The 72,089-nt window shown below is 46.6% G+C and overlaps 1 protein-coding gene across 1 annotated transcript; it reads left to right on the plus strand.

Annotated features, from left to right (window-relative positions):
- Nucleotides 1-42,981: 42,981 nt before the first annotated feature.
- On the plus strand, nucleotides 42,982-59,772 carry LOC119376716 (connectin-like). Its single transcript, XM_037646460.2, is given in 4 exon segments — nucleotides 42,982-43,374; nucleotides 49,128-49,927; nucleotides 49,930-50,115; nucleotides 59,546-59,772. Coding segments are annotated over 4 exon segments (1,215 nt in total). The 5' UTR covers nucleotides 42,982-43,372.
- The last annotated feature ends 12,317 nt before the right edge of the window (nucleotides 59,773-72,089 follow it).

A 72,089-nucleotide genomic window follows, 5' to 3' on the forward strand; every position in this document is an offset into this window, starting at 1 on the left:
CCTCTTCTTCACTGTTACACATATATATTGATTGTCGTCATGAGGTGATACCGGTAGATGAATGTAAGTAAGGTCGCGGCGAATAAACATCAGAACCTTGCTGTTTTCAGCAGTTGTTGAAGACATGAATGGTTCATATCCGGAGAGTCTGATTGCGTTCGGCAAGTTCGGCTCGCAGATGATGATGATGGGAAACATGTTGATGTACACGAACCGGCGGAAATCGGCGATGCGTGATCTCAGTCCCCGGGCATTCCACTGGAAAATCACTGCCTTTCGGACCTCTTCCCTGAAAGACAGTGGTGGGTGAGCCATTATCTACTCAAGGGCTGCCAGTACTGGACTCAGAGCGTCCAGTACTTGGAGTGCACTTCTGGCTGATGTTGTATGCATGTTGCTCAACAACACGCGAATGGCATTAATTAAGGGTCGCAGAAGAGCTATCACTTGCTGATCTGTATTCGGCAAGTCCTCTGTTGTAGCAGCTTGGTCTGATGAAGGCGGCTTCCGCTGTGGTTCTTCCACACGTCGGGTACGCGTAAGTGGCGGCCATTCTTTGGTAGAGAGAGATCTGCCCATTTTCTCTTTTCCAACGTCTGCGTTTGCCGTGCTGGAAACTGCAGCTGGCGGTGTTCCCGAATGAGTCGACTTACTTCCTGAAGTCGGCGCTGTCCGTCGTGAAGAGCTTCGACGGCGACGTCGTCTTCGCCGGACTTTCTCAGCGGCTTCTTTGTGGGTTGAGCTGTCTCGCACCATTTGCTTAAGAATAGAAATCTCTTTCTTTATGCGCGGACAGTCTTTGGAAGAAGCGCTGTGAGCACCTTGACAGTTAGGACACTTCAGTACGGTTGCGCTACAGTTGTCTTCCGAGTGCGGTTCTGCACACCGGGGGCACACTGCCGAGTTCCTGCAGACACCCTTCACATGGCCGATCTTCTGGCAGTTGAAGCATTGCATAGGCTTTAGGAATAAATGGTCGAACCTGGTGACGAAAGTGGCCAACCTTCACGTAGGAGGGAAGACAGTCACCTTTGAACGTTACCCTCACACACCGTGTATTGCCAAGGCGGCCGACGTTCACAATGACGTTGTCTTGACTCGCTGGTTTTATAAGCACTGGAAGGTCGACGTTAGGGATTTCAGTATCAATGTCGTAAATGACTCCTGCTGTGGTAGCACCATCGGCTGGTATGATGGACTTGACTGTGATGTTTCCCAGTTTCGTTACTTGCTGCAGCGTGCTCAGCGCACTCGGGTTCATCACATCGACTGCCAGGATGTTTCTCCTTGTGTTTAGCCGTACATCTTTGATCTCGTTCGGCACGGTGTTCTCAAGATACAAGGAGAGCGCTTGCCTGTTCAGGACACGTAGACTGTCGGTAGCGTTCTGCGGCACAAACAGGATGGAATGAGGCCATCTCTGAGGCGCTGTTTTCACGGTGGCCGTGCTTGAGGCCGAAGATGCGTTGATGATCCTTCGTTTGGCCTTGCGGTACAGGACGGGTTGAAAGCCGTCTTCCGAGGACTCGTCGCCTGATGCGGAGTACAGCTCGGTGTCATCGCTCTCGCTAGATGTGTTTCCTCGCTTCCTCGAACCAATGCCCGCGGTCGAACCGGAACCGGACGGTGCCTCGTGAGGTTGTACATCCATCACCGCGATGTACGGGGCGATAGACCCCACAAATGCAGCGAAAAGTCCAGAAAATACAGAGACGAGCAAGATGTGTTCCACAAAGAATCACTTCGTCTTCCTTCAGCTTCACTAAGCCGTGGCATAGCCGGAAATTTTACATTTTTTTCGGGGGGGGGGGGGGGGATTCAGTAACATGATAGTTGGGCAAGTTGGTATGGGTTCATGATTAAACTCGGCGCAACGGACACGATATACACGATCGTGTATTCTTCGTTTGTATATCGTGTCCGTTGCGCCGAGGTTAATCAGGAGGGGTTCCACCATACTTCATGTATGTTCGTGCGTGCATTTTTAAGTGTGCGTGCATATATAGAAATGCAAAAATTTTAAACTTTCAGGGGGTGGGGGGTTGCACCCTTCCCCACCCCTGGCTACGCCTGCATTAAGCCTACAAAATATATAGGCAAGAAAAACCCCAAGCATGACGAAGAACCACACCAAGCCAGGAGGAGGGATTAAGACACAGGGACGCTAAAATTCAATAGCAGCATCACTACGCGCGAAGCACACGAATGTGATTTTCCAAGCGTCTCAGAACCACGCAGAGGTGTGGAATTCACAGGAGAGATCTACAAATCAGGTGTCGCATTCCGAAATGTGCTTTAGCTCCTTGTTTACTTGGGTCTGGAGACTTAAATTTCTTTTAGCGTGCTCGACCGTTACGATGTTTATGTCGCTGGCACACTACGCACCGTCACCGAGCAACCACGATACGGTCGTTGGGACAACAGCCAATCGCTAGATGTGCTGTCTTAAGGCGGAAAGCTTGGTGAATTTGTCCTCCAATTACAGCTCCGGTCGTAGCTTCAATGACGCTGCACGCTATTTGCGCACTGAGGCGCGCGGTGTAAGCAATAAATATATTGTGTCTCTCGATCAAGGTTCCTCGGCCAACACTAAGCGGGCAACTAGTAAACAAGCGGCTCCGTTTTTATTTTTATTCACGTCGGACAAAATTACATACCACGCTACTACGTATGCTTCAAGGTCCTTCTCCAGCGCTGTGAACGAGTTTCTAATGCTTTGCTCCGCATAATTTTGCCAGCTCTAGTGGAGCGGTCTTACCGTTACCGACAGAAACACGAGGTCGCCGGCAGTTACAGCGGCACAATTAATAATTCGTGGCACTTATGCCTGCAGGCAGTAACGTAGCTCTCTAAAGCTGGAAATCAATTGCCCTTGGAGGAGCCGAGAAGAGACAAGCACTGATCTTCATATGCCTGGGAGTACTACCGATTATTTTGGCACCCAGAATGAAAGCTTCCGGTGTAACCCTGTAATGTCGAATGCGTCATGTACGCCACGCTGAGTTCGATGTCTCAAGCTTCTGATTTAAGCACGAAAAGGTTAATGCATCGACAACAATAAAATTTCTGATATACTCGAGCGTCTTTTAGCTCAGAAAACAAGTTGTTTATAAACTAATGACCCTACTAATAAGAACGCAAATGATACTACATTTCATCCTTTGTTTTTGGTAGACATGCACTTTACATGACTACATGTTAAGCTCAACAAATTGTATTTCTTTTTCTTTTTTTGAAGTGCAACTGTGTTTGGGCATTACAGGGTTAAAGAACCCGAGGTGGTCGAACTTACCTGGAAGCCTGCACTAGGGCGTAGCTGATCTCAGCCTGAATCGCTCTGCAGCTTTGAACCCCACAAACCAATCAACCAGTTCTGAGGCACTGCCCGTGCCTCTTTATTCTTTAAAAACGTATTCTTTAAAAACTCTACTTGCGTAAGCTTCGCGGTAGTAGATTAATTATGAAAACAAAGACTAAATTCATATAAGGTCTTTCCGTGATAACCCGATTTCACAGGCGTTAGTATTGTATAACGTTGCTGCATTTTGCAATTTGTAATCTTTGTTTGTTTGTTTATTGCTTGTACTTTTTTGTCTTGTAATTACTGATGCCCCCTTACTCAATGCCCTTCAATTGGCTTGTAAGGCATTTTAAGTAAATAAATAAATAAATAAAAATTTTCAATAAGTTTCGCGACGGAATCACAGCGCATGTACGTTAGTGTTACGTCACACATTCCAAGTATTTTCTCTTAGCGCGGGGACCTTCTGGCTCAGTGAGTGTTACGCGTTTAGTTTGTCGGTTATCATTAGATGTTATTTCACATATTTCATTGCAGCGTTCTGGCTGTCTCTTTCGGATTTGTTTCTATACACAATCCTCTATAGTATTGCGGTTTACTGTTACCCATACCTTCGACGACTCCAGTTATTTTAATCTCTTGCCAGCATTATATCATCAATATATTAAGCGTCTCTTACTTAGCTCAACCACTGACTAAGTAATACTTGCATCCGCTTTAAAGCCGAGGGCCACTGAGAGGTAGACGCATTCTTCAAGCTTTGCTGGATGAATATCATGCATAGGCGGATGGGTGGACGCTATGAGCGTCCATCCATCCGAGGCGGTGACCCGTGCGCCAACAGACTAGAAAATTTTATTATTGTTAATTATTATTATTATTATTATTATTATTATTATTATTATTATATTATTATTATTATTATTATTATTATTATTATTATATTATTATTAATATTATTATTATTGTTGTTGTTGTTGTTGTTGTTGTTGTTGTTGTTGTTCTCATCTGAACTGATCAGTGCACTGAAGCATAAAGATCACGCACGCAGCAAATCTAAATGTTCTCCATCCAGCGAGTGGAAGGAAGAGTTCAGCTTCTTTCGAACTCCCTCTAAACGCCTATATAAACGGGATCATAGTTCGTATATTGAATTCTTAGAAAAAAAGCGCCTCTGACAGGCCGGCTGAGTTTTGGAAGTATGTACGTAAACGGTCTAGCAAAAGCGGAGAGTCCTTCAGACTACTGGACTCAAATGGGGTAGAAGTGCATGCCGTCGCTGACTGTTTTGCCACGCATTTCTCATCCGTTTATAAGGCCTCAGACTCTAGCACTGATATCAGACAACAGCCCAAGGCGGTTAGCTCATCCAGTGCTTTGTCGCTGGATTAAAATCTTATCTGCGAATGCATTAAGCGCCTAAAATCATCCTTATCATGTGGGCCAGATGGCATCCCCTCCGCCATACTAAAAGCTTATGGTAGTATATTTGTCCCAGTACTGACTACGATATTTAATAACTGCCTGGGCACTTCCACATTTCCTAGCATGTGGAAAACTGCTCGTGTTTTTCCAGTATTTAAGTCGGGCTCTAAAACAGATGCTTCTAATTATCGCCCGATTTCTCTACTATGTGCCACATCAAAGATCTTCGAGCTGGCTCTTCACAACATATTGTCTTTTAGTGTGAAAAACTCATTGATTCCTAATCAACATGGTTTTCTCGCTGGCCGCTCAACTACCACAAATCTTGCTAGTTTCATGACGCAGATCTCCACACCTATTTCTCAGAGAGGACAGGTTGACGTAATTTACTGTGACCTGAGCAAGGCTTTTGACGTAGTCAGCCACACACTGATTATGGTTAAACTTGCGCACTTTGATGTTGACTTGTCAGCTGTGAATCTCCTGCAGAGCTATCTGCTCAATAGATATTGTTATGTAGCCGTAAATGGCCAAACGTCTTCTTTGTATAAAGTGACTAGTGGGGTCCTTCAAGGGTCGGTATTAATGCCCACTCCTATTTTTAATTTACGTTAATGATGTTTCTTTTGCCATTCGTAATTCTTCTTTCCTCTTGTATGCCGATGACATCAAGATTTTTAAGGAAATTCATTCAGTTAACGACTGTCGCTTGCTGCAGTCAGACTTGCGCTCTTTTTCCGAATGGCGCAACGGTAATAACCTTTCTCTGAATACCTCGAAGACAAAATTCATGTCTATCACTCGCAAAACATCTAGCGTGTCATTTCAATACTCTCTCAATTCTGTGTCCTTATGCAAGGTTTATGAGATGAGTGATCTTGGTGTTGTTGTTGACAGCGCGTTAAACTTTTCTTCTCACGTTTAGCGTGCTGCTATGCGGGGCCTTCGTTCTCTCGGATGTGTTTGTAGAATATCTCAAGAATTCAGGTCTCCCATGGCCCTACACAAATTGTACACGGCAATATGTCTTCCACAACTTGAGTATGCGTCCGTGATATGGAATGGCATTGCTCAATCCAGTGGTAACACCATTGAACGAGTTCAGAAAAAATTCCTCCGCATATATAACCATCGCTTTGCTAAAAATGACTCTGGATCTCGTTCAAATACTGCTGAATTATTATCAGTGCCATCACTTCACTGCCGACGAAATCGCTCTGATCTCTTATTTCTTTACAAGCTAGTCCACGGTATCATATCCTGCCTTGTACTTCTCAATTGTGTAAATTTTCGAATTCCGCGTAAGTTAACCAGAGAGAACAGACCGTTTTAATGTACCCGCCTGCTTCTTCCCACCACTCTACCGTTTACAGAATACGAAGTCTCTATAATGTTAATTTTCTTGACTTTGACGTTTTTCATAGCCCACAATCATTGTTTTTATCCGAGCTTTGCACTGTTTTGACATAGTGTGGCACAATGAACAAAGTCTTCCCTTCTCAGTCTTTCCACATAGTTGTATATATCTAATCTAATTTTTTATTCCCCGTCAATATTTCTCGTGTTGTCTTATTTACTCCTCCCCTTTTGTGTTTATTTCTCTTTGTCTACATGTTTTTGCTCTTTTTGTTTCTGAAAACTGTCTGTATTATATTGTTTATTTTTATTGTTTTTTTTTGCGTGCGCCAGCACAAAGACCTTACGGTTGTTCCTGGGCACGTTAAATAATTGATTGATTGATTGATTGATTGATTGATTGATTGATTGATTGGTTGATTGATTGATTGATTGATTGATTGATTGATTGATTGATTGATTGATTGATTGATTGATTGATTGATTGATTGATTGATTGATTGATTGATTGATTGATTGATTGATTGATGTTGTTGTTGTTTCACATAATGTCTTGTCTACCGCCGTTAAAATTTTTCGTATGAAAAAAAAAAACTAATTCACAGCCCAACATTCCGCACCTTACGGCAGGGTAACCTTAGTTTTCAAGCTGTTTATTTCTAACGTGATAACGTTAAGGAGCTCGTTTCGCAGGAATTCCGGTATCGGCGTCGTTGGTTGTGAGCGAAAAAACATCAGACAACGGAATATCAAGGAATCTGCAAATAAAATAAATAACAGAAATGTTCGTCCCGAGTGAGAACCGAACCCAGGCCTTCTGCGTGGCAAGCAGGTGTTCTACCACACAGCCACGCCTCTGCTGGGAACTGCACTGAAAGTAACTTTCATGCTTCCCAAAAATACGCGTCCTGTATACAGCTGTCACGGTACGAGATGCAATGTCGCAGTAATATTGCGTGGTACAAGCGTACATTGCCATCGGGCATCACACCATGTGAATATCGTATATTATAACGGCTTGGTGGTTTAAAGCCAGCTAAACATTACAAAGGCACACATATTACTGCGCGTATTCCATTAATACCCCGTAGTGGGTGCATCGCAACTTCGAAAAAGTTTCTCGCGCATAATTGCTCCTGGTTTAAAGCATGCTACCCATTATATAAGGCACATACCTTAGTGCGCTCATTTCGTTACACACACGTAGTGGGTGCACTGACACTTTGAAAAAAAAAATGTCACGCGCACAGAGACGTTTTCTCACGCCACCGGGTTCTTGACACGCTTGCGTGGATTGTGTGTCGTCTACAAGCGCCAACCACACTGCGGTGTCTTCCTCATCGGCGAGTTTTGGTGGGTCATCAGTGTCAAGTGGCGCACGACAACGAGGACGGCCACGAAAGACGGAGGCAGAGAAGGCAGACACCAAAGCTCGGCGTGTTGCGGCAAAAACATGGCTGATCCCTCCGTCATAGGAATCGGTATAACACGAAAGTGAAACGTGTCTAGACAGAACTCGTGCTTATCGTGTAGCGATATATGAGAGCTTGTACAATGTCTATTCGTGTTTGGCAGCTATAGCACCGATTGGCGTGGATGCACCCATGTTGACGCCTAGCTCGTAGAGGTTTTTAGCTTGAGCCGCAAACGCGTGCGTCCCGCTGGCCTCTGTCTCGCTCCATCAAGGCACGACATTCGCCCGTCGAAATAGTGCCCTCTCTGCAACGCGTATTGCAGCAGTTTTGTTAGTTGGTGCTCTCGCAATCGAAGTAGTCGGCGGCGGATAAATACCGTTGGTGCATGTTGCCGCACTGCTCCGATGAGCCGGCGCACGCTGACACGAAGCGAAAGGCAAATAACGTAACTGCGTCTAGGGTGCCTCGGCGACGTCAGCGCGGCTAGTGTCCCCGCTGGTATCGAGACGCTTTAACCATGACCTCCGACATCGCGCGCAATCTCGGAGTAAGCGCTCATAAGTGTCGATCGTGGCGCATTACTTCTTTTTACCTTTCACAGACGGCGGCACAGCCCCGCTCCGCCCCGCCTACCTACGCCGCCAACAGAGAGCACCGTGCGAGAGAGAATGTGTGAAAGATATAAGGCGCGTTGCGGCCCGTCGCGGCCGCAACGTCGGGGGTTCGATTCCCAGCGGCGGGTCTTTTTCTTGGTTTTCTTCTTTCTCACCCGCTGGCGTCCATTTCATGAACGTCATATCCGGTAACGGGAGTACTTGGTGGGCCCGGCATAAAACACTTTCGTGTTAAAAAAAACATACACATAGCCAGGAGGTTCATAACTCCGGCACTGTGTGTGACTCTCGTGTCCTTCCAGCACGTCTCGTTTCCACAACACCCGATGTATCTATCATAGTAGGTATTAGAGCACTGCACGGGCCCGGGCCGGCCCGAAAGCCCGGGCCCGGCCCGGCCCGCGGGCCGGGCCGGGCCGGGTAAGGGGTTGTTGGATCGGGCCCGGGCCGGGCTCGGGCCCGTGATCTTCGGGCTCGGGTCGGGCTCGGGCCTGAGCCAGGCCCGTATTAGGCCCGGGTCTCATACGTATATGTATAATTGCGTGTGTACGTTGTGTGGCTTTGTTTTTGTTATTTTGTGGGGTTTAACTTCCCGAAGCGACCCAGGCTATATGAGACGCCGTTGTTGAGGGCTCCGGGTAATTTAACCACCTGGAGTGCATTGGCGTGCACAGAAATTGCATAGTACAAGACGTCTACAATTTTGCTCCAACGGTATGCTACACGGGATTTCAAGACACGCCTAATATAAGTTTCCGCCATTATAGTGAGTGAAAGACGTTCTTGGGTACCGTGTAAGGAAAGCAACGGTAAACTGCCTAGATTAGTGTATATAAGATGTGCGCGCTTGTATCTAGGGAAATATTTCGAGTATGCAACTACGCTCACATGCCCGTAGACTGGCCAACGCGACTTGTGAGTCATTAATATCCCAGGAGCTGTTTTTCGTGCATTTTAAGTGCAAGATGCAGAGCGACTCTTATCACAGGGCGAACGCCGTTGTTGATTTTCTCATTACTAGGGGTGAGGCGCCAGACCATAGAGACACTCGTTTCCCCGAGTGTGGCTCACAACTGGAGTGATGAGGCTAGAGAAGCGATCCGGGATTCTGGGAATACCCAACACACAGACTGATTAGTTTTATTTAAACCACCCTTTATTCAACACACCGTTACTGTACACACGTCTGACACGAGGACGGTGGCTCGCTCGTTGACGGGTGTGCCTCGCTTGACAGATCTAAGGCACTGCGGTGGCGGTGACTCGGGGAAGAAGGGTGGGAACACCGTGGGTGGGACAAAGAACCTTGTTGTTTTGAACACGAAAACGTAGTGTAGGTTGGGTGCAGTTGCCTGTCGAGGAGTCAACACGACAGCTTTAATTTATGTAACGCTGCCCAGCCTGGTATATTCCTCCCAGAAGCAGCTAGAGCACGTTTTTTTAACACGAAAGTGTTTTATGCCGGGGTCCACCAAGTACATCCGTCACGGATATGACGTTGATAAAATGGACGCCAACGGGTGAGAAAGAAAAAAACCAAGAAAAAGATACCCCACTGGGAATCGAACCCACGACGTTGCGGCCGCGACTGCAAGCGCCCGGCGCCCTACCGACTAAGCTGACTCGGGAGATGAGAGACACGGTGCGAACGCGCCTTATATCTTTCACACATTCTCTTTCGTGGCGGGCGGAGCGGGGCGGTGCCGCCGTCTGTGAGATGTGAAAAGAAGTAATGCTTCACGATCGACACTTACTAGCGCTTACTCCGAGATTGCACGCGATATCGGAGGTCATGGTTACAGCGTCTCGATACCAGAGAGGTAGACGGGCCGCGCTGGCGTCGCCGGGGCACCCTTGACGCAGTTACGTTGGTTAAGGTCTTTCTTTGCCTTTCGCTTCGTGTTAGCGTGCGTCGGCTCATCGGAGTAGTGCAGCTTCTACGTGCACCAACGGGATTTCTCCGCCGCCGACTGCTTCAATTGCGAGAGCACCGACTAACAAAACTGCTGCAATACGCGTTGCAGAAAGGACGCGATTTCGACGGGCGAATGTCGTGCCTTGGTGGAGCGAGAGCAGCGCCTGCGAGACAGAAACCAGCGGGACGCACGCGTTTGCGGCTCAGGCTACGAACCTCTACCTCCCGTGTTGCTGAAGCGCAGTGTGTGTTAGTGTATGCATGAGCACAGGCGTCGGCTACCCATTACTAGAAAGCGCACACCGTGCCGTTTCTCTTAATTGACGACGCTTTGAAGAAGTGCATACCGGTTACCAGTGTTGATTATGAGCTTGTTGATGTCATCCTTACGCGGGATTCACGATTCGCTGTGTCCAAATATATGTTCACACCGTCAGCTACCACAACGGTTTAATCATAATCATGGGCGTTAGTCGTCGCGATAGAGACATGCTGTCAACATGGGTGCATCCACGTCAAACGGTGCTATAGCTGCCAAACACGAATAGACATTGTACAAGGTCTCATATATCACTACAGAATAAGCACTACTTCTGTGAAGACACGTTTCACTTTCGTGTTATACCGATTCCTATGACGGAGGGATCAGCCATGTTTTTTTTCCATTACATTGTGCAATCGTTGAAGTTTGCAGGAGACTTGCTACTTTTACTCAACAGCCCTAGCTCGTATGCAGTTGATGTAGACTCAACCTAAAAATGTATGTCTTCCTTTTTGTCCACTTTATGCAGGTATTATATTTTGTAGTTGTTCTTTTAAATGCAAAAATGAGATTGCGTGGTTATCACGGCGTGCGTACATGAAAAAGCCAGCTATGACTCCAATTATACTTTATATTGCCCTGCAATCATTTCGCAAGAGTGTTACGCGCGTAATTCACCGAAAGTATACACAGTACCAGTGAAAGTCGTGACACTGAAAGAAGTTCCTAAAACAATCTCTAGACAATATATTGTGTGCGGCAGGTATCTTCACAATAACCGAAGGTTGGACAGTGCCTCCTTTATGCTCAAGGCATAACTAGCCGAAATGGACCGGGCCGGGCCGGGCCGGGCCGGGCCCAAACCTTTCGGGCCCGGGCCGGGTACGGGCCACATTTAAGAACACCGGGCCGGGCTCGGGCGGGCCGGAGCATGGTGTTTTCGGGCCGGGCCGGGCCCGGGCCGGAAAAATCGGCCCGTGCAGTGCTCTAGTAGGTATACCGCCGCGTCTGGATCCACCAGTCTCTCCTTGGTTGTTGACGCCACCCCCGCCGTGTCGCTGGTGGCATTACTGACAGAGTCGGTGAACCCCAGGACCGTCGAGAGGTCTGTGCCCTACGTGTCGGGGAAAGAGACTTGTGCGGCGCAAGACTAGGCGGTCGACATCCTCCTCTTCGACCGAATACATTCTGCACATTGCCGTGCTGACATCTGGAGATGTGTCATAGCGGCGGCGGTATACTAATGTCGCTAATATACAAATAATAACTTTAAGTAATAAAATATTTAATAAAACTAAAATAGTAATAAAACTAAATAATAAAAGATACTTCCTATACAAATAACGGTGTTCCCTTATTTGTACAGGAAGAGCCTAGACACACAGTGGAGAAAAAGAACTACGAGGCTCACTAGTAAATAAACGGCTGGTAATGTAAGCAGTATGTCAACAAAGAGCGTTATGCGAAAAGTCAGAGAGGCGGAGAGGATTTACTGGACGGCAGCTATGGAGAAAAAACTGGCTTTGAGTAACTACCGAAAGGGCAAAAATGAAATAAGGAGGGAGGCATTTCACGATAATTCAAGGGGAAGCGCTTTACTGTTTGAAGCCAGATCGGGTTGCCTTAGAACACGTAGTTATAAAGCGAGATTCAGTAAAGAAGAAGAACAATGCACGTGCTGCGGGGAAGATGAGCCTCCTCATTAGGTCATTGTCACCGGGATGTCTGTTCCGCTGTACAAAAATTCTTGGTTGAATCAGGGCAATTTTGATTCTGAATTTTTAAATTAGCATTATTAAAATATTCTAACTTTCTATAACTCATTTTCACATATATCCACTTTTACCTATAAATTATTCGTTCCTTGGCCAATCCCCCAGAGTGGGCGTGAGCCATTTATAAAGGTCATCATCATCATCATCATCATCATCATCATCATCATCATAAGGAAACGGCGGAGCATGTTCTGATTGAATGTGGAGATATTCACCCAGGTGTACGTTTGCGCACGAGCCTGCATGAAGCCTCGGGCTTCAGGGACAACAATGGAAAGCTGAACACACCCGCGATTGAATAAGTAAGAGACGGTTATAGTACTGGTGGCAGAAAATTTGTGAGAAAGGACAAAAACAAATATTGGAAAAAAATAAGGACATTCTGCCATTAAGGGCAGAGAACTAGGCTGAGGATTTACGTTTTTTTTTTCCTGTAGTAAAGTAGATTTAATTGAGGCAGGGAAATTAAGCCAACATTAAGAAAAAGAAGAGAAATGGGAAACACCTTTTTTTTTAATCGAGCCTGGTGGCACACTTGTCACCACCCTGTTATAAAGGGGACGCTCATAGCATTCATCCATAATGTCCACAGGGCCCGGTGTCATGCAGCAGCGCCACCTGTCGATCACGTGTACAACCACGACGAACGAGGGAGTTCCGTGCCACTCGATGAAAGGCGCTATCGTCGTCCGTCGAGTGAGTTTAAAGCTGCTGAAATAGTCCATTGTTACAGAGTACGGTGTACGCGATTTCATGGCGTTAAGATAAAAGTCGCCAAGGATGGTGACCTGACCAGCGCGAATGACCAATGCAAATCATAACGGCAGAAGGTGCAACAGATGTTGAAACGTCTGCATGGCAAATACAGACGAAAATATCACCTACGCAACTACCAAAAAAGGAACCATTGAACGAAGAAATACGGCAACTACAAAAACAAAGAAACTATGAAAAATTGGCAAGCAAATTGACCAAGATCAAGTACACTTGAGGAAGTCCACTCTGCTTGAAGACTGCAGAAGCAAAAGGAAGCGCTGGTCATTCGTACAGAGAGAACACTTGCGCTGATACGCTCGACCTGTTATTCAAAGGCATTGGAAGCCCTTACTCTTTCCTCATATTTCCTCAGGCTGGTCAAGTTTCATGAGTATGCCTAAGAAGCGGAATTAAGCTGACTGTATAAAAGTGGCGCGCAAAAAAAGAATATTATATATATATATATATATATATATATATATATATATATATATATATATATATATATATATATATATATATATATATATTCTTTTTTAGTTAAAGGTGGTTTCTTGGCCCGCGCTCGCTGCAACTTGCACCGTCATGCGCACCAACTGGCTGGCAACGGGCCAAGAAACCACCGTTAACGTATGGGCCTACCGCTGCAACGGAGCCGGCGAGTCGCGGCCGCAGCCGGTTTCGTTCGCTCAAACCACGGCTATACCACGGCTGAGGGCAGCATACTCGCGGCGCGCGAGTGCGCTAGTCACGTGGTTCTTTTTGTATTTCGCGGGCTTTCTTTGCAGCTTGGGAAAAAATGATATACGTGAGACTTTTTTATTGCAAATAATGCAATTGGGGTTTCTGAAGACGCTCTCTAACTTTGCAAGCAGCATTTCTTGCCTTAAGTCAATATTTAGCAATTTAGTTAAATCGTCCTAATTAATAAATTAGTTAATTACAAAACAAAAAAAAATGTCTGTAGAGCGCTAGGTGGCTGTCAGCATTTTGCAACTGATTTCACTCGCCTGCCTTTAATATTGTGTTTGTTAACCCTTGGCTAAAGATAGCTGGGACACCCGGTATATATATATATATATATATATATATATATATATATATATATGTAGGTCAATGCGTACGCGGACCACATGTGTTTCGGAAAACTCGGCCGTCGAATGTAATCTTTGTGAGTATTTATGTTCCCCTTAATCAGCAAACATTTGGAGTAGTCAGCGTTGTCGATACATCGGGCACTACAGGGTTAACGTCCATAGAAATCGCAAGCATAGTACACGGGCCTCTAGCGTTTCACCTCCATCGAAAACAGTGTGTCGGAACGGAACGAAAACCACAAACGAAAAAAACGACATTTTTGACCGGAACGAGAACGTAACCGAAACTTTATCTACTATTTCGTTCCGGAGTGAAACCGAATTTTTTTTAATAGTTTTTCGGTTCACGAGAAAACTTGGCGATCCGGAAGAACTGAGGTCGTGCAACGTGAGCAATTATGCATATCTCAGGGTACAGTATTAGCGCGTTCCTCAGGCAGGAATCCCAAAGCAAAGATATGTTGAAATTGTGCGAAAAACGAAAAGAGTAGCCGCCAGAGATGTTTATATTAACGCAAGTGGACAGACTTTTTGCGCGCCTGTCACGCAGGCCAGCGCGGTGAGGGCATTGCCAGCGCTAAAGTATGTTACAGCGAAAGCTGTTATGAGATCACAACAGTCGATTTTGGCGCCATAGTTGTCCGCCGCCGGTGTCCGTAACTGCTATCGCGTGAAATAAGAAAAAAAATTAGATGAGAAACAAATTTCTAGGATCGGATGGGATTTTAACCCGCACCCTCTGCGTGGCAGTCGAGTATTCTGTCACACTACCACGCTGGGGCTTGTAACTCCTTCGCAAAAATACTCTATACAGGCGTCATGTCGGTCAAGGAATCGCGTTCACATATGTAATATAGTAGCGTGGCAGAAGAGTAAAATAACAACCTGGCGTAACACAATGCGAACTGCGCAACGAGTCAGTCTTTGAATGCTTCCAACCCGTTTCAAAGGGCTCAGCCATAATTCTTCATGGTCATCAGCCACAGCAATTTTCCCAACAGACATAGGGGCCTTGGTGAGGACAGCGTTTTAAGGCTAGTACACGCCTTCGCTTTCTGTCACTTCACCTACGTAGCAGGTCTACTCAAATGGTCTCAGGCGGAGCTGAACAAGCTCAATATTATTATCAGAAAGCTAGTTAAGGTTACCTTAGGTATACCTAACAGCACCTCGAACGAGAAACTCATGAGCCTAGGCGTACATAATACGATGGAAGAGATGGCGGAAGCGCAACAGATGGCGCAGCAGGAAAGACTGACAAAAACGCGCGCGGGTAGGCTTATACTCAAAGCGATCGGGACAGACCCCAATAGATCGAGGACCCCGAAGGAGGCCGAGGTGGAGCTGAGCGCGGAACTTAGAGCCGCAATCAGAACCACCCCTCTCCCAAGAAACATGCACCCGGAGCACAATGTTAGCAGGAGAAAGGCGAGAGCGAAAGCTTTATTGAAAGAAATTGAACAGGTAGGTGAAGAGGCAGCCCTCGTAGACGCCGCCTGGGTCAAAGGCAAAGAGGCCTACACGGCCGTGGTGGTCGACAGCCAGGGCGAGATACGGGACGCCGTCACCCTGTTCACTAAGGAATCAACGGTGGCGGAGCAAGCCGCGACTGCTTTAGCTATCAGGAACCGAAAATGGTCTTACATTTATAGCGATTCAAAAACAGCTATTAAGAGCTTTGATAAGGGCTATGTCGCTGGGACTGCTGTTAAACTTATCGGCAATGTAGAACCTATAGAAACTGAAATCCGATGGTTTCCTGCACATATGGGACAAGTGGATGAGGCTCGGGTCAACCTCAACGAGGTGACGAATGATCTGGCACGAGGACTCGCTTGCCGTGCCGGTCAGAACCGAACCGACGCCCACTACCATTCCGGGGATCATAAAGATAATTTACTAACCTACAACGAGATCACTAAATACTACTACTTGGGGCGTAGGCAATTCCCACTGCCACACGTAAAGTTGAACAGGGCTCAGGCAGTCACGCTACGTTTACTGCAAACTGGGACGTACCCCACTCCGTATTTTGTAAAAAAAGTTCACCCTGAAAGTGAAATTAGAAAAGAATGTGACGCATGCGGTGGCATCATTGAAATCAGACACATGCTGGCGGGCTGTCCCGCGACTCTCGCCAACCCCGAAGAAAAATGGCTTCACTGGCAGAAGATGATCTCCAGCTGTTCATATGAAGATCAACTACGGGCTGTCCAGAGGGTTCACGATGGCGCCCTAAGGCTCGGCCTAACGGTGCCGACGTGGTCGCGGCCCGCCTCGGTCTGAAAAGACCGGGCTTCAGGACTCTTAATAAAGTTTTGTGAATGAATGAATGAATCAGCCACAGCACAAAGTGCACATAATGCCTTACAGATGTGTAGCGGGTACCGCGATTCTCCGAAGAATGACGAAAGAAGCCATAGTGTGTGCTTCGCTACTTCAGAAAAATTAGGATGATTTGTGGCGTAGTGGGTACATTGCGTGTGTACTTGTGTTCAGGGCTATTAAGTCTCCCTTCATTGGAGGGGGGGGGGGCTCATAAAGCGGCAATATATATATATATATATATATATGTGTGTGTGTGTGTGTGTGTGTGTGTGTGTGTGTGTGTGTGTGTGTGTGTGTGTGTGTGTGTGTGTGTGTGTGTGTAAAATCTTGAAGAAAAGATCGCCTAGCAGCGATCTTTTCGCCGCAAAACCAAAAAAACGATGCTGCTGTGGCCTCAGCGGCTCTGCAACGCGCAGATCGTGGGTTGTTCCACTGAAGAACGTGTTTTACTTTCTGAAGAGGAGGGCAAGTAAGTACATCACAAATCCATTGTTTTTTATGGTTACCTTTACTTCAAATTTTTGCATACAAAAAAAAACCGTTACGAACTGTTACGGAACATTTTTCATTCCGGAACAGAAACGGAACGGAACTTTTTGCGGTGGAACGAAACTAAAACCGAAACGAAAGACATTTCGTTCCGACAGCCTGATCGAAAATGCAAACGCAGTGGAAACCATCGAATGCGAGCCTTTCGGGTTAGCAGCCGAGCACCGTAACCACTAGGTCACCGCGGCGACAGTGCCTCAGAATTAAACAGCTTCCTACATTATTCTATCGGAGGAAGACTCTAAGGAACTCTGTGATTGGATGTCGGCTGGAGTCCGTATTTGATCAGCCGTCCTTCAAGCTTTGAAAGCATAACACGCGATGAAGTAGCCCACTCTCGGCGCGACTTGTTTCGAAGCGGAAATTGAAACTTCTTAGCACTCAGTTTCCCCTCTTCTCCGCCACGTGCCTCACCCCCGATGTTGTTGCCGCGAGCGTAGCCGGACATTTTAACGACACGTGCCGCCTGCTTGTCAGCCCTCCCACAGTCGCGATTCGAAAGTCGTTGTTTAAACAAAGAAGGTGCTTCTCAAATTCCTAGTTGTGCGTTGCGATAACAGAAGTATAGTTCCAAATGTACAGCAGCATGAAAAAAAAGAGAAAAAAAAAACACTCGCAGCGTCCCTCATGCACTCGCCTGAGACGAGTCGAAGGTGAAAGCTGTCTTGTGTAGCTATTTTACCGTGCACCGTATGTCGACGTCCAACGTTCTCTAATGAACATGCACAAACCAAAATCAACACTCACTAAATTCACATTTATTGACAGTCACTAATTAACACTCGCTAACTGGGACGCATTAAGTTTCGCTATTTATCCCACTACTTACATTTCATTGTGTTAACCTTTTATAACTCAATACTCACTTATAATTTGCTTTGATTATCATCATATATATGTAAAGTCATGTTTTCACTCACTTTTGTACTGCTTTGGCTCCCCTGGACGGCACGTTACGTGACACTGAGTAAGCATAGTATCTATCTATCTATCTATCTATCTATCTATCTATCTATCTATCTATCTATCTATCTATCTATCTATCTATCTATCTATCTATCTATCTATCTATCTATCTATCTATCTATCTATCTATCTATCTATCTATCTATCTATCTATCTATCTACATTATTTATTTCCAAAGCTGTAGCACTGAATCAATATAGCGCTCAAACACTCCTTTCTTACATGGTCATGTTCGCGTGCGCCGGCAACCTAAGGAAAAGACCAAATCGCACAATACAAAACTTTGTCCTGACCGAAGCGGCACTAATTATATAAAGTCCTCCGGGGTGGCATAACAAGTCGCTATCTCTCTAGCGCTGACACTTAGAGAACCTCTTTCCATCTTCTCAGATTCCATGACGGCCATTAGGTCGTTTTACGCGAATCAAGTTTCCATGGCCGCTCATGGCATTCTTACCAACGGTAAAGTTGACACTTACGAGTTGACCTGGTTTCCTGCCCACATGGGCGCCACCGTCGATGGCTTCTCCAACCCTACTGAGTGAGCCCACACCCGAGCGCGAGATCTCTCCCTCCGCCTCGGGCAACAGGGCCCCCCGTCTTCGCACGGGATGGGAGGTGTCGACGTCGCCGACGGGGACCTGTTGACCACCTTCCATGAGATTACTTCTCATTACCGCTTGGGCACGAGTTCACTACCAACTCCGCACAGGCATCTAACCAAAGGTCAAAAAATCGCTCTTCGCTTAATCCAAACGGAGACGTTCCCATCGCCGGCCTACGTGGCCTTTTATACAGATATTTCGCTCAACCGCCCTGACTGCGGTCGATTGGCTACATTCCAGCGCCTTATGTGGCGGTGCCCCCCTCTACCCCTTACGCGACAAAAAAGACGACACCACGTCACCGAGGCAGACATTTACCAATGCATCTCTAGCACTGCCTCTGTCGACCAACTGCCTACGAAGGCGAGGCCCCAGGAGCCCCTCCCCAGGACTCTATAAAGTTCGTCTGTCTGTCTGTCTATCTGTCTGTCTGTCTGTCTGTCTGTCTGTCTGCTGACTGACTGACTGACTGACTGACTGACTGACTGACTGACTGACTGACCTGACTGACTGACTGACTGACTGACTGACTGACTGACTGACTGACTGACTGACTGACTGACTGACTGACTGACTGACTGACTGACTGACTGACTGACTGACTGACTGACTGACTGACTGACTGACCTGACTGACTGACTGACTGACTGACTGACTGACTGACTGACTGACTGACTGACTGACTGACTGACTGACTGACTGACTGACTGACTGACTGACTGACTGACTGACTGACTGACTGACTGACTGACTGACTGACTGACTGACTGACTGACTGACTGACTGACTGACTGACTGACTGACTGACTGACTGACTGACTGACTGACTGACTGACTGACTGACTGACTGACTGCTGACTGACTGACCTGACTGACTGACTGACTGACTGACTGACTGACTGACTGACTGACTGACTGACTGACTGACTGACTGACTGACTGACTGACTGACTGACTGGACTGACTGACTGACTGACTGACTGACTGACTGACTGACTGACTGACTGACTGACTGACTGACTGACTGACTGACTGACTGACTGACTGACTGACTGACTGACTGACTGACTGACTGACTGACTGACTGACTGACTGACTGACTGACTGACTGACTGACTGACTGACTGACTGACTGACTGACTGACTGACTGACTGACTGACTGACTGACTGACTGACTGACTGACTGACGACTGACTGACTGACTGACTGACTGACTGACTGACTGACTGACTGACTGACTGACTGACTGACTGACTGACTGACTGATGACTGACTGACTGACTGACTGACTGACTGACTGACTGACTGACTGACTGACTGACTGACTGACGGACTGACTGACTGACTGACTGACTGACTGACTGACTGACTGACTGACTGACTGACTGACTGACTGACTGACTGACTGACTGACTGACTGACTGACTGACTGACTGACTGACTGACTGACTGACTGACTGACTGACTGACTGACTGACTGACTGACTGACTGACTGACTGACTGACTGACTGACTGACTGACTGACTGACTGACTGACTGACTGACTGACTGACTGACTGACTGACTGACTGCTGACTGCTGACTGACTGACTGACTGACTGACTGACTGACTGACTGATGACTGACTGACTACTGACTGACTGACTGACTGACTGACTGACTGACTGACTGGACTGACTGACTGACTGACTGACTGACTGACTGACTGACTGACGACTGACTGACTGACTGACTGACTGAGACTGACTGACTGACTGACTGACTGACTGACTGACTGACTGACTGACTGACTGACTGACTGACTGACTGACTGACTGACTGACTGACTGACTGACTGTCCGCTACTAGCGCGCTATGTTTTCCGCGCAATGTACTACATGCACACGGCTATTTGTTTATGTCGAAAGTAATATTAATAATAATAAATTGGCCGCGCACCTGCGTGCTTCGCTGCAAATGTCGTCTAAAGACGATAGAGGAGGCGCTGCGTGAGATATGGACCTCATCCGGCAATACGTCGGGAAACATGAGTGCTGTGTTGCGGGCTGGTAGTCCTGGCGCAGCAGCGGGCGAAGACCGGTGGTGACCAACGCGACTGGCGGGGATGCCGGCCAGCCCGAACACGCGGTTTGGCGCGAAGCGCCGAAGGAGAAGAAACGTCCGCACTCAACGAGTACTCTCCACACACTCTTTTATTTGCACGCCGCCGGGGTAAAATGCCAGAGCGGCGTCATTCGTACAGTGCAATACTGAACCGAAACCGAAACACAACAATGAGCTTGTGCAGAGGGCACGGAGGAAGGCAAGTTCTTTCCTTCCTTCGTGGCGGAGGGCTTTCGTCGGCGTGCATAGCGCCGCGTTTTCAGCGCAGTCGCATTTTCAGCGCAGATTAAGAAATTAGGGTCTTTAGAATTACTTATGTATTTTCTATTAAAGGAACACACCGCACTAAGCTTACCTAGTGATGTGGCGCCTCAGATATGCGTAATATTTACTTTTGATCGACAACGTTCACAAGTATGAACAGCCATACCAGTTCAAGATGGGTGCGCGGTAGGCAAGTGGTTCAACTTTGGCTGGATGGCTGAATCGCGTGACAGACAGACAAACAGACAGACAGACTAAATTTTCTGCGTTTAAGGTCCCCAAGAAATATCGTAGTTTGCGGCGCGACGACAGCGCCGCGCTGCGGCTCTGGAGAGAAGCTCTGGCGCAACTGGGTGCAACCGCGGCCGACTCAACCTGTTTGTCGGCAGCGGGAACACGCGCACGCGCGCGCTGCACGGTCGGCGCGGGGAAGTGGGGCGCCGTGCCGACAGCTTGGCACGCTGAACCGAGAGGCTTGCTGAGCGAACACACTGCACAACAGTGCACAACAGCTGCACAACAACAGCTGCACAACAGTGCAGAAAACACCAAGGCACGCGATTCACGTGGGAAACTGTATGGGTTCCCGGGCGTGTCGCACGAGAAATAAAGGCGGCAAGCGTGGATAGCTGACAGCGCTGTCTCGCCTCCTATTTTGGCTGTCTGAGTTAATCGCTTTCGTTCGTTTCGACTACCTGAATCGGTACGTAACGTGGCGCATTCACGCAGCGACTACAATAATGATTACTCGCTGTCTTCTCACATTTTGAAAGTCCAGTTACGGTTGTAGGTGCAACAACTTTGTGTTTTGATTCCCCGTGTTCGTGAGACCTACCCGTCGTTGTTGAACGTTCACACTCGCGTTATACCGTTAGCGTTGCGCGGTTGGTTGAATTCAACTGAACTCGGCACATTGTCAGAAGTTCGGCGCCTGCAATTCACGCGTCGGGAAGGCTGCTTTATCACGCCGGAATGGACGTCTGTGCATTTTCAGCAAGCTTTGACATCTGCAGGTTTGCTTTGTTTTTGTCACTTTATTAGGGTTATATATATATTTAAGCCGCTAAATGTAACTGGCACTTAATACATGCTTTGCAATTGCAACCTTGAAGTAACTACCTTCTGACATTGTGCGATTTTCTAGCCGCGTTCGCTCAGCAAGTTTTATACCCCTGTCAAGTCGATAGCCTCATAAAAAGAGAGAGCATGACGCGAGAGCCGAAAAAACGAGGCGAGCAGTTCATCTTGCTTCAGAGTGGTTAAAGCTCAGCTAGCTGCCTCGCGTCTTAATGGGCGGGTGATTCTCCAGCGGCACTGAGGACTTGACTCTAACCTTCTCAGGAAACAGTGCCATGGCCGTATAATTTATTTTTTTCGCACGCCGCAAACGTTTGTTCACGAAAGTACACGGCTGCTACTCTAAGCATGCCATATCAAATCAACAATCATGTGATTCGTAGTCCACAACGCAGAACTTCGATATCGTGTACGGCTTCATTTCGGAGTGCATGTGGACCATTATTCATCTTTAACATGACAGAATGAGACTTACCTCGAGGTATACGTCCTACACGGTGTAATCGCGACTTGAAAAATGCATTTCCTTTAAGTCGGGCGTCGTTGTCGTCAATCGTCTGCTCTTCACCGTAAACGTGATTGACGAGCCTTTCTCCTTTTATCAAGTTCGCGTTACGGAAGTGCCAGTTAAGCTTGAAGATCCTTTTGAAGCCGCACTGCAAGCGGTACATTGTGAGGCGCCGCAAGTGCACCGCGATAGCTCTGCATGTGCACGGAAGCGAGCGGCAGCGCATTGGAGAGAAGGGAAAATGCGCGTTGCTTGCACCCAGTTTGTATTTTTATGCCAGAAATGCCGCTGCCTGTCAAGAGCAGCAGCGCCGCTAACCGATGCTTGGAAAGCCTATTGTACAAGTTTTCCAACCCAAAACCACGATATGATTATGAGGGCCATTTTCGATCAGCTTACAGCGCAATAAAAAGACGAGGACGCAGACCAAGGATGTGACGACCCGAGCGCTGACTCTCAACTAAAGTTTATTGGAAGGAAGGGCACGAATAAATACACAGAGGCCAACCGGCTATCGACCGTGCAACTGCGCGTGTGCATCAGAGTCATCCAGGTGATAACTAAATTACCCAGGGCACGTGGAACACCCACGTGCGTCGAAAAACATACATACAAAACAAGACCCACTTACAAACAAACGTGTGATGCCACCTATAATCCGGCGCCAGTCAAGACAAGTTTCGATTAAGAAATTGCACCTCCTTTTCTGATGCACACGCGCAGTTGCACGGTCGATAGCCGGTTGGCCTCTGTATGTATTTATACGTGCCCTTCCTTCCAATAAACTTTAGTTGCGCGTCAGCGCTCGTGTCGTCACATCCTTGGTCTGCGTCCTCGTTTTTTTATTGCGCTGTAAGCTGATCGAAAATGAACTATAACCAACTAGCCCAGATTTCCCTTCTTATTATGAGGGACGCCGTAGTGAAAGGATCTGGAAATTTTGACCATATAGTGTTTCTAAAGGTGGAGCTAAATCTATGTGCACGGGCCTCGAGCTTTTCGCCTCCATCTAAATGCGGCCGCCGTGGCCGGGATTCGATGCCGCGACCTTCGAGTCGGCAAAGTCTAAAGTAAGCAAGGTGTGAGTACGGGCTAGTTGGTATTCCATTTCAAATTGCGCTGTAACTCCCTGCGCTGTAACCCCTGCGCTGTAACCGCAATTTGATAAAGTAGGCAGCTTTCACTGGCGACACATGCTGACCAATCGGCAATCGTTAATGCGACAGACGAGATTACTGAGCTATACTCTTTTGAATAATGCCGGTATCACTTACGCTGTATAGTGCACGGTTTTAGAGATCCGGCGTATTGGTCATTATAGCGTACACAGGGGAAGCACGCACAATCCTACAATCCTGCAATCCACAACCTAAACACAGTGAGGCATCCGCTGCATAGATTCTCAATGTGTGCATACGGCTCTCACCCGATCGGCTTCGCGGTATTGGATCGAGCGAGTGAGTGATCAAGCGAGGAACGGGCGCGTTCACTGCCGCTGTTAACGCCAACGTTTCAGCAGGAATGAAACGGTGCAGCGAACAGCGTACGCTGCTAAGCGTGAACAAAAACTAACAACCGAGCCCTCGGTTTCGCTAAGCTATTCTTCAACACGCTAGGCTGCCCACCACATTCCGATGCAATCTTCTCGCCTTCACGGCCGATTTCGTCCCTTTCGACTTCGACTCTCGTTACACAGACAAAAACTTTTTTATAGTGTTTACGAGGTCTAAATTCCCAAAGTGCACGTGCCTAGTCTCTTTGAAGACTTCTTTCTCCCTCGCCGTTGGCGAACAGCCAACGCGTTTTTCTAAACTTTCGGGGTAAGCAAGAGGAAGCGTTGACTTTATGAGCCTTCCCTTAGCTTTCATCTGCGAAATTCCGCAATGGGCAACGTTGTTATTTGCTGAGACAAAAAGTAGCGAATTAGCTGGTATAATTGGGGCTGGCACATTTTTCGAATACGAAGTTTAAAAAAAATATACGGTGCCATAACGAACAATCGCGAAACGGGTCAAACAGCAAGCGTGGACGAATAAAATATTTGCTTGTAACGACATTGTGCATAAAGAAAACAAATGCCAAATAAAAAGGATGCTTTTTAACAGCCCAGCTGTTTCAAGCTAGCCTTAGTGTGCGGCCTATCAGAAAGCTATCATCATCATGAACGGGTACGTGCCACAGAATTTGGGCAGATCCCACGACTCACCGCGAAGGCGTTGCCTGTAATAACCCTGAGAACGAGTACAGAGAGAGAGGGAAAAAAAAGAAAGACAGAATGAATGAATGAAACAAACAAACAAACAAACTGAGAGACAGACGGAAATATATAAAGAAACAGAAAGAAAAATTCTTACCGAAGAAAATTGTTCCTGAGGGGGGATTCGAACCCGCGTACCCTCGATCCGAAGGCGAGCGTCCTAACCACTCGGCTATCCAGGCACGCTAGCAGAGCATAGCACAGCCTTGTATAGTATAGTGCAGCAAGGGGGTGGGAAAGGAAAGTGAGCGTGAGGAGGAGAGATGTGATGGTGAGGACAAGGAAATCCCACTACACACCACTGGTTTACTAAGCGAGAGAGAAATAGAGAAATAATGGGAATAAGACATCACAAGATAGAAAGACTTGGCCCGACTAGTGTGAAGCTACCATGCTAGGGAACGAGAAAGGCAACGGCGGCTGCGAGAAGAGCCCGAAGCGATGGAAGCCCTACGCCAACGACGACGTGCCCGTAGATCTATGAGAGGTGCGAACTCTCATAGTTCTGGAGTTTGGACATCCGTGTCGTGACTAACCTAGCTAAAGCCTAGCAACAATCTAGAAGCAGCCAGATTAGTCTTCAGAGACGTCCAGTTTCGCTGTTTCAAGCCTTGCGTGACTTAGTGCAAGCTTCGCCAATATTTTTTTCTGATAACGCATTAGAATAGCGCAATAGAACAGAAAATAACGCATTAAAATGGAAGATTGAGCCTGTTCCGGCTCGTGTAGTTGCTTCTATCGAAAGCAGACGATTTTGTCTGACGCAATCATTATTTCCCTGACATCCAAAAAGTTCACGTGACCTTAATAAGGCCGGGAAGAACTTACAGGGGGAAGTGGATTAAGGGCTCGTTTATTTATTAGAGGCAACCTAATGAAACCAACCGGCAATGAAGGCACAGGGAATTCGATCGGGCTAGTTGGTTTATATTTATCCGTCACTGTGGGTTTCGCACCGCCTACAGTGATGATGAAGGGATAGGATACATTATTTAGCCGAAGGGTGTAGGTGCGGTCCCTACCAGGGACAAGGTCTTTTCGTTCACTTTTATTCCTTCCCATTTGTGTCACAATTAATACACTGCAATTAAATACTATACAAATAATGCCCCATATGCCTTCCTTGGCTCCATTTGTGTTGCTTTTCACCAGGCAGTGGTGGGTATGTATGCATGTATGTATGTATGTATGTATGTATGTATGTATGTATGTATGTATGTATGTATGTATGTATGTATGTATGTATGTATGTATGTATGTATGTATGTATGTATGTATGTATGTATGTATGTATGTATGTATGTATGTATGTATGTATGTATGTATGTATGTATGTATGTATGTATTTGCGTGTGCGCGCGTGCGTGTGTTCAGCTCAATCTCCTCTATACCTTTCCCCAGTGTAGGCCAGAATATATATGTTTTTTCTAGACTGGTTAACACCCTACTTGCTTTTCCCATCTCTCCTATTCCTTCCTATTTGTCCGATATATGAGATTCTAAAACAAGAAGCTAGGTGCGTAATATCGCCTAGACTGCAATTTCCGGCAATCTGTTGTAATCAAATTATGCGCATTCTCAGCAAAGAAGCATTGTTTGTTTCTAATATTGCACGCTGGCACCTCTGGAACACAATGACTAGAAGAGGAGAATTGGGAGTGGTAATGCAGATGCCAGAGCGGTAGTTGGCACCATGGTGTTTGGTTGAACGTACATGAGCATACGCAGCCGCCTACAAAAAAAAAAGATAAATTCGAGTATACATGAGTCAACGCAGCAACGCATGCGCGCCGAGACCTCTGCTATCGATCAAAGCCATCACAATTCCGTATAGTTCCTTTTGGGGAGCACCGCAATTCAAAAGTGTTTACCCGCGTAAGTTTGGTAACTCCGAAAATTAAGCTTTGATAAACGAGGGTCTGGATACTGTTTTGATCTGAGAGATGACTCTCTGGAAGCACACAGCCGCACGGCTGAAGTGTAGGCGCAACTGCTCCTACCACACACAGCCTATACACGGAGGTATAATTAGAGTGGGCGCCGCTTTCTCTGTTAACCTAACGCACAAGCATCCCCCCCCCCCCCCCCAAGCAACCTGGACACTTCTACGAGGGGCGTTCAATAAAGATTTCTCCTGACTAACTTCCATTTATTGCAGGATGCTGAAACTGCGCATGTGTAATGACATAAGCCCCTGTAGGTCGCGTGCCAATTGGCAACTCTAAACTAATAATGGTATTTCTTTTAGAGGTGCTGAAGTGGTGTGAGGTGTGATAATGGACGCAGTGGAATACAGAGCAGCAGTCAAGTTCCCGTACTTGAAAGGCCGCACTCCAAGGGAGACGTTCGATGAGATAAAATAGGTTTATGGGGAGGATTCCCCATCATATGATGTAGTGAATAAATAGCATCACCAATTCAAATATGGTCTGATTTCCGTGGAAGCGCCTCCGATTGCAGGGCGACCCACTACGCTGTCAATGAACACATCATCCAGCAAGTGAAGGCCGCCATTTTGGAAAATCGCCGCATTATAGCTCGAGACCTAGCCCAACATGTCAAGATAAGTGTGGGGTCCATGGAAAAAATCATTCAGGACCATCTTCACATGCGTAAGGTATCCGATCGCTGGGTTCGCCGGCTGCTCACACCTTTCCAAAAGCAGGTACGAGTCGAATGCTCCCAGGCTCTTTTGACCATGTGCCATGGAAACCAGCAGACTTTTTCAACAGACTGATTACACAGGATGAATGCTGGGTCCATCACTATGATCCGGAGACTAAAGTCCAGTCGATGCAATGGAAGCACTTGGACTCACCGCTTCCAAAGAAAGCACGCACCCAGCCCTCGATGGGCAAGGTCATGCTCACAGTCTTTTGGGACCAGCACGGAGTAGTCTTGATGGATTTCCTAGAAAAGGGTGCCACGATTACTGGGCATACTATGCTTCACTGCTGCGGAAATTGCGAGAGACTATCAAAAACAAGAGACGTGGCATGCTCACCAAAGGCGTCCGCCTTCTGCGAGACAATACCCCAGTTCAAAACTCACATGTTGCCCAGATGGAAGCACGCTCCTGCGGCTTTGAAATTCTACCGCATTCCCCTTATTCACCCGACCTCGCACCATCGGACTTCCACCTCGTTCCAACATTAAAGTCATATTTGAAGGGCAAGCATTTTCCAGATGATGAGACTCTGATTTCTGAAGTTACAGCATGGCTTTTGGAGCAACCTGTCGACTTCTACAAGTGAGGTCTTTATAGTTGCATAAAAATATGGGAGAAGTGTGTGTCCCGGGGTGTCACCTATGTAGAGAAGGACTAATAAATCTGCAAAGTTTCGTTGCTCTCCGTCCACAGGAAGTGGGTCAGGGGAAATCTTTATTGAACGCCCCTCGTATATAGTCTTTGTTTCCAGACAGCGCACACCGCGGGACGCTTTCCCTGGATCACAGTGAAGTGTACGGGGCAGCGCTAGAACGAATACAAGGACGAGAAAACACAGGACGTACGCTGTCGTCCTTGTATTCGTTCTAGCGCTGCCCCATACACTTCACTATGAACCCTAGCCAACTCGCCAACCTTTCTGTCATTCTGCTTTCCATGGAGTTGGAGCCACACAAATGTAAGAATAACGCTCGCCATAGGCCTCGTTGGCGCCGTGCAGACTCGTACGAGGCCTCACGAAAGTTTTTTTTTTTTTCACCTTGAAGAGTTCATGATTTTCAATTCTAAACTACCGTATACGGGAGAAAAATATATTGTTCGCTCACTAACAGAAAAAGAAGCCATCTGCTGAAACGTGTTTCACGTGTTTCAAAACGTGAAACGCGTTCAGCGGGTGACTTTTACAACATTTTGTATCATGATGCGTGCATATGTACGTGATACGCAGGGCATACTATATGATAGTTCGTCATAAATGAGTGCTAGTTGGAAACTCAGCGCCAGTCCTGCCGTATGTGTTTCTTTCGTCATCGTGGTTTGCGCTGTTTACGTACCCTGCAAAGATCAAACTCGCCCAAATCAGCATATTGTCGATAACTTCCGTTTGGGCAAGTTGGTGCAACATATTGGAAGTTTAAACGGCGTGAAAAGGTGAACGGAGAAGAACGTACGTACGTGATCAAAACTTGCAAGATGTTTTCACCTATTACAAATGTGCAAAAACAAAAAAAAAAAGAGAGAGAGAAATTGCCGGGGTACTTAGGTCCTTCCCAAGAAATATCAAGGCGAAAGCCTTTCACCTTTTTTGCTCCTTCTTATTTACCGCTTCTTTCTATTTTGAGCTTGCCACTTATTTTATATTTAGAGTTACTTATTTGAACAAGAACACTGCTAGTTCGCAGTTTTCTTTGTCACATTGTAATTCATGTTCTCAAGCGTAACTCAGTGGTAGATACACTTTTCTAAAGCGCTCTACATATGGTCGATTCCACGAAAGATCAAAAAACGGTGTATATTTCGTGTTTCCGATTTTCCTGATAATTTTGTATGTTGTGCGCATATGACTGCACAGCACGAAATCGCAGTTCGTTTTCAAACAAAAATTTTTCAACACAGGAAAATTCGACAAATGTCGCCGGTTGACGACGACCATTTTACGAAGAGTGCGTTTTCGGAAATTCGCAACCATGCTGGCAGCTACTGAAGCTATATATACAAATATATTTATTTTTAGCGGAAGTAGAAGTAAAGAGGAAATAGCTCTTATCATTTCATGGAATTCTGAGCAAATTATGTATTTTTAAAAATTCACGAAAACGCTGCGTTTTGGAAAATTAGTCAAATTTGGGACGGTATGGCTGCTTCTGTGAGCATCCTGGCTTGTTCATATTTGCAGTATAAATAGGCCTTTATGTGAATATTAACCTCTGCATTGTATATCTCTAGTAATTTTCAAAGTAGTAAATTTTCATGCTCGAAATACCAAAAAGACAAAAGTGCTCCTTGGTTCAAAAATCTATAATAAAAAACCCCAATCTCAATTTTGTACAAATTCCCCCAAAATGTTCTCAAAGGGCTGCAGAATGATATTATGAAAAAAAACATGTTGCAATCAGTTTTATTAGAACAAAAGCAAAAATGTCAAACATTGTGTTTCCAGAGCGTGGTGGCTACTGCGTAAAGGGCATCTCTAGTAACAAGAAAATAGAGTACATGTCTTTTTTCTTCTCTGAGCTTCGCTAAACAACAGTAATGATATATTGTCGGAAAGTGGGAACTGTTTTGTAAAAAAAAAAGATGTTTCCAATTAATGCACTTGCGTGGCTTGCGATTCACGCCAGTGTTAGTTATGCTCAGTCCACAGTAGGCACTTTCAGTTGTAGCCTCCTTTTCTTTCACCTATTTCAGTTGAGTATAATTCATATCTTGCATGCTAAAGACGCATTCCCTCCATGCGTCTCTATGATGTTGTGCTGTGCCAGAATTGAGATATTGGTATAAAAGGCAAGGCCTCTTCATGAATGGAAATGAATTTCTGGAGAGCGGTCGCCAAGAGGTTTGGTTTTGTTGGCCCAAATGTGTACGTTGTCAAACCTTATGTGATCAATGCAGAGTTTCAAAAGAATCGATTACGTGTAGATTGGTGGTAGCAGTTCTGACCACGGACAAAACACGTTTTGTTGCATTGCATCTGCTTTGCTTTGCATGTCCTTGTATCTCTTGAAGCAGTGCTGGCAGATCTGGTCTCCCTCTTGAATTGAGCGCGCATCCTACTTCATGACCATCAGCAAAAGAGACTCGATCCGATATCTTCTACACAACGAAAATTCCGCTGCAGCGGAATTATCTTTTGTGCACCATGATGTAGTCTGTACAAAAAAACTCGGTCATGGCTATAACGCCTACCCATAGCCACCTTCAGAGCGTATATAGGACAGTGATCGCACCAAAGTGAAGCACAATTTGGATGCTTAACTTCTATCTCAGGTTGTGTTTGGCTGACTGGCACAGCCCGGCTCGTTGCTGTCGTCTGCTCAGGTGGGCGTCTATCGCGGCGCCCTTTCCACCTGTCCGCGTAACGCTGCTACTTCCGTTTACACGAAGGTGTGTAGAGCGGGCCATTCGATCCGCCACACGATCCGCACGGTGCGGATCCAGAGACCGGGCGGGAGAGCGACCAGCGGTGAAAAATGTATCGTGTAACCAACACAATCGACACCCCAGCATTTTCTCGTGCAGAGCGGCAAGCCTGGCAAACCATGTGTGGCTGCTGTGGCTTAGGTTGCACTGCGGTACTCGCCTTCACCACTGTCGCCATTTGCGATTTCTCACATTCTACAATGCATGATCGACTCAGCTACACAAATTTCGCGTTTAGCTTCGTTGCTTTTATATAAGCACATTTACTCAAAAAAATTATCCAGAGGAACGAAAATGTCCGTGCTGCCCGTCGACGAGGAATATAAGTGGTGTCGCAAAATGCATTTAATTGGAACGATCTTTTTCTTTACAAAACAGTTCCCACTTTCCGACAATATATCATTACTATTGTTTAGCGAAGCTCAGAGAAGAAAAAAGACGTGCTACTGTATTTTCTTGTTACTAGAGATGCCTTTACGCAGTAGCCACCACGCTCTGGAAACACAATGTTTGACATTTTCTGCTTTTGTTCTAAATAAAAATGATGCAACATGTTTTTTCATAATACATTCTGCAGCCCTTTGAGAACATTTTGGGGGAATTTGAACAAAATTGTGATTGGGGTTTTTTATTATAGATTTTGAACCAAGGAGCACTTTTGTCTTTTTGGTATTTCGAGCATGAAAATTTACTACTTTGAAATTACTAGAGATATACAAATGCAGAGGTTCAATATTCACATAAAGGCCTATTTATACTGCAAATATGAACAAGCCAGGATGCTCACAGAAGTAGCCATAGCGTCCCAAATTTGACTGATTTTCCAAAACGCAGCGTTTTTCGTGAATTTTTAAAAATACATAATTTGCTCAGAATTCCATGAAATGATAAGAGCTATTTCCTCTTTACTTCTACTTCCGCTAAAAATAAATATATTTGTAATATATAGCTTCAGTATCTGCCAGCATGGTTGCGAGTTTCCGAAAACGCACTCTTCGTAAAATGGTCGTCGTCAACCGGCGACATTTGTCGAATTTTCCAGTGTTGAAAAAATTTTTTGTTTGAAAACGAACTGCGATTTCGTGCTGTGCAGTCATATGCGCACAACATACAAAATTATCAGGAAAATCGGAAACACGAAATATACACCGTTTTTTGATCTTTCGTGGAATCGACCATATGCGATGGCAAATAACGCACGCCCGCTTCCTGTTCCGGCACGGCTGCTCATTCAGTCACTGACTTAAGTGCCTGTTTTCACCGGTCGTGTGCGACTCGTGTGACTTGTATTTGCTAGCGGGAAAGACTTCTTCAACAAGAAATGACTGCAAGAAAACATTTCCCTTCGGTCAATGATGACACACCCGATTTAGACGCATCTCGATCGTCGTCGCGTATCACGCACCAGTGGAGACATCCTGCGACATTCCTGGCGACATGACGCAATTCGTTTCACATAAGAACCGCCCCTGCTTATAGGTGCAGAGGGTTTGCGCCGAACAAAATTGCGAATAAAAGCGCGGCATTTGGGGCGACGAAATTGCGCGAGATCGTGTGAACCGACGGTTGCTTCCTGTGGCGGATGCAGCTCGTCACCGCTTTCCTTGCCCACTGATGAAACACAGCCGCGCATTGAGAGCTCGTACTTCCGGTTGCATGCAGGCAGGTAGCGCACAATTAGTGTATGACAGCGAAACAGGGAGCGATGAGGATGGGGCCGGATACGCTACCGCGCTCAACTCTTAAAGGCGAAGCTTAAACGTCCCCCATTTTTTTTCTTCGTCACACCGTAATTCGTGTAGAGTAACTCAGTAGTAGATACACGTGTAACTGTCGAGCTTCGGAACTTTCGACCACCTGCAATATTTTCAAAAGCTTAATTGCTGCTTTCGTAGAAGACGCCGACCTAATTACTCACCATCGCGTTTTTGTGCTAATCAGGCACACGTGTGTTAGTTGCTCGTTGTGTAAAAAAAAAAAAAAACCACTGACGCTCAGAACTCTATGTATACATACTGCGCAGTTATAAACTATTTTTCGCCGGACAGACGCGTATTACGTGGTGGATTTACGATCATGCATCACTAATTGCCTTCATGAACTTGTAACACCACTCCTCCCTTTAACGCCGCAATGACATTGAGGGCATTTAAATATCTTGAAGCAGCTTCACTGACTTAACGTCGCGTAGACTGGTTAAACAAGGGAACTTTGCTCTATAGTGGCTTTGCCACCATCTGCACTGATCAACCAGTCTTCGCGATGTTAAGTCAGTGAAGCTGCTTCAGATTTCAAATTCGCAACGTTTACTGGACCAGAGATGGGTAGTGGGGCTTGCCCTAATTTTGCGGACCATACTCGCTAGGCTAGTTATCGACAGCTTCTTCATTTTAGTGGACCGGAGGTGAGTGATGGGACTTGCCTCATTTCGGTGGCCCACACCCGTTAGGAGCTGCGCTACGCACCGCAGTGATTAACCTTGATTTTAAACAGTCCCACTGTTAAAAATAAATAAGTAGTGAATAATCACTGAGATCTCTTATTATTGGGTCGGAATAACATCCTGATTACGCCTACGCCTCCGACGCAGTCGTAATCCGCTGGGGACGTTCTCGACTCTGCAGCCTGAGGAGACTAGTTACTATAACAAGCATGTTCGTCAAACAGCGTGGTCAACCGCGTAGCCCTGAAAATCCGCGCAGACCGCAGACGGCGACGTGAAAAACGGCGTCTGAGCTCGCCGCTGAGCGCGTGCTATTTACGGAGCCGTCCGGGCATTTGGTGGCCGAGGTCTGGCCGAGAGCGCTAGGCCAAACATTCCTCCCTCAGCTGACTCATACGAAGGTCAAAATAGGAGCCCTACCATAAACGCTGATGGTGACCACCTCTGAGTATAGTGCGCGTGTTCTAGGCATTTCTTTCTCCCCGGGGCTCCGGCGCACCAATCCTGAGTTTTTACACGAGGAGATTATTTTTTATAAGCCAACGCGTGAGATTAACATTATCAAAAAACACAGACCATTGGATGTATGTACAACCAATTTCATGTATCTTAGTGAGACGTGTAGTACTGTGGCATTGGTTGGTTATTAGCGTTAAAAAACTGCAAGACCGCCAGCACATTGTGACAACCACTCATGTATACGCTTCCTTAAAGGGACACTAAAGAGAAACAATTAATTGGTTTAGATTGATAAAGTGTGTTCGGAGAACTCTTGTGTAGTTTATTTCATCACCATAGGTTTATTAACAGAGTAGAAAACAAAGTTCAAAGTTTCATTTTTAAATTTCGCTCCGGACTTTGTAATTCGTGACGTAAAAGATTTCAAAGAGCATTTAACGTATTTTGGCGCCACTGGCTCGACGAAATTTCCACAAACTCGTTATGTCAAGTCTCTGGCCCCCTCAGAGGACAATGTACTTCGATTTAACCGATTAGGAACTACGCAGGCCCAAGCAGGCGCCGTGAAAAATATGTGACGTCACGGCAAATGGTGCGGGAATTCCAAGGTGGCGTCGCCACCTGTATTTTCTTTTTGCGCGTTTTCTCACTTATTAAGCGTCTTCGCGCAGAAAGCATGGTGTTTTTGGTATCGTGGAAGACTGCTTTACTAATGCGAGAAAAATCGTTTTGCTCTTTAGTGTCCCTTTAAAAACCGTAAATCCGAAGTAAAGTTACGTTCTAGAGTTTTACGTGTTAAATTAAGATCGCGTCGAGAAGAAGGCCGCAGCATTCGCGCCTCCTGGTGTTTGTTAACGTGAGCCTAAACCTAAATTTAATTTCGACTCCATCGAGAGATGGCCGCCGCGGCCAGGATGTCATAGGAAGTGTGGTAAACTGCACGCGTTTTTTTTTTTAATAATTAAATGTACTTGGGAGAGGTTGGCGCCTATGTGTGGCGCCGGCTACTCTTCTCTTTCGTAATAGTTGTCGTCGTAAAGTAGTGGTCCATCACAAAACTTTACAAATGGGCACATGGACGAGCACTCACGCACTTAGTCCCAGTACTCCAGTAGTCAACAGAAGATTTCAAAAAAAAAAAAAACAAATATTCACACAACCGCAACGTCCACACCTAGTAGAAGAGTTCACGAAGATAATCACTCAGCAGACACTGGACACCTCCAAATTGTTTCCCCACTGCCGCACTCTTTTATGCAAAGCAGGCGGCTTTACTACTGTGCCACAGATCATGAAAATTCATATTTTAATGCATTTTCCTTTTTGCACCAGTCGCTACACGTTCATAGTTCCTGCGCGGATCTTGGCGTCGTAGCCCGTGGTATCCACAAATGACTAAATGTGTTGCATTACTGAGAGAGAGGTAGCGCTGGGTAGCACATAGTTTGCTAAATGAACGATTATGTTTCACAAATAAGGAGCTTCAAAATGTGCCGTCGTTCTGTAGCCAATGCAATATGAATGTTACAAAACGAACTCCCAAAGTTCAGTAAAGCAGCATGTGTTTTTTTCTCTGTTGTAAAAAATAAAATAAACGAACAAAACAGAAGCGAGCTAGTTGGTACTGATTCATGCTTGTATAGCAGAAACGCAAAAAGGACGAGGACAAGAAAGTGCACAAAAGCGCTCGCGTTGTGCATTTTCTTGTCCTCGTCCTTTTTGCGCTCCTTTTACAAGAATGAAAAAGAAAAAAGGTAGGAAAACTTGGGACAGTTGAACGCGTGCAATGAATAAACACCATATCTCGGAGCGTGTGAATTACAGTAAACGCCAGACTTGGCAACCTGGCCACACGCTGAGAGAGAGAGCTGAGTTCATGGACCGCGCCTCAATCGATAATTTGGTAACCGAATGACGAGATTTAGGCTGGCTGTTCAATGTCAGCAGAATAATTGTGGCTTAATGTAATTAGTAATTTGGCTGTCATCAATTGCATCATCAATAAAACAACGACGAGAATTAGGAGCAGGAAAAGGAAAGGTGGGGCGGTTAGCCAGTGTGTCCTGATGGGATACCCGGCGCTGTGGAAAGGGTTAAAGGAAATGCTAGACGATAGAGAGAGAAGGTATAAAAAGAAGCAGAAAGTTCGCACGCTAACGCGATGCAATGTGATTCAACTATGACATGTCTGACACCCATCCCCAAATTCTTAACTATAGAAGCAATGCGCTTAAGGTTGTAAGCCCTAAACGAGACGTAGGCCAGGCCTCCAGGGCCCAGGACACTTTTCTGTCAAGGGGCGATCGTTCAATTTGTCACATACAGTCGGGAGTGTTTATCCTGCCCGCACCGTAACGGGGACAGTCACAAAGAACGTGCTTGATCCTTTAGTCGCAGCCAAGTTTTCATTAGAGGGGTAACACAGCCTATCACGCTTGTCACAGGACATGTCGAGTGCTAGAAAGATAACATAATTTAAAAAGTTAGAACCCCAAACTTCATAACAGTTCAAGATTGAAGCAGAGTTGTGTAGAAAATACGTGAAATTACACAAGGGAAATTGCGTGGTTTGCGTATTCAGTCAATGAAGTGCTTTACTGCATACAATAACAGTAAAGCGCAGTTATAACGAACTCAGATAAAAAAATTGCGTCTCTCCCCACACCAGTGGATTGATGAAAACCATGTCAGGGATCACGTCTTCTTACGTCGGAATGCGCATCGTAAATAAATCAGTAGACAGTATTAGAATACGGTGCGTATAGCGTTAGCGTTCCTTGGGTACGATACACAATTTTCGTCACTTAACGTGCATACCCAAGAGGGTAGCGTATGACGCATGCGCTGTGGCGACAAAAGCAAACGTAAAGCTTTGCGTACCCTATTCTAAAACTGCCTAATACCTCCGAAGGTGCTGCTACTTCCGAACCGCGCTTAAAACGTTATGTCGGAATTGTTGTGTTTACACGCGTCGTCAGGAACGTGCAAACAGTTCGTGGCGTTCCTCGCGAGTTCATCGGGCGATCACTTGCAGCGACGTGCGTGAATGTGACCCCTTTCGCTTGTTTACAGCGATCCCTCTTTTTAAATAGTCGCTTTGTCTGTCTGACACATTCCTTTCGCTTACGCAAGGCGGAAGCAACCGCAGACTTGTGCGCGAAGACGCTGCTTTGTTTCTGTTTTTCTCCTTGCTTTTCAGTACGCTGGCTGCAGTCTTTGCAGTGCTGGCTATGCATAGTATGCCGATCCTGAGCCTCCGCCAACACATGTGTCGTCGTTTGTCTCGTTGAGCGAAGCTGAGCGTCTCGCTCTGTGCCGTCCAGTCTCAAAATAATCACTGGGTCGGATCACGCGCAATAACAGCCGGTCTGCCAAGTCTCGTCTTGGTACAGTAAGTCTCCCCGTACTGCTCCAGATATTTTTTTTTTATGCATAATGATTCTACAGCCTGCCTCGACAAGTCCGTGCCGTGGGGCCGAAGTTATGCGGCGGGTGCTGTCCGATCCAGTCAGGGAAGTCAAGCCAGGAAGAGACAGTAAGGCGCTGCTGACGGCACGAAAGGCTAGCGAGGTTAGCCGACAACTGAAAAAAAAAAGAAAGATCTCATAGGATCCCTTGTGCATTCGCCTAGGACGACTCGAGGCGAAAGCAGTCGTCATCATCATTAAAGCTTGAAAGGTCACGTGAGTTTTTCTACCACACGCCGCGTTTTCAAGACCAGAGTCTTCGTTGATGCTGTGGCTTTGATGATGAATTATAGCTCAGCCCTTATAATGGTTTTGCTGCTTTCAAGCACCCCTCCCCCACCCCTTGTTACGCAATTCACTAGTGTGACGCCTGAATGCGATTCTGCGCTTCTGCCATGCAATATTATGTCTTGAACGCCTTCAAGACAGCGCGAAAAAATGGCACGAACAAGAGAAGATTTAAGAACATACGTGAACTCCAAGGTGACGTCGCCACCCGGATTTCACGCAGCAACTCGCTGTGACGTCATAGATTTTTTTAAAGGCGTATGTCTGGGCCTACGCCGTTCTTAATCGGCAAAAGTGAAGTACGTTGTTGTCTCAGGGGGTCGGAGATTTACCGTAGCGAATTCCAAGAAATCTCGTTGAGCCAACGTGGCAGAAATGAGAAACACTTTGACATCCGTGATGTCACGCTAACGATCATATGCAGAGATCTTGGCGCGAGATTTAAAAACCTTCAACATTCATTTCCTCTTCCATTAATAAAGCTACGGTGGCGAAATTAACTGCAGTAGAGTTTTGAAAGAATGACTTACCAGTATAGAGTAATTCAGTGATTTACGCTAGTTTCCCTTTAAAGAACGTGCAACGAAAATTATGAGAACTTGAATAGTGAATAATGGTGAACGAAAATTATGAATAGTGCTCAGCCGCAGTGTATGACAGCGGAACAGTGCACCCGTGAATTGGACATGAAGCACTTGTTTGGGCAACCAGTGCGTCACAGTTATACGTGTTCTGCTCTGCTGGTCAGTGCACTGCCCGACCGACGCTGCATGTGGCGCGGCGCCAGTTTGTGCCTGTGTGTAACGCCGGCTACTCCTCTCCTCTTACATGACAGCTGTCACCGGTACGTTGTCAACGATCACAGAATTAGGCAAGCAAACACAAACTAGCATTCACCCACCCATCTCAGTACTGCAATAAAAATGCTCATGCAATAGGAGAGTTTACATAGCATAACACACACACAAACGAAATGTCCGCACATAAAATAAAATTTCGCCAAGACGTTCACACAGAAGATAATCAGGCACATGCAAATTGCTCTTTAACTGCCGCACTCTTACTGCAACTGCCATATTCGCGGAGAAAAATGCTGCACTAACGTGAAAATACAAGAAACGTGTAGCCAATAATGTTTTACGAATAACAATGCCAGCTTTCTACACTGTCTCCTATTTCATTCTATCACCTTCTTGTCTATTTCCTTTTCTTTTTTCCCACGTATTTTTTCCTGTTGAAGCATCGCCTAGTCGGGGCATTCAAGGACGGCGCGATCACAGCCGCCGGGTGCGGTGTTGGAAGGAATCCAGTTCGCGGCCGCGTAGTTGTATATATACCCGGAAGACGCTGTGTTTTTTTGGGTTTTTTTGTTTTTTTACATGACGCATCCAGGGTGCGTCCTTTCTGCAGGTGATTTGTGGGGCGTTAGTGGGTTATTTAGGAAACTATAACGCAATGAAGTATGAATTTCTTAGTCAGAATTCTCGTAGCATAGCACATATTCAAATAGGAGAAACAAAAACCTACAAATTTGTAGGTATTTTAATCAATATTTTCTTGGTGTAAAATTGCAAATTAGCAGTTCTTTACGATGCCTACAAGCTGACTTGAGTTAAAAAGCGAGAAATTACGTAAAATTTCAGGAGCTTTTGACTTGCTTCAAAAGACCAATTCGTGGTGAATGAAAAAAAATATATGCATATATTACCCCAGTGGCAGCTTAGCGGCTAACGTGGTGTGATGCTAGTCCGCCGCGGTGGTATAACGGTTACGGTGCTCGGCTGCTGACCCGAAGGTCGCGGGTTCGATCCCGGCCGCGGCGGTCGCATTTCGATGGAGGCGAAATGGTAGAGGCCCGTGTACTTAGGTTTAGGTGCACGTTAAAGAACACCAGATGGTCGAAATTTCCGGAGCCCTCCACTACGGCGTCTCTCATAATCATATCTTGGTTTTGGGACGTAAAACCCCAGATATTATTATGTGGTGTGATGCTACATATCAGGGTGCGAGTTCGATTCCCGCCCACGGCGGTCGCATTTCATTGGGGGCGAAATGCAAAACCACCCGTGTACTCACATTCAGGTTCGCGTTAAAGAACCCTGAGGGGTGAAAATATATACGAATGGAGTCGTCCACTATGGCAAGCATCAATGATGACGTGGTTTTGGCACGTAAGGCTCGAGAACTGAATTTTTAAAATAAATTACCGGCGTAACGCGCAGAAGGTATCCCAGTATCATGCAGAAATAACTGGCCAGCCAGTGCGCTAAACCTTTTACAGTCGCAAGATCTCGTTTTTCTCTTATTGAAGAACATTGCAAAATGTAACGTACTGGATAACTTTTGGCTTACAGCTTTGCGTAGGTATCCCTCCTAAGGTCACGTGTATCGCTACTGGTGCTGAACATCGTGATATGCATTCTGGACTGACAGTCATTTAAAAAAATGAAAATTATTTGCGTGATACCCAGTGCATACTATAAATGCAGTAAGTTATGAAAAGAAATGAATATACGAGAAGCAGTTATGACACCAATTACGGCACTCGGGCGATTAAGGGAACGTTAAGGACTCGCTAACAGCTATGCCCAGCGTTACAGCTATACTAAAGTTGTTAGTGTTATCCACTTCGTACCGAGGATGTCGCTTGTTGTTGGCACTAAGTTCCATATTGCGCGTCAGGGGGCCCAGCCACGCGACACACTTTTCGCATCTGGCGAGCGGCTTGGCGAAGCTGGATAGCTTACAAGTTAGCAGGGCGCCCCGAGTACGTGTATCGCTAATGTGCCATTTGCAAGTTATATCGCTGAGCTCTCACGCACTGCGTACAAGGCTCCTGCTTTTGGAGACAGCGATGACAAGTGCTTCGGACTGTATGCCAGCTCCGAAAGCCGCTTAGCAAACTGGATGAGACTCAGGTAGGGAAATGGTGGCAGCAGACGCGGCGTGTTGTTTATTTTTGGCTCCGTCTCCTGCTGCAGAGAAAAATGAGATCCAAGAAGAGCCTTCCGGTATCCAGCATCTTGAAGGAGCAGCTTGAACGTGTTGACGGCATGTTCGAAGTCAGTGCGTCACCGCAATTTCTGCGGAGAGCTTCAGGTGCTACGATGTACCGGGTCGACCACATCTAAGGTGAAAAGCTCATTTTATTCAAGCCCTCAGAATCTGATGTTTACTACATAATCCAGAAAATTGTTATCGTGTTCCGTAAACGGGTTCCTCTTCTATCAGAAGACAAACTCGTGAAGTATAGTAAGCGTACTAGTTTTACCGGCTTTAATACTAATGAGGTTCTCACCTTAGACGACCCTGTACAAGCATTATTCATTGCGAGACAATGTCCAGTACTCTACGTGAAGTATTAGAAATGTTACGTTAAAGGAGCCACAAGAACAGCGACGGGAAAATAGCAGCGGCAATATAAATTACTAGAATTAAAAATGAGTGGATAAATATACACAGAATTTTTTTACAGTTGTATTTACTATTCTACTGCTTAATATATTGGCAAAAAAGAGCAGCTTTTATTGAGGCGAAAGTCTTATTATATGTCTCATTCGAACGTTTCCTTGAAAAAAAGCCGGAATGAAATAAGTGAAAGATCACGTGACGTCTACGGGAGCGAAAGACATACAAAAGCGAGTGAAATCATAAGTGTGCACTTGCGAACGGGTCTGCACCTCCAATCTTCCTGCGATGTACTTGATAATTCTTGTTTCCATTTCAAATTAAATAAATACCCATTAAAATGAGTTCGGTGACTCGAATGTAATTGCGTTACCGCGGTTTCGCATTCGTTTTGTTTCCGGTTTATCTTCTTACGCCTCAACTAAGAAAATTCAAGAAATGAAGTATACTCCCTTTGGTGAATATAAAAGTTTTTTTCTTTCGAAATCTTGTTTCGCTGGAGCCCCAGGGTTGAAACCCGCTTTTTCAGGACTGCCCGTTTTTGTTTCTTTTATACCGAAAACGCCATCGTGTCCTGTACAAGAAACTCGCCTTAATCGTGTTAGCCATGGAATGATGGATAACAGTGCCAGAAAGGTTTTGCGTGTTTTGCATCAGCGGCCTCCCATGAGACACTCGCGAACTCGCAAGTCGAGATACTTTAGTGTAGCCCAGAATGGCGTAAGAACTAGGAGTTGGCACTAATGTTTCGCATTTTACAATCTACTGTAGCAGCAGTTGAGTTGACTACGCATTCGTAGAACCAAAAGGTCTTTGACCTCACCGTTTTTCACTCGATAATAATTTTGCCCCTGTGGTAAGGTAGTGAAAATGACGTAAAAGAAAGCACAAATATCAGGCACATCTTTTTCTACACTCATGGAATACATAACGGCGCCCGACTTACAGTTTGAGCTGATTCAACCGTTCGCTTGCGTAAATAAATTAGTTAAATTACTATAGAGAGCAAATATCGTAGGTACAGCGCAAGAAATTCAGGGAGGAGAACAATGATAGAGCAAAAGCGCTCTTTCCTGTCTCTTTGCTTTCCTTCCTAAATTTGTTGCCCTGTACGTACAATATTTAGTATGAACCAACTCGCCCAAATCAAGCTGTTGGTGCTATATATAGCAGCGCGACACATGGCAGTTTTGTATTTCGCTTTGCGGGCTACCCTTGTTACTTCTTCTTCATTGAAACTTTTTCTTTTATGAAAGGTGTAAGCAGTAAAACGTATGGACAATTAAAGCAAGTAAGTTGTACAAATGAAATAAGTGCGGTTGCAAGTTCGTGCGGCACATACCGCCAAAGCTCAGGATCCACCCATTAACAGCTGCTGCCTCCTATTGTACTACAGCCTAACGGACTTGAGAAAAGTAGCTATAGGTAACTCGATACATAGTGGACCCCGCATTGATCTTCTTTAATTACTTAACTTGGCCGGGCCACATTCCATAGCAAACGCCAAATGGTGCCTAACAGTTCTGAATGGTTCCCGGCGATCGAAGCACCCTGTCGCAAGTTATCGTGAACCCCGACGAGAAAATACGCAGTCCTACAACATCGCACTTTTCATGTAAAGCCGACTGATAATGAAGTCGAGGAGACAATATGACGTCTCGCTTTATTTTTCTAAATGCACAAATAAATACTAAGACGATGGCAAAAAGCAGACGAAAAAACAACGCGCTGCGCTGTGAGCCAAACCCACGACCTCTCGAGACACTGGCGTAGCCGAGGGTGGGCGGGTGGGCGGGTGGGCGGGTGGGTGGGGGAGGGGGAGGTGTTTTATGCCTTATTCCCCAAAATGTCTGTTTCGCAAGTGCATATTTACACGCGCCCATACAAACGCATGCAGCACGAACACGAGAGTATGGCTGAACTTACGCGAAAAAAAAAATTCTGGCGGCGCTACTGTCAGGAGAGCTGACAGTCTAGCGAACAGATCCGGCATAAAATTGTCGCACCAATATAAGCCCCCCCCCCCCTTTTTTTTTTACTGCTCAGCCTATAGATCACGTAGGTGCACCCTTTGCCTAAACTTTGACAGCGGCCGGGAATCCTTGCCAGAGATGCAGAGACCAGGAGTGCTGGCCTCTCATCCCTGCCCCCCTTTCATTTACTCTCTCTCCTCTGCTCCGCTATGCCACGCCGCCCCGAAGCGCCGCTCAGAAGCGCTCCTATCGGCTCGTGGGGCTCCGCAGGCAAGCCGCATCTCTCTCCTCGTGCAGACGACGCGGACGCTGGACCGTCCGCCGCGCGCGAAAAATTTGCTTTCCCGTATTTGCACATTCCTTTATCGTGTTATTACTTTTATTTTTATTGGGGCCACGTGTCTTCAGGTGTTGCTAGCATTCGCGAGTGTCACAGCGTGCACCAACTGTGCATGTCTCATCGGTTCCCGCGACTCGTCCGTCCCTGTTCCTCTTGTGAGAACAAGTATCGCTGGAAAACTCAACCGTGTTACGCACCTACTTCCTCTGGAATACTTCATCTGGGAAACGCCTGAACGTCAATTCTCCAGGATTCGTTTCCGACGACCGTACGAGTCTGACGTGTTTCCCAAATTTCTTTGTTTGGTCTTCACTGCACTGTTTTACTGTCATGTAAGTGAAACAGCTTTTCGTCACTTGTCGCTACACTTTCGTGCGCTCTGTTATAGAATTTTTCAAGTAGTACTTATATAAAAGCTACTCCTTAAGAACGCACACGTACGAGCAAATTTTACGCAGTGTAAGATTTTTGTTGCTTGGAGAAACAAAAGTATCACATTGAACCCTCTGCGGGACCAGGTGCGTGCGTTTCTGTGCGATTGTCTGCGCTGTGAACTATAGACGTCGCTTACATCGTCTGTACAATGATCTTATGGAATCATGACGATGAATATCTGGATGTCCATGCGTACTTAGGAGATGATGCGGAAGAGTTTCAGCAGTCTGGATCTGCGATTGTTTTCCCTTGAACTTGTGCAGGAGAAATATAGTTACTTCTAGGGGGATATTTTTTCTCCGTTACAAGTTCAAGACAAAGGACGATCGCAGACACAGACTGCTGAAACTCTTCTGCATCATTTTTCAAGTAGGTATGATCATCCAAGCGAAGCGAGAAGAAATTCAGCAGATAGCATTAGTCCGTGGTAATATAAGTTGATTGTATTTAGTTTCAGTAGTACAAGGCTGTTGCAAAATTTTCGTGAGAGGTCGTTGAACAGGGAACGTCCCTTGAGCTTAAAGCACCCCTTGCTCAACGACTTGTCATCACTTCAAGCATCCGTCTTCGCCAAAACTCCTACTTTGTTTCCATTGCAAAATTCCAGAATCTTAAGTGTTTAAAGCGCGATCTAATCATGAGAGATGCCGAAGACACGGAACTAAGTTTTTACCACATGAGGGTTTTGAAACGCTAATTATAAGCACACTAGGGCTGCAAATATTAAAATTGTTACGTGGCACATCTTCGGCTTTTACGTGAATGTTCGAGAAAAAAAATGACATTTATTACTTGTTAAAACTCACACCATTGCACAATGAGGAAAAATACATACACGTCTTCGAACGAAGGGCGTACGATTAGCGATTATATCAATCATGTCAAGCAGCCGCGCTCACGAATAGGCCCTATCGACAGCCGCTATTTAAAGCACAGGGTTATCTTTTCTGTGATAGTCACGCGTGCCTTATATGCCACTTATTAAAGCTGTTGCACTTAATCAACAACCAACTTACGCATATGCTTCCTCTCTGTTGATTTTTTATCAATAGCCATTTAATAATACTGTTGCATTTAATGAGCAACTGACTTCAGCATGCTGATATTTCATCAACAGTTATTACAACTACAACAAATTACAACATCAACAAATTACAACTACAAATTACAAGAACAAAAAAATTAAAAGCAACCAAGTGTATCGTGTGCGCTATCCACGAACATATAGCCTAAACACCATAGAAATCGTTAAGTTCACAAAGAGCAGACGAAGCACCGCTTGTCTTCAACCGTTAAACCACCAAGTATACACTGTAACGAGTAGTTTAAAGTTTGCGTCAGACATCCTTGGACGAAATCCTCCGATATTATTTCCGTGGTTACTTACAGCGAGTGCTTGTCCAGGATGTGTACTTACTCTTACTCTTGCAAAACATCGTTCGGGCTGTTTATGTTCGCGCGCAGACACTCGTGTTTTGCGCACTAGAACACAGGAGATCGCGGCGCTCCTTTTTCCTCGCGCACTATGTGTATCAGCGCGTAACTATTTCCTGGAACAAAGCCAGCACAAATGACCCAGTTTCGCTGGGCGGCTGCAGTCATAGAAGAACACATCGTACTCGGAACCTCGATGAGACACAGCACGCATCTGCCCCACTTTGTCGATGGATACGTGCGGACGCCCGCTCCGCACGTTTTTTCAAATCTACTATCTCCTCTACTCTGTTGTTCCCCTGAGCTTTCCTCCTTTATTGCCCGCAGAAAACAGCGCCGCTCTTTTTTTTCTTCTTCTTACGATAACCACTTTTTCCACTCCTGCCTCTGACACGCACGTACTTCCCCTCTACGCCGCCTTGAGCCCATGACAAACACAATTTCTTGGGTATCTTTGTATGCGATCGACGTTCTCGATATTTCAAAGTATCGTGGACACTTCGTTGAGGCTCGCTACATGCGCCAATGTTTAGGTACGTTTAGGTTCGCTTTCTGAGAGCGAGGAGCCAGGCTTGGACGTCGCCTATGTTGTGCCTTTATTGCCTCGGTATTTTTAAGCAGAGGACAGCGTGACCGCGAACACACACGCACACGCACACACCAATGAATGAATGAATGAATGAATGAATGAATGAATGAATGGAATGAATGAATGAATGAATGAATGAATGAATGAATGAATGAATGCTGTGTGGGGCCAGATTTTATTTGCGCTTATTTTCTCCGCACATTTTCTACCTCACGGCCACTCCCGGTGCACAAGAAGCAACCGGAATACTAACCTGGTTGACCTATCTGTATTTCTTGCCCTCTACATACATACAGACATGGAGAAAGAGACTCATATGTTATTTAGTTCCAAGCTCTTCGACATGCCTCACCTTGCATTCGTTCTTGATTCCCCTTATGTGTTGCTCACGCTACACAATCTTAAGCTCAAATTAGCAATGTAACGCAATTCCGAGCTAATTGCACAGATAATGAAAGACCATGCCTAATAAGGTGAGCGTGCATTTGAATAGTGTATCAGCAGCTCATCTGCGTTCATTTTGCCTTTACTGCCATCTCAACCTTTCTTGACGCAATCAAACCACTTATTTTCTATTCGACTAAGAAGCTAACACGACGTCCTATTATTTTGCAAACATCCAGCTCTCAGCGCTGTCCTTAAGATCCGCTGAACTGGAAACTTGCTTATAAACGAGCTAATCACAAAGCTAATAAGCACGCCAGGCCTGCACACGTATTTATGACCTGCCTTTAAATATATACTTGAAATTATATCAATGTGCGCGGAGGACTTTGAGCTTAAATTTACATAAGGATGGTGCATTCACTGCAGTAGATGACAGTGTACCAGCAAGCACAAGGACTGTACATGATTTCTTGCGGGCAAATATTTACTGAAACAAAATTCACACACAAAAGACATGCCATTGCTCCATCATTCAAGTTTTCAGAAGAGCTTCGGGTGACCTTAACAGCTTTTTTTTAGTTGTGTCCTTCCTTAATTTAATAAAACGCGAGTAACATACGGTATCCATATCATTCGCACAGCAGCCGTCTAGTTAAGCAAAAGCGATGAAGCCATTTAAGGAATTAATTTCACGTGTAAAGGAAAAAAAATGGCGAAGCTTGCACTAAGTCGCGCAAGGCTTGCAACGGCGAAATTGGACGATTCTGAAGACTAATCTGGCTGCTTCTAGGTTGTTGCTAGGCTTTAGCCAGGTTAGTCACGACACGGATGCCCCAACTCCATAACAGAGCGTTTTCTGCACCTCTCATAGATCTACGGGCACGTCGTCGTTGGCGTAGGGCTTCCATCGCTTCGGGCTCTTCTCGCCGCCGCCGTTGCTTTTCCCTTTCCCTAGTATGGCAACTAGTCGTTCCAACACTTTCTATCTTTTTATGTCTCTATTCCCATTATTCCTTCTATCTTTCTCTCTTTCTTTCCATACCCTCTTCTCTTAGTGAACCAGTGAGTAGGGGGATTTCCTTCACCTCATCATCACATCTCTCCTCCTCACGCTCACTTCCCTTTCCCGCCCCCTTTGATACACTATACTATACAAGGCTACGCTATGCTCTGCTAGCGTTCCTGGGTAGCCGAGTGGTTAGGACGCTCACCTTCGGATCGAAGGTACGCGGGCTCGAATCCCGCGTCGTGAAGAATGTTCTTTTCGGCAAGAATATTGCTCTTTATAAATCTTTCTTTCCGTCTCTCTGTTTGTTTGTCTCTTTCTTTTTTTCTCTCTCTTTCTCTCTCTCTGCACTCGTTCTCAGGGTTATTACAGGCCACCAGGGGCATAGCCAGAAATTTTTTCGGGGGGGGGGGGTTTAACCATACTTTATGTATGTTCGTGCGTGCGTTTGTATGTGTGCGTGTATATATACGCAAGCAAAACTGAAAAATTTCGGGGGGGGGGGGTTTGAACCCCCCCTTGGCTACGCCCCTGCAGGCCACGCCTTAGCAGTGAGTAGTGGGACCTGCCCAAATTCTGTGGCACATACCCGTTCATGGTGGTGATAGTTTTCCGATAGGCCGCACATTGCGGCTAGCTTCAAACAGCTGCGCTGTTAAATGTGGGCGTGCAGTTACCCACATAATCATTGCACTAAACTCCTCTAAATAAAACACGGGAAGAATAAGCGTATAAACCATGTAACAATGCAAAATAAAACAGACTTTCTTCAACTGAAGATGCTATACGCAGCCTAAAAATGTCTAAAGTATATGAAGCATCTAAAATTGGGGTACCGGTATTGGCTGCGCTATTGTGAATCCCGCCTATTATAAACATCATGTCAGAAAGCTAACTCTCTCAAGCTACGTTGATTTCATTAGCTTTAAATGTTCGGCGAGGGTTTAGTTACAGAACTGTGACATATATAGAATTGTTGCATATATTCGAGTTGCATGCTAACGAAGTTCTAAACGTAATCTCTTTTTTCCATTCTTGCCTTGATTGCTCAGATGTTGAGATCATTCTTAATGAGCAATAAAAACCTTCAAGACCTAGCAAAAAAGTTCCAAGTTTTACCATTATTAGTCTGTAACTGATTTCTTTTGAACTGCATCTTTATGCAGATTGGTCCGGCAAATCCTTTTAAGTACAGTAACAATTCCTATGCATCCGATTCATTCGAATATAAATGACTTCGAGTGCAAGCTGTGGTTAGCTTTTAGACAGCAAAAAGTACCGCTTCTGTCCGCCTTCCCACTGCTACATTTCTCACTCCGTTTACCCGTCAACTTTTCGCAGGGTTTATTATTTCTGTTTGACTTTATCAACCCTTAAAACTTTACCTTACCATATTCTACATAAGTATTATCGCAAAGCTCATTATAACTTTAAATGAGTTCTAATATAGAAAACCAATCAATCCTTCTGAGAAAAACCCTATCACTTTTCTGAGACTGGCTAGCTACGTACTCTCAGACTGCATCAAAGTGCACAAGAGTAATTCTGAATTACGCCCTAGAAATCATTCGCAGTTGTACATAGAACAAAGGGAAAGACAGAGGATCATGTTAGCGCACAAAGGCCATAAAGCGGGAAGCTAAGTAACGTACGATCTTGAACACTGGAACAAGGCAGATAACATTGTTTTGGTGAGGAGCCCATAAAACGGAATATTTCCCTTATGTTTGAGGCTTGGCAGAAAACATGACCCTTACAGAACAATCGCAGGAAAACGGCTGTAATAGAACCATCAATAAATTAATCAAGCTCTTTTCGCTTTTTGCACCGTACCTTATTACCTCGCGCGATAAGGCTTTTCATGTCTATAATAATATATAAACAAAGTATAAGAAACGCATCTACAATTTATAGGTTGTACATTGAACGTTAGTTGAATTTTAGCGCCAGTCCTATACACCGAGCGTCAGACTTAATGGAGACGGTGTACTGAATAAAACCTACTGATGTAGCTTTATTGCAACTAAAATACCACTTTGCGAGTGTTCTGTATGACACTTCATCATGCTTTCGAGCATATTCTGCAAAAAAAAAAGGAATAAAAATTAACGTTGAGCAAAGTAGAGTGAATCATGCTAAGCGATTCGAAGTTTCGACACTATGATTCGAGTTGCAAAAAACATTTAGAGCTTCTATATGCCTTACTTTTCATCCTTTATTTTCCTTCACTTCAGGCCATCTGGACTTGCCCTTCTGGTAGCTGCCTGGCTGCTAGTCCTAGTTCGTCGTGCGGGTTCGGACGATCTGGTACCTGACCTCTGCAACCTTATTGACCAGCCCATGTACTGTCGTTGCGACGCCAATGACATGGATGAAGTTGCCGAAGTCACCTGTTACGTGGGACGGAAACTTCCGGTGGATCATATTGTCTTTCAGTCGTTCGAACGGCAACCGAGTGTCGTTTCTGTAGCGTTCACGGCGTTCGGTAGCGAATATAAGCTCGACTTTGTGCCAACGTTGGCATTGCTCCACATGCCACAAATCGAACGTGTCAAGATTTCCCAAGCGGAGCTCGGAGACGTCAAGCCACACGCGTTTCACAACCTGTCGCAGCTCGCGGTCCTCTCACTGGACTCAAACGAGATCACCAGCTTAGACGCAGACGCCATCGCGGACCTTCCGCGCCTCAAGAAGCTCGAGCTCGCCGACAACAAGCTGAGAAGGCTGCGGGCCGGCTCCCTCAAGAACCTGCCTTCCCTGACGCATCTGTTCCTCGAGCGCAACCAGCTGGAATTGGTGGACGACGGCGCGTTCGAAGACCTGGGCTCCCTTCGCGAGCTGGAGCTGAGCGACAACGCGATCCAGAAGCTAAGCGAGCAAAGCTTTCGCGGTCTGGCGCGCGTAGCGAGGCTCGACCTGTTCCGCAACAAGCTGACGCGCCTCGAGGCCCGCGTGTTCAGCGGCATGCCCCAGCTGGCCGAGTTGGACCTCAAGTACAACGAGCTGTCCGAAGTCGACCCGCTGGCCTTCGAAGGCTGCCGCAACTGACGGTGCTCTACATGTCGTACAACCGACTGCGCGTGCTGCCCGCGAACATGTTCCGCGGGGCTCCCAACCTGGTGTCCGTGGACCTGTCGCAGAACCAGCTGCTCACGATTACCTGGAGGACGATCCAGGACCTGGCCAAGATTGACGCCGAGTCCTTCGACATGAGCCTCACCGGTGAGGGGAGACGCATTTTCTGACTATTTATTGATGGTTCTATAGGTTAGGTGGGCTTTTATTTTTTGCTTTTATTTTTTGCAACGCTCGCGTTGGTTTGCTTAAAAATTTTGATTCTGGCAACATAATGATGTAAGCTCAGACATACAAATAGATATGAGCGAATCGATTCCTCAAAATCCGCGAACACGGGGAGGACTGAACTGCAAAGAAAAAAGAATAAATGGGTATTTCGAAAAGTTTCGCAGCTAATTCAATGACAATTTGTCCATGTCTGGATATCGAACCTGGGTCGAAAGTCTGTCCAGGGTTAGTCGAGTAGGAGCCGGACAACCTTGCTCTATCGCGAAACCAAGTGAATTCGAACCCTTAAACTCTGAAAAAAGCACAACTTGTACGGAGACTCAGAAAGAACACAGGAAGGAGTTTCCGGGCAAGTCGCGCTTTTTTCATTATTAACCTAAACCAACATGCGCAATATATATAGTTATCCTAAATACATACATACATGCATTGCAAGATTTAGAAAATATCCTCCTGCGCCCACAGAAGCTAGTTTTGGTTGGGGAAATAAGATATTGCACAACCCCATAGACTCTTTATATTACAATAACGTTTTTGGTAGTCCATGCGCCCTAGCATATTTATTCATAATTCTCTCAAAACAGCTATGTGTGCCATGCACCACGTAGACCAACGGGAACACGAGCCGCAAGAAGTGCACGAGAAGATTTCGCCCTCGTGCACTTGACCTTGACGGCACTCGGGCAGCCCATATGCGCGAGACTGACTCGTAGAACAGAGACCGGGGAGAAGAAGATAGCGTACACAAACACACGGCACCCCCAAGCCCGTGCCCTCAGCCGGCATGCCTTTGAGACAGGACAACCTTATATACAGTATACATTCGTGCCGACAGATCGGTTCCTGCCGCCGTGCTTCCTAAAGAAGAGCGGTAGCAAAGGATCGAGAGAACATACCCCCTCACCACGGTGGATGCGTACTTTCTATATAAGTGGCACAACCTCTCCAGGCGCAACCAACATAGAAACCAGGCTGCGTTTTCTTACCGTTAGTCTTATTCTCGGCCTGCTCAACGAGCAAGCTGATCAACGAAGAACAGGCCCCGCACGTTGTGAACAAGAAAAGCGCTCAAAGAAGCAAAACGTTTCTTCGTAGATACTTCACTTTATTCTCTTTATCGCAGTTGCGCTCGAGCATGTATACAAAGCCGCCTTTCCTTTACGGGTGTGTGACAGGGCTCTGGCCTTTTGATATAGCATACAGCAGGCTACGCGCGTTGGCGAGTGAAACGCGAATAGACATCGTTTCGGCACAGCCTCCCAGTGATTACATGTGTTATTGGTCCCGACGCAACGAGGAATCGAGACATCGCCACGTCGCACATGCTTGCGCCACGTGGGCCTGCGAGCAAGGGTCACCGCATCGTTTTATTCGAGGAAGCCTAAACAAAAGAATCATCAGGACTCCATGACTCAGCTACTCCTAGCGTCGGTTGTTACATCTGACCTCTCTTAATCTTCTTGTTTCTTCGTCTTTAAGACGCTCTCTGACCTTATAGACGCCTTGTGCGACAAATTAATCTCCGATGGAGCTTCTTTAATCTTACTGGTGGCGAGGTTAGCACAGGCAGGAACGAGACGGTTGGCTTTTTCGGCCTCATTTCTTGACCTGGAGCCCCGTTCACACTGGGAAGATATACACTCTAAGCCGAAAAGGACTAAAAGAGGGGGGGGGGGGGCAAAGTCTGCCCCATACCGTTACTCTGCCGGACCTGACCCGTCATTGCTTGTTTTCGACGATAATGACTGCCGAGGGTTCCAGATGTTGCATTCCAAGAACTCTTTACTTCTCATCTTTACTCCGGGAAGGCCAGGGACCAAAGGCAGGTCTTTGCGAAAAGCGCCGCCATCACTTCATTTTCAGTTTTTCATCCATTGTAAAGCATGGGGAGGGGGGGTGGCCTCGCTGGGATGAAACACTGCCCCCCCCCTCCCCCAATGGGGAACCCTGCGCACGCCTATGCCACCAACTCTACCTAAACGTGCTGTATCATGGCAAGAAGGGAGACGAATTTCAGCGCAGCTGCTTGCATGAGAGCCACGGCCACGTTGGCAGCGTTCTACTTCCACGGCGTACGTAGACATACACGCATTGCCTTCCGTTCTCTCGTAACCTCGCGTTTTGATTGGCTAGCGACAAGCGATGCTTTTCTCCCGACGACGAAAATCCGTCTCGGACCTATCGGCGCGACGAAGGCTTCTGGTCGCGCGACGAGCCGAACGATTTGTGGAGCGACCGGAAATTATTCAGTATTAACGGGATTAAAGGATGCAATAACCTGGCTCGGCATTTCACCCGCAAAATACCTTTATCTGCACAGTCAAGCTACCGCTGTGTGTATCTGGATCTATACCTACTCCATATTTATGCCATGCACCCATGAGTCTCGTGTTCTTCTGGAAGTAATAACTACTGCTTTGGGCTTATCCGTACTCAACGCGTCCACTGGTGCTCGTGTTTTGTTTTTTTCTTCACTTATTTGCTTGTAGGTACCTTAGCCGCCTTTATAAATTGTGCGTAAGGTTCTGTCCACCGATTTTGTGTTCTGTTGTAGCTTCATAGCATCAGAGCTAAATAGTGCCGACAACTGACGATATCGCGAACCAATTTTTCTTTGTGTGTTTACATGTCCATTGCATTCACCGCCTTCTGGATTTCTCCGTCACGACACAGCTTTATTATGATTGCTGAAAATGATTGATCGACACATCGGAACGTGATCTACCATTCCTCTTTGCCGGGCGGCAACGGCCGGGCACTCAACGTCTAAAGAAGCAGATGCGAAAAACACTCTCGGAAATGAAAGCCTCGCAAGATGTCGCTCTCGTCCTGCGAGCGTGAAAGAAGCAGGAAACGGAAGTGAAAAGAGAAAGAACAGCATACCGTTTCCAGAGGTAGCTCCACTGATTTCGATAAGATGGATGAAATCGGCCAACGAAATCCGTCAAAATCGTGCCGAGCCGAGCAGAACGCTCGCAAATGTTTCCCCATTTAGTTTTGTACTATTATTTTGTATCTCCGCAGTCAGTTCGCAATTCTGCGTTTCATCTCCCACTTCGGCCCTTTTTCTTTTTTCTGTGCACACAAATCTGTCAGTGTCATCACTTCGCGAGCGTCCGTTTCTGGCTCCAAGAATACTTCCGCGTCCCATCCTCTGGAATCCGTAGGCGTGCGCAGGGCTCCCCATTAGGGCGGGGGGGGGGGGCAAAGTTTTGTCGCAGCCCCCCTCCCCCCTGGTCGAGTCCAAAGGACAACATGCTTCACAATGCATGAACAAATGAAAATCAAGCCATGACGTGCTTCTCACAATGGCCTGCATTTAGTTCGTGGCTATCGGGAGTAAAGATGGCCAGTAAACTTTTCTTGGAAGTCATCAGGGGCCTTCGGCCGCCATCATCGTCAAAAACCTGCATGGCCACATGACCCTGCTTTTTAAGCAATGAACGGACAAGTGCGGCTGAGTAAAGCATGGGGCACACTTTGTACCCCCCCCCCCCCCTTAGCCTCCAGCCTCTCCAGCCGCGTGCTCTGCAGCCGCTCACTGGTGAAGGAAATCCTACATGAACAAATGTGTGAATTTCTCAAAATACCCAATTAGCGGGAAAGTGCTCGCATTATTAGAAGAGAAATGAAAGCATAACTTCTGCTTCACAATCTTATCGTCAAACCTTGGCGTCAATAGGTGAGTGTGACGTCCCAAACTCCAATTTTCTCGTATCAGCGCTGTCCAGGAAAATTTTTCGAAACCTGCTAAATTGGGCGATCCATTAAAAATCCAACCTTGACCTTTGCGTATATCTATAATAGAACGAGATATAGAGTAGAGGTGTGCACGGGCTCCGGGTAGCCCGAAAGCCCGAAAGCCCGAGCCGACCCGGCCCGCGGGCCGGGCTCGGGCCCGGGCCGGGCTCGGGCTACTCGGAGTTTTATCGGGCCAGGCTCGGGCCCGGCGCAAAGCCCGACTCAAGCCCGAAATGCAGAGAATGAACGGGAATTTTTTCCAGCACGCACACAGCGCCTTTTCCGCGACCGCCCTTTACCGCTTTTCCTTTATTCGCTTTAAACAAAAGGGGAGCAGGTAAAGCACTGCCTCTGTTGCACTCTAACAAACAGAGAAGTAACACCACCTGAGCTAGTGACGGCGCCACGCGACTGTTCCGCGTTAGGTTTAAGGCCAAATCCCATACGAGTGAAAATGCACGCGACAGCGACGAGCGACCCGACGTAGATCGCCTTCGTGCAAGCTGATGCTTGCATGGGCCATTGCATGGGCATACCCCATACACGTGACGGCTTTGACGAGCGAACTCCATTGTTGCTGGCATGAGGCCGTCTACTTGTATAGCAACAGAGCGCGCTGTCGCAGGTATGCACTGCAAATAAAACTATTGTTGCATCCAAATACCGGAAAAAACGATGTTTCGTTTTCGCAGCGAACCTTCAAAAAGCCGGGCCGGGCCGGGCCCGGGATTGTTTTCGTACGTCGGGCCGGGCCGGGCGGGCTCGCAGCCCTTTGCCGTCGGGCTCGGGCGGGCCTTAGACAATGTCAGCGGGCCCGGGCCGGGCTCGGGCTCGGAAATACGGCCCGCGCACAGCTCTAATATAGAGGGCAAAGCCGAACTGCTGCGGGAACTTCAGGAGTCCATCGGTCGCCCATCGTTAGTTTTAGCGTATTTTCTTTTTCCCACGACAGAAACAGTTGTTTTGCTAATGCAGGAACGTAATTATTAGCACACAGCCGAATTGAATATTTGTATACGATTATAATTTAGAAAGGTAAGACCCTGTTATCAATGCTGTTGGGATGAATGGGAAAACACTGGGAGGAAGGTGGTATTCCCTCACAAACGTGCAATAATGCTACGTAAACTTATATGTAGCAAAACTGGTGGTTCGGTACAAGCAATGACGTTATTAATAATTAGCTAATTAACCTAGTACCAGGTCAACACCTCCTTTGCACTGCATACGATCGCATAAATTTTTGGTCGCGTGGAATGAAAATGCTGGCGTATACATGTTCTATAATGCCATCCGCTTAAAACTGGCAAACGACCTCGTCAAGAGACGCGCAAGCAAAGCGCCTTGCGCAGTTTGCTCGATGCTTCCCGGACCGGCACCAGCATATTTCTTCGTAATCAGATGTTCCGACAGGCGCTCGGCAAGAGGTAAAGAATGATGGATCGATCACGTCGCTCTTCGCCTTGACGCAAACCTAAACAGACACGTTACGTCTGCTTAACGCCGTCTGTCTTTGTAACATGGACTTTCTGCTTTTTGCCGTTTCCTAACTCCCTAAACGCGGTATGCGTGTACCACCAACCATAGGTCGGTAAACTCACTCATGATTCGGCTCACTCAGGTTCACTCAGACTCAGATCGAGCCGTGAGTCCGAGTCCGTGCGAGTCCGTGTGAGTAATATTCTGGTGAGTTTGAGTCCGAGTGAGTCCGGTTGAGAAACATTTAGTGAATCTGAGTCCGGTTGGGTAAAACTTTGGTAAGTCTGAGTCCGAGTGAGCCTTAATCTTGAGTGAGTCTGAGTGAGCTTCACATTTTTTGCCGATCTATGGTCCTATCTACTCAACTTCAGCATTACGATCAGCCTTATGGCAGCTCACGTTTATACGCAATTGCATTCACCTCTACTCGCACATACTTCAGCGCACTAGCGTTCACACGCCAGCTCAGAGGCGTAAGTTCTGACCTCCGCCCCCCCCCCCCTCGCAAACTTTCTTACAGGAACTCTTGATAAAAATATCTCGTGTGAGTCATCTCTTTCAATAAAAACGTCGTTCCGGGTGGTCAAGTTGTATTTGAAGGTACGATATCAAAAGGCGTCAAGTAGAGCGCAGATTATGCGAGATATCGGTGATAAAGAGCATTCACAGAGCGGCCAAAAAATCTATTATGTGCTAATGGACTGAAGAGTCGACTTACTCAGACTCAGAGCGAGCCGTGAGTCTGAGTTTGAGTGAGTTCAAGTGAGTAATATCTTGGTGAGCTTGAGTCCGAGTGAGTCCGGTCAAGAAGACGTTTTGTGAGTCTGAGTCCAAGTGAGTCCGACTGAGGAAAACTTTGGTGAGTGTGAGTCCGAGTGAGCGCTGAGGGCAAAATATATTTCATGAGTGAGTCTGAGCGAGCTCCGCATATTTTGCCGACGTATGGTACCAACACACTTTGGGCTTTAAGCTCGTCGCTCCAGAACGCGCAGAGCCCCGGTTGCAATATGACAAGGCAGAAAGCCACGCGCCCGGAGACGTTGCAAGAAAACAATATTCCCTCCGGAAAGCGTCTGCATTTCGTCTGCATGTTTTCATGACCGCACAGATGCGTTGTACGCTTTACAAACGTTTCATTGGTACGTAGACGACGAAAACGTCCCCTGTGTCATCCACGCTTAAGGTCGGAAAATGAGCTCCGGGGTGACTCCAAACTTCTTATGCTCGAACAAGATAGAAACACATAGAATGATATTAGACAACTACAGTGTATACAAATTATTGCCTTCATGAGGAAAAGTTCCATTCTACCTAGTTTTGAAAGTACAGTTATTTGCGGTATGGAACATTTTGAGAAATTGCGAAAAATTGGTAAGCTTTGAAAAATCGCCGCGCTATGGTGAAAGCTTGTAAATCAGTACGAGAACAGATGGCGCAGGCATAAACTTTTATTTATTTATTGACAACGAGCAAATATAATGTGTTAGTTTAAAATTTATTTGACACTACCATACTATTTACCGAGTTTTGCAACCGACTCAATAGTGGTATACATCTCACAGCATTGTAGGACAATTTACATACTTCGCCCTCTTTAGATGTGCCGAGAGATGCAGTACAAAGAAGCGTAATATTACTTTTTTATGAGCGTAACTAAATTCTGAGCTTCACGCTCTTCAATTAGGTTTTTCGATCCCCGGCACTTTTTGTCGATGGATTGACGGCCCAAGTCTATACCCCTAAAGCTTTCGGGCATCTGCAAACACCTAAATCTTAAAGCTCCGTTACAATAGACTCGCTGTATACTATATCAGCCAATTTATTCGCTAACAGATACTCATATTTGGAGACAAAGGCTCTTCAAAACAAAAATATAACAAACAGGTTCGGTGCGTGCCGTGCTGGTCTTCCTTTCTTTGCTCTGAGCGCTCTTCTGGCTCCTTTTAGGCAGAATGACTTATTCTGTAGGTAGTCCTTGCATAACACTGAAAGAACACATATCTGACAACACAAAATATACCGTGCCCCTCATAGGAAACTACGCAACATAATTCTATGCACAAAGTTGTGAAAGGTTGTTCACCCCCTTCGCTAACATCCATTGGCCAGGCTCAATACATCAGCCACACTTGCTGAAGGGTGCACGTAGCTGAAAGCGTTTTCGCTCAGCTCAAATCGACGCGCGCCAAAGCAGACTCGTAGCGAAAGAACAAAACATGGCTGCGTCACGCTAAATCTACTCGATCCTCGACCACGGCCGCGCGCTGCCGTGCCTCGGCAGATAGTCGCGCGTTCCAGTTTCCAGTGTATGCATACGCCAGGAAAAGAGCATAGCTGTACAGTCCTTGCTGATTGAAAAGCGACATCAAATCTTTCAGTATTAGGGCTGGCATATAGTTTCTCACAATAATACCTGGTGGGAAATCTGGCGTCACCGTCAATGTGAATTTCTTAAGGGACGCCGTTGCCGCGATGGGAATCACGGTATGGTATAGTGCCGGTATGTGCACGGTATACACTATATATTCTAGGCACTATAGTATGTGTGTCTGCGAGGCTTGTGTTGGCTGGTGTTGAGCAAGGCTTCGGCTAAAAAGCGGATACGACTGCGGAAATGAAGCTTCTCTAAAACAAAACTTTTATAAAGCGATCTTATTCACGCGTATTATACTCTAGAATAAAAGTCCACCTACCTGTACGGAATAACCAAACAACGAAAGAAAGAAACAGACGACAAGCAGTCGCAGAGTGAACGCTGGCCTTGTCGTCTGCCTTCCAGGCTTAGCGTCCGTTCGTTACTTTTTACGCTTCGTAAAAGTGAACATCAACGCATAGTTAAAAAACTCGTTTCCGTACATTGATAAAAATAAATAGCTTACTACGTGCTCCTTCAGTACGAAATCAATCATTTTGACGTAAGGAACGTGTCGAAGCCAGAAGCCAGACGCGCCTTCGAGGCGTCCGGGCTCTTCGCGAACGATACCCATCTGAGTCAAGTCCGAAGCTCATATATCCCAGCATTCCCATGCATACAATAGGGAGCCCGTATGACCGGCCGGTCATGTAGGCTCCTTAGCATAATAGAGTTACTGTATATGCATATACAGTAACTCTAGCATACAACAGCTCGCAGCGCCAGTTTTCCCTCTAGGAGAGAGAGAGAAAGCTCTATTGTAAGAAACTCTATGAGGACTGGTATGCGCAGCTAGTCGAGATCGCCTCGTCATGTCGCTACGAAACTGACCGCTAAAGACAAGGTTAAAGACAAGTAAAGACAAGGTCAAGAGCGTAGAAACAAAGGTATGTGCATTACTTAGCCCTAAATTTCCGCATTTCAATCCGTGAGCACTCTGTGCTTAGACTTAGGTGCATGTTAAAGAAACTCAGGTGGTCGAAATTTCCGGAGCCCTCCACTACGGCATCCCTCATAATCATATCGTGGTTTTGGGACGTTAAACCCTAACAATTATTATTATTATTACGTGAGAACTGTCTCCGCCAGCACTATAATCACAACCAGTAATTACCCGAAAACGTACCCGAAAGGCTATCGTTGACACGTGCGCAACGCTAACTATAGGAGTTTTGAGCTGAAGCCACGAAAGTTTTCGACCAGCGAGAGGTATACAGCTTCGCTGCAAAACGAGCATGCACGTCTGTACTGCCACGGCCGCGTTGTGTGAAGCACTACTTGTAGCATAGTAACTTTTTGCCTGACAAAACTACCCACGAAACACGACAAGACACAACGCTATTCTCAACCGACCAGTTGACCAGGTCAATTGAGCGCCATGTCCTTTCGTCTTTCCTGTGTCGTTTTCTAGCGCTAAAAGTTAATAGGCAGTTTTAGAATAGCGTACGCTAAGTTAGCGTTACCTTTGCGGCCCGCTATTTCCGTCACTTAACGGAGCCCTCAAGCGGTTAGCGTACGACGCATGCGCAGTTGCGCGAAAAGCCAACACAAAGCTTTGCGTACGCTATTCTAAAACTGCCTACTATGGGCGAGAACCAACTAGCCCGTCAACACATTGTGTTAAGGTATACTTGCAGCGTTTCAACCAGCGCGGCCGTTGTGTACTGCGTAGTTCCCTCTGAAGTACTCTTACTCTTTGCTATCCACACGCAGGCAACAAGTTCAGCTGCGACTGTCGGCTGGCCTGGATCCTACACCTGGAGAAAGCCACGCGCAATGCAAAGTTCCGGCGAGAACTGCGCCACGTCAAGTGCGATTTCGAAGAAGCATCGGCTTCCAACATGACCGGCGGCAGCAAAGTGGTCCGGTTAAGCCTGAAACAGCTTGGATGCACGGAAGACTACGAACGACCCGCACTGGGCGATTTCGCTCACAACTGACGACACTCCGGCGTCCGGGATGTCTTCCGCGCGTCCTTACGACGATGACGATTATTACGACGTCAGCGATGACGAAGCAGGGAGACGAAAGAGACGAGAATTCGCCCGGATCGCCGCCGCAAGGCAGGCACCAGTCTCGAGAAGAGATACACACTGTAACGAACGAAGTCGATGTCATCCTGAGTCAGCAAAAGCTCTCGAGAAAGAGGCCTCGACGGCTAGCCACAACGTGCCTCACGGCACGTCTTCGAAAACCGCGCCGTTTCAGGCCGCGACTCTGCTAGTTTCAGCTTTCTTGTTCTCAGTCCGTGCGCAAAATTGCTGCAGGTGATAATGTCGAATCTGGAAAGCGTGGTTTATCACCGCGCATTGTTTCACGAAAAGAAAAAAAATGAGGCGAATAATGTAACGATTTATTCTGCTTGATTCTGTGTCATTTCTTGCCCGCCACGCGCTCTTGTTTCACTATTCACGGCCGGCCGATCCCGCTGACAGCGAATGCGGTGTGCCGCTGTGACCAGCGATGGGGGGCGATAAGGAATGGCGTTAGGGCATGATCGTTGCATTATCAATCCCTTCTCCTTTGAGATTGGACAAACAAAGGAGCTATTCTGGAACTGTCCATCTAATGAACATGTCCACTTCAGCCTGACGTCATCAGAGCTCGCTCCGTTGCTGCAAAAAGCGGCAAGCCGGGGCGTAATCGCACTGGTGCGTTAAAAGGGAGGCCGCGTTACACCGAACTCGAGAGACTAACGCAATCACAGAGTCAGTGTTAATGCATGGCCTCCGAGATTCGCGCGGCCATTCCGTTTCTTCATTTATGTCGAGAGTTGCGGAAGCTCCATCGTGTCAAGATGACGTTGTGGAAGAAGAACCGAAAAACAGAGGGCGCGCTGCTCGTCAAGCTCTGGCCGATCAACGGCGACCGAATTGGACAGTCCACTAAATGGACGCTTTGAGACTAGCTCCTCAACTAACTTTCACTGCAAATTTCACTCACACCATAAATCGGAGAGGTGTTCATTTAACTTTCAGAATATTATCAAGAACACCGATGAACAGCGTCATAAGTTTCGAGTTGATTTCTGAGATAGGCATCATAAACACATCATAAAGCAATATACGTTCGGTCTCGTAGATCTGGTGTCCTACTCAAACAGTGGCTTTGGCAAATAGCACAATTCGACAATGACACAGTCCTAGCCGTCAAGCTGCATCACTCCAGGACGCGCACATTACTTGCAAAGAAAATTCATAACGCCGACTTGAAGAGTTAACAAAATTTCATTAAGCTTCTGCATATTACTTTGTAACACATACTTCAACCTTATTATAGCAAATGAGTTAACACGGCATGCGTCTACTTGAAGCTAATTCTCGGGATGGCACTGCTTTCGAGATAATTTTTCTCCAAGTTTGCGATGGAGTAAATAAACAATCCATTTGTTTTCTTTCTTTTTTTACTTTGATTTATAAAACAGTGTCTCGCTAAGAAGTTAAGTGGAACAGCAGTGCATCTTATTACCGCGTGTTTCATAGCGCATATACCGAAATCGGTGCCAACCCTCAATTTCTTCCAAGTGGACATGCCTTGCAAACTTCCCGATGAAGTGATTAGCTCAAATCTAATAATTATTAACTGTAGGAGATTAACGTCCCAAAATCGCAATATGATATGAACCACGAAATCTAGTCATAGAAATCGTGCTCATTTATGAATCATGCATTTCAATTTGTTGTGAAAGTAATGTCTATTTATTTGAGCCACCTAGTTGAAGAAATATAACTTTACTATCGCCCCCAGGAGACATTTAAAAAAATTCGTTATAGATGGATGGATGGAAAGACTTTGTTAAAGTCCTTCGAAACGCGCTCTAGCACGTAGCGGGCAGCTACAAAGTCGGAACAGAAAGACCAAGTTTTCTGCTGTGTCGCTGCCCGTTGGACCGCTCATAGCGTATGTAAAAAATAATAACAAATAAATAACTTGTATAGCCCAGGTACAATGTGCTGACGGTTTTTAAAAGTCTCGCAAAAGTTATTAGTGGTGTTAAAAAGAACTGGTTACTCTTTGCTTATATTATGGAGCCAGTGTACCAAGACGTTCTCGCTCGTGTTATTCGCAATGCCCATAGACTGTCGCGCCGCCAAGCGGAATTCAGGAGCGTCCTCTCGAGGAGGGTTAGTAGACGACAAAACAGCAGCACTACGCAGTCGCTCCCTTGTTCTGGGCTAACCTCAGTGTTAACGCGTTGGCAAGGAAGGAACACTACGACTTGGCATGTTCCCTGCATCAGTGAACAAACTGGGCCCTCCGTGACACGAGAAATCTGATTCGTTCTTGCAAGGCGCGAAGTTTTAGTGAAAATACGTGGCGACTCGCGCTTTCAATGCTAGCCCACAGCGTACGCATACTATCAGCTTCGCGAGGCTTTCTGTAGCCACGTAGGTTAGTTAAATGTTATCGTCTGACATATTCAGTTGAAGCTCACCCTGTTTTACTTGTATATAGCATTGGTCAGTGTTTCTTGTAGTGCATGAATCCCATAACACTACGCGGGAGGTCGCGCCGGCTCGCGATGTGCTCTTGTAAAACTGAGCGATCTCAAGTTGTCGATACCTTAAATATGCCTCTATCCTTTGTCAGCAAAGCGCTGTTACTAATCGTGCGAGCGACGTTTCAATCATTCGAGGACGCGTTGCTCCACGCCTTTCGTGGAGCGAACGCTTTCCACGCGTCCTTCGCCAGTGTTTCATAGGTTTCACAGCGCTGCGCCGCTTGTTTTTGTACGTTTTGATAGGTGGCAGCACACTGCAAGCGATTTGGTCGTTGACCGATCTGAGAGCGAAATGTTCTCCGCGCCCAGACGTCTCTGTAATTGTAAACGTGGTGACGCGGAGTGGTCGAAGTCGTTCGGCGGAGGAAATTCTTCAGATTGCTTTCAGCAGTGATGTTCAAAGAAACCACCTTGACGACGAGGATTTTTCACTGGACGTAGAAGACTGTGAAGGCACCGAGAGTGACAGCGACGGTGAACGACCAGCTGCTAACTCACGAGGAGCGAGTTGCACTTCACGTCCCCCGTGCGTTAATGTTATTTCACGCTCGTAAGACAGTTTGATTGTATTTAATGTATAATCCTTGAGCGAGATCAAAATAAAAGCATAGTTCCTCTTGTGCATTGCATGTATCAATTATTGTGGATATTATGGGCGCCGCATGCCGCCAACACGCTCGAGCTCGACCAGAGAAGCGAAATGGTTAGAGCGTTGGAACGTGCAGTCACAGCCATAATCCACGCCTCTCGGCTAACTTCGTCGACGTCGCGAAAAGGATACGTGTGCATTCTTTTCGACATTCATGTTTCGATCGTGCTGATCGAGCCTGCAACATGCGAGTGAAGTGAATTGCACACGGCTAGAGTCTCAGCATGGTGACACAAGCGCTACTGAATGGGAAGTTAAATGCCTGTGTTCCGTGAAGACGTAACTCCGCGTTCCCGGCTGCACAAGTAATGACGACGGCGTATTATGTTTGGAAACCATCACCACGTTAAACGTGCGCTCCCGTGCAGCAGCGATGGCGCTACTCGCTGGCGGCCAACTACTGCGGCAAATCTGTAAGGCAGGCTCGGTACAAACGTGTCTATAAACGTTGGCTCGGTGCATACTACCTCGGAGTGCCGTTCTGCTCATACGTCAATTTAGTTCATGCAGTTTATGTAGCACGCACAGGATTCGCAAAGCATCGTTATGCACGGTAACAGAGCTGAAATATAACCTTTCACGCCGCAGCAAATAATTAGTGGCGAGTACTTACACTTTCCATGGTTTGGGAAAGCATTTTAGTCTCATATCCATTTCAGCACAGCTCATAACTTCATCCGGTGAAAGTGGCACGGGGCCGTACGTCCGCACGTACTATCTGTTCCTATGCTAACAACTGGTTGACCCTCCTCCTGGCGCCATCTTGAAAAGCACGGCGCGCCACCTATAGTTCGTGGGCATTGCGAATTGCTCAATATTTTCTGGTACATTTCTAAGCTTTCATATGGTTTTAGCCCGGAACTACAGCCTACTGAAACCCCTTTTTTCTCGGCAGAACCTGCGGTGTGGATGAGTGTTTTGTATGTACAATAGCGTTCCTTATTTAATTACTGATTGCGACAACGCGGGCCCATGGTGAGCAGCATATCAACCATATTTTGGTGAATGAGTGATCCTACATGTCCACACGTGAATGTGCTTAGCAAATTATCGCCGTTGTTCTAGTGCCCATGAAAATGAGATGCTGTCGCATATTGTTTTGATTTATGTTGTAACGGTATTACTCTCACAAAATAAAGAGAATCCTTTAAAACACATCTTAGTGCAGCCCCACGTAGGCATGTTTTATGTGCTTACAAACCAAGCTCCGAAACACGAACACACACACACAAAAGAAGACGGACACCCACGCCGCCTGTGGCTAATACCTGTATTACTATTTTCTTGGTCCTTGTGCTGTTCAATATACGAACTTTTAGTATATAACAAACCTCTGGATGAAACTAAATTGGTACTATTTTTTATGTGCAAACCTATTAAAGATGATTAAAGAAAGACATTAAGGCTAAGGGCACGTCTCTACAAGTGTCGGGCCCTGGCCGGGCCAAGCCGCAAAATCACGGTTCGTGCACGTTTCTGACAGGTATATGCGGACAGCTGCTGAGATACCATTTCGATCATAGAGTTTCTTACAATAATACCTAGAGGGGAATCTGGCGCTAGTGTCTACGCGGGCTCCTTGAGCGGCGCTTCAACCACCATGGGAATGATGGGAAGTACAGGCTTCGGATTTGCTTCGGATGGATTAGGTTCTTGAGATTCGCGACGCTTGTTTGCCGAGCGTAAAACAAAACGATATGAAGTATTTCCGATTAAAACTTGCTTCATTTTTTTGTACGTAAAACTTATTGCAACAATTTTGCGTGACCGTGAGATGGAATTCAAACCTGGACAAATTTAACCCTCAGGGTATGCATTGCTCTGCGATTGTGTTCCAGATTTGGCATCATAAAATAATGAATTATTTTCGTTACAACACTTGAAACAAACGCGCTTGTCTTTCCCTCGAAAGTACGCATTATCTTTTATGGAAATAACAGTAAAGTATTGAGTGAGAAATACTTAACGTGTCATCTGCCGCGATGCCATATGCGTCTGTTCAAGTGGCCTGCCCATAGAAAAAACCAAACAGCATATTCACGGAGTGAATGATGAGAGGGCGAAGCTGCGGAGGTTCATCGGTAAACCGTGAATCTTCCGTGAATTCTGCCCAGTACATCATCACCGACGTGAGATCGGGCGCGTTTATACTAAAGGTTCGATGAGTTATTACGACTTGCAGCTCACTTTAATTTTACATGTACACTGTGAATTTTCATATTTAGAAAACCATTGCTTTAGAAAACATCTGGCGTCTTTCGTTAAGCAGCTGGCGTCTTTTTTTGCTTTAGAAACATCTGGCGTTCTTTCGTTTTGCTTTTACAAAACATCTGGCGTCTTCGTTGGTTATTTCATCAATCAATCAACGGCGTTTTGAACAAATTTTTATTGTTTAATCACGCACAGGAGAAATCTCACCAGGCACTACCTTGGAGGTAAACAATGGCTGCTAATGGGAATGAGAGAGAAGAAGTCGGCTTTTAGCTAACACTTAGACTTCTACTTCTACTAACGTTTCCTACTGGAACATGCCAATGGCTGCTAATGGGGAATGAGAGACAGAAGAATTCGGCTTTTAGTTAACGCGCACGCTGCGAATTTTTTATTGTTCAACAACGCACAGGTAAAATCTCCCACCGGCACCCCTTGGAGGTCAAAGCGTAAGACTGGTTACGCACTACGACTACTACGACTACGACTACGACTACGAGGGACGAACGGGTGCCGCCTTAAGGAGCTTCGCCCCTAAAACTCTATGGCCTGCCTCCAACGCGTCTCTCGTTTTGTTGTGAAGTGCGTGACGGTGCGCCTACTTAGCTTTGCCGTCGTTTTGCAGTCGATTTGAAAGAGTTTTGACAAGTAGCGCTAATCACAGAACGTGAACTCTATGCAATTTCCTGCACTGGCATGGGACGCTATCTATGCGCAGCGGTGAGTGCACGACGCTCTGATAAAACTGTCGAATACAACCTGTAAGCTGCAACGGGGCAGCAAACGAAGAAACCTAGCTGTCTTCAGCCTCTATGAGCAACAAAGGCACTGCTTGATTGCTTTGCAACGCGCCACACTACCCACGCCTCGCGAAGAACGAAACTGAAACTGTAGAAAAAGATCCGTAGACAGTGCGCTAGCTAACGCTATCCAATCCGAAGCCTGTACTTCCCATCATTCCCATGGTGGTTGAACGATCGCAGCGCCAGTTTCCTCTCTAAGGTATTGTATGAAACTCTATGATTTCGATGGAGAGAAAATTAATGCTAGAAACGTAGCCTCCGTGATCGGCTCCGGCAGTGGCGTCGGCCAGATCGTGTCACAAGACATTGGTGGGAGTGGAAAGAGTGAACTATAGTGATATAATGAAGCATTCCTTTCACGAATTCAATACGACTTTTCTCGTTTGTTGCGGCCCTCGCTACAGCGCGCACAGACTGCCGCTAGCTGCTGTGTGGTCCGCCTTGACGACAGAGAGAAAACATCTTTATTGCGTAAGTAGAACAAAAAGCATGGGAGAAACCCCTAGTCCGGGGTCCATAGGACGACTCCGGCGACGTGTTGAGACCGTTGTATGATGGCTCGCAGGACCTCGGGAGGTCCGTCGCGGAGGGCGTCATCCCGCAGCTCTTTTTTACGTAGTGGGCAGAGGAGGGGTGGGAATGGAGGGAAAAGCTTTGCCGTGCACTCGATAGTGAGTGGAAGATGGAGGGTGACATGCCGCAGCCGCGGATACAGTGGCTAGAATACTAGAAGTGTGATCACCGCCAAGCGGCTGCAATGGGAGGTAGTGACGCCGCCTTGCGATGTTTCCGCTAGGTGGCGCGCGCTGTCGTATACACGTCAGGCTCTCAGGCTGCGCACGTTGTTCAATGCTGGAACTCGCCGGTTAGACGTGATTATTTTGCCTGTTTACGCTGTTCTTTCGTGCTACATTTGCTGGTCGGACAGCCTTGTCGGTTTACGTTATGTCTTTTGCGGAGTGTGTGCCATGAGCAGACGTCAGAGCCACTGTTTTGTGCCCAGATGCTCAACTGGGTACAAAACGTGCAAGCAGAAGCTTTCATTGTTTGGAGTCCCGAAGACGACCATTTTCCAGCAGTGGCAGCGTAATATACCAAGAGGAGACGAGCCTTTGGAAAAGAATGCTGCCGTTCCAATTCCCGAGATCCAATCGAAAAGCTATTCAGGATGATTCGTCAGTTATCCGGGTGCAATGATCATCCCACATCGACCCAGTTCCTTACTGCCGTGAATTCCCTTAGCTTTTGCAATTTGGTAAAAGCACCAGACACGGGCAACTGTGCAGGTGACACACTTACGTCATTAGTTGGGACTGATGAGGTGGCCATCCATGTTGACAATTTACTGGACACTGGAAAGCTGGACGAAGATTCAAGTGTACTACAGGCATCGACTCTCCTTTCTGACCATGTGTATCCTGTGCAAGTCAGTGACGGAAGATTGGTGTACTCTTTGGCCGGCTATGTGGCACGGAGGAAACTTATGGCAACGAAATGCCAGGACTGTTTGAGCAGGTGCTCAAATCCCTCGAGAACGCAGAAAAGGATCTTGCGTCATTCACAGCATTCTGTGATGTTGGAGGGCTTTTGTACCTGTCACCTGAACTATTTCATTTGTGGAGGCACTGGAGGACACATTCACATCGTGGTTCAGTATAATAAGCTCTAAAGGGACCAGGGGCGTAGCCAGAAATTTTTTTCGTGGGGGGGGTTCAACCATACTTTATGTATGTTCGTGCGTGCGTTTGTATATGTGCGTGCCTATATACGCAAGCAAAACTGAAAAATTTCGGGGGGGGGGGGGTGAACCCCCCCCCTTGGCTACGCCCCTGAAAGGGACACTTTAGTTGAACTTTTTAACTCAATGCAGACCGTACCATCTGTATAGTGTTCGACGCGCACAAGCAAGATCTGACGAGCAAATAATCAAGTTTTTTGTTCTCACACGGCTTCACTTCTTCACGAAATCTCTAAACAAACAGAGAAGTTCTGCAAGAGAAAGATCAAAGCACTTCAAGTTTCGAAGGGCGGTTATGTGCATCACCCTGTAAGTGCTAGCTTTCTTCCCTACTTTGATTCCCCAACTTTAATAAAATGTGAAGAAGACTAAAATGCTCTCCGATTTTCTGTGCAGTTGTTAATTGAAAAATATTTCCACTGTGAGTACGCAAGAATACTTAAGTTCTTGAAAACTATCTTATGCAAAATGTTAGGTATACTGTAACATGAAGAAAATTGATATCAATGTCATAGTAGCTTTTTTTTCGTGCTTCTGAGGTTGCTTATAACCTTGTGATATGGCAATCCCCCCAAAATGCTAATCAGTTACATTTCGCAGCATCAAGGAACGATAGCAAGCAGTGGCAAGCTTAGCTGGCTTTGCGAACGATGTAAAGCTTCACTTATGATACTGTGCGTACGGTCATACCATACGGTGATAATGTTTGATAATATCTGCCGCAAATTTCATTTCTTTATGAGGCACTTACGCCCTGCATTATAGTAGAGACACTAATAAAAATTTACGGCGCAAACAAAACCATATGAGCCACAAATCAGCCTTGACATGGCAGCTTCGCTGCAGCGAGCCGAGCGAGCGACGTGTAAGCTACAACCAGCGCCGGTCGAGGCATCTGTGGAGAGCGTCAGCGCAGGCGGCGCGGTCTTCACACTTCCCTATTCTAGCCACTGTAGCCCGGACAATTGTCGGCATAACAGTGTGGCCAGGATTTGTTCAGAGAAACAAGATTAGGAAAAGTGTCGGTTTGCAACTGACGTAGTGCCGCTGCTTCCTCTCTCGAGAAGGATGGTGGTGGCGCAAGGTGAGTGCAGCGAATGCTTCTATAATGACGGAGAATGTCTCCGTAACACAGCAAGGGATCCCCCACCTTGAACTGGTCGTTTCACCACGCCGGGCCGCCCGGAGGGAAATATCGCGGGCAACTGCATGTAGACCCCTGTCGGGACAGTCAGTGCTAGAATGCCGACTCGACCTGTCTTCACACCGGAAATCAATTAAGGCCTTACTGAACGTTTGCGGGCCAGTGACCTATTAATAGGCTTTGGTACTCCCGCTCTACACCTTCCTTTTGTCTATCTTTTTTTTTATCGCGCGTCTGCTCTTCTCTCCGTTTTCCATCTTTCTTTTCCTTTCCCCTCCCTTAGTGTAGGGTAGCAAACCGGATGCTAGAATTCGGTTGACCTCCCTGCAGTTCTCTCATTTTATTATTATTCTCTCTCTCTATCTCTCTCTCTCTGTATACGACTTGTATTTCTAAACCGCGTTCCAAAGTCACAAAAACCGGCATGTGGCGTCACCTGGCGACGAGCCTTGGTACAGCGCGATTGAGTCGTTCGGAATGCTTACGTAGTCTGCTGTCGTTTCTGTTTGAAAAAAGCGCGAAAAAAACACAACACACGGGCACGAAGGAGACAGGACGACGCGCTCGTTTTGTCGCGTCGTCCTGTCTCTTTCGTGCCTGTGTGTTGTGGTTTTTTCGCGCTTTTTTCAAATATGAATTTGCACCAACTCGCCCAACTGTTTGTGCTAGTGCTGTTGTTTAGGCGCACCACAATTCGTGCTTGAAGTTACGGTCCCTACGTTATTAGGCATCCCCGCTTATTCTATGCTTACTCCGAAGTGAAGAATATTAAGGCAGCTTCGCAATAGTGCTGCCAAGTCTGAAGGAACAGCGGAGCTGGCCGGTCTTTGTTGTTTCTCTTTATTTTTCTTTCTTTTTTTTATGTCTTTCTTGTCTCTATCTCCCTCCCCCTCTCTCTCTCTCTCTGTATTTCTCTCTCTCTCTTTTCTTTCTCTCTTCTTTCTTTCTCTCTCTTTCTTCACTCTGTACACGTTCTCTCGCCCGTCCGAGTTACTGAATCCCACGCCGTACAAATTGGGGCGGGAGAGCGCGCTCCGGGCTCAAGTGTTCGGGGAGAGAAGATGAAGAAGAGGACGAAGCGATCGCGCGCCGGCCGAGTTGTTGCATTGCACGAGCTGCAAAGGTAGAGGCCGTGATTATGAAAGTTTTTGTTATAATATATAATATCTTGTGTATAACGTCCCAAAACCACGATATGAATATGAGGGACGCCGTAGTGGGGGGCTCCGGAAATTTCGATCACCTGGGGTTCTTTAACGTGCACCTAAAGTACACGGGCCTGAAACATTTTCGCCTCCATCGAAAATGCAGCCGTCACTGCCGGGATTCGATCCCGCGACCTTCGAGTCAGCAGTCGAGCGCCATAACCACCGTGGCGGGGCAGTTTTTGTTACAGCGAAACGGCAGAACGGTGAGCTTAAACAGCCCCGCCGTTAACAGAGTCTAGAGGAGGCGCTGACAGAGTTGACTATATTGTTCTAGTACACTATAGAGTTGACGATGAAAAGCAACGCTGCCTTCGCGGCAACAAGTGGAACCTGTCGAGCCGCGGCGAATGCGCGCAGAGTACACGCATGCGCAGCAAACCGCAGAGCATGAACCCAAATCGCTATCGCGCTCACCTATCGATGTTTGCGGTGTGTGCTGCGTGACGACTTTCTGGCGCTGCAGATCGTAAAAGTGTGATGAAAATTGTTTCACGGCGTTTCCCGAGTTTATATTCCTTGATTAGACACTTCGTCCGCTAAGCTTTCTGTTTCGCTAAAGAAAACAGGAAAACATTTGAAACTTGTTCGCAATACCGGCCTGTTTTTTGTCTTCTATTGTACCTACACCGTGGCATTCATGATTAGCTCGGCGCGTTCCCGGAGCTCATCGCAGAGGCCACGCCTACACGTATCGAAATTTTGGGGTAGTAAGCGTAATGTTCATGCTACACTTCTGTTATTACAAATCACAACTCATTACACTATCCAGATTTGTATTTAAATTATAATTATGGATAATACAGTTCAGGTCCCATGTCGTTCTTTGACTTCTCATATCTTTCACCGTTGTTTTTTTCCCTTCATCATCATCATCATCATCAAGGGTGTCACGTTGGTGGCGTTGGCAGCGTTGGCTCGTGCGTGTGCGCGCGGATGCTCGAGCCAGAACCAGGACACATCTGCACGCATTCGCGTTCGAATCTTCGACACTCGCGAGCCATGATGGACTGCCGTACACAGCCTCCGAGCCAGCGGAGGATTTTCCACATATCGACCACTGGCATGCAAAACGTCACCGAGGATGGCGGAGTGAAGAAAAAGGTGGGTTTCGCACAGTCTTAATTCGATTAATGAGCTCTCGGCGTTCATCTAGAGCCGTTGTAGGGAGCCATAACTCAAGGCTTGGGGAAAAACTTCGTGTTCTTGGGACGCACGCAAGCTGTTACGCGAACGACGCATTAGGGTGTCTCGATGCCACCGCCGCCTCGCGGGGTGAAGATATTGACACTATAGGCACCGTCCACTGACCAGAGGGAGCTGCGTTGCTCGCACTGGCCCGTCCCAAGTTCGCTGACATTGGCCGTTCGGGGCACGCAGAACACAGAGACGCGTGCACGCGTCCCCCGTGTAGCCCGGTTGCAATCCGCCCACTCTTGCAGGGAGGGAAACGCGCGCATCGCGTTCTGTTTTAACCGACCCCGTCCATTATTGCCTTTTTATCCGCTAGGCTGTGCGTTCTGGCGCTGCAGTCGCACTGGAAAACTCGACTGTACGGTGCCTATAGTGAATTAGAATAGGCTCACTGTGGTTGATACCCATCGTTTAACCAACGGCTCCTTGGCTATACCTTGGCTGCACCCATTGACTGCGCCGCCATTGTCAGATCAGTGCACGCAGACACAAGTGTGCGCGCGTAGCATGGCACGTAGTGTGCTGTTGCCAGTTTAGCGCGTCCCGACGTGCGTCGACACGAGTGATGGACGCTGGCATCGAGTCACCACACGGCGCATGACAGTGCGACGCAGGGCATGCGTGGTGTTCAGTTTGTAGGGTTTGCCATGTGCGGTAGCCTAGCGGCCGGTCAGCGCTCGCGTGTGTTGCGTGCTCTTGTTCATTAGGCAGTTTTAGAATAGCGTACGCTAAGTTAGCGTTAGCGTTTGCGGCCTTGCGTTGGCTTTTCGCGCAACTGCGCATGCGTCGTACGCTAACCGCTTGCGGGCTCC

This window comes from Rhipicephalus sanguineus, unplaced genomic scaffold (assembly GCF_013339695.2).
Source record: "Rhipicephalus sanguineus isolate Rsan-2018 unplaced genomic scaffold, BIME_Rsan_1.4 Seq213, whole genome shotgun sequence".
In the NCBI taxonomy this organism is placed as follows: domain Eukaryota; kingdom Metazoa; phylum Arthropoda; class Arachnida; order Ixodida; family Ixodidae; genus Rhipicephalus; species Rhipicephalus sanguineus.